The sequence below is a fragment of the Onychomys torridus genome, chromosome 9, assembly GCF_903995425.1.
Source record: "Onychomys torridus chromosome 9, mOncTor1.1, whole genome shotgun sequence".
In the NCBI taxonomy this organism is placed as follows: Eukaryota; Metazoa; Chordata; class Mammalia; order Rodentia; family Cricetidae; genus Onychomys; species Onychomys torridus.
Window position 1 is genome coordinate 57,969,422 of NC_050451.1, and position 71,060 is coordinate 58,040,481.

The window sequence follows — 71,060 nt, forward strand, 5'->3', positions numbered from 1 at the left end:
TCCAAAGGAAAACATGGAGTCCCTGCCCTCCTGCGGGAAAGACTTCAGGGAAGCAGTAAAAGCAGAGTGCTCAAGGCGGTGTACTACAGGACTGGATGCAACACAGACAGGGTGAAGTGAGGACCAGAGAGGCTTCTCCAGGGAAATGAAGGATGGATGGATGTCCGTGGGTGGGCTGAGAGAGGGAGAGTGGGCCAGGCAGAGGGCGGAGCACTTGGCTCTGTGACAGAATCCAGGTCCCTGTGGCTTATCTGGGAGGAACCTAAGATTCCTGTGGCTGAGGTGGGAGGAGCTTAAGTTCCTGTGGCTGAGGTGGGAGGAGCCTAAGGTTCCTGTGGCTGAGGTGGGAGGAGCCTAAGAGATGTCTGCCCGTCTGGGTTCACTTTCCACCCTCACCCATGATGCCCAGCGACTCAAGGCATAGTTGGGTTTGGCCAACACAGGATACTGGTGAGAACTGGAGGCAACCAGAGGAGAGTCCCTCCACGGAGGGTAGCAGCTGTTTTCAGGGGTCTTCTCTCCTAAGTGAGTTATTGGCTCTTCTCTCATTCACGGGGGTGTGTCCAAGCCCCAGTATTATTAGCCCTGAGTTCTTATATACCCGATGATGTACACTCTCAACATCCCATCCTTGACTGTATTTTAAAATGCTCCCCCGCCCCTTCTAACTCAGACCTCTTAGTTTGCATAGGCTACCTGTTTCCTGTAGGGACTTTACAGGTACAGCCATAGTTATGACTTTCAGACTCCTAAATGCCTAAAACTATGGTAGCTGCAGGGTAAAGGTAACATCATCTAATCTGACCGCTTTATTAAAGAGACCCAGTGACCAGGGAGGCTGAGTCTGTGAGTTACTGTTCCCATTGTTGTGACCAAATACTTGACAAGAAGCAACTTAAGCAAAAGATTTATTTAGGCCTAGTTTATTTAAGAAAAGATATAGTCCATCATGGCGGGAAAGGCATGGTGGCCAAAGCATGAGGCAGCTGGTCACATCTCCATCTGAAGTCAGAAAGGAAATAATAGACAGGAAGCGGTACCTGGCCTTCAAGCCCCCAAAGCCCACCCACTGCCCCATGACTCACTTCTTCCAGCAAGGCTCCATCTTCTAAAGTTTTCACACGCTTTCCAAAACAGCATCACCAGCTGGTGACCAGACGTTCAAACTCATGAACTTATGGGCAACATTTTACATCCAAACCATAATACTAAGTGATCTGACCAAGGTCCCATGGCAGTTTAGTAGTGAATTTTATCTGCACTTATGACAAAATATGCACCCCCAGTTCTCTCCTGGGAGAAGGGGCTGTGGTCGGGGGAGGTTTTGAAGACGGAAGAGGCAGAGTCTGATTTCTAGGGTCTGTCTTGCCTGTTCCAAGAAACTTCCTCCAGGTGATTGTATAGCACCCATCTTCTTTCCCTTCCTAGGGATCGGGCCCATTCACCTCAACGAGGTCCAGTGCACGGGGACCGAGAAGTCCATCATAGACTGCAAACTCAACACAGAGTCACAGGGCTGCAACCATGAGGAGGATGCTGGTGTGCGATGCAACATTCCCATCATGGGCTTCCAGAAAAAGGTGAGGAGGTGGGATGCTCAGAGGGACCTGTGATGCTGAGGCCCCAGAGGATACAAACCAGGTGGCCTTACTCTGAAGGACTCTCCGAGGTATCAAGAGTGCCCTAAGATGAACTCCTGATGCTGGCTCCGCCACTGCCACTGTCATTGCCAGCCAGCATTTCTAAGTGTGACAAATGAACAAACAGATGCCACTCTTGGTGTGGCAGGTATCTGATTTCTCCCTGTGGGATCCCTTGCTTTGGGACTAGGCATGTGGTACAGTGACAGCTCAGAATTTTCTACAAGGGACTCAGGGTCTACCACACCTCTGATACCCTTGGTGTAGGTTCTCTGCGAGGACCCAGAGACACCACATGAATGGATGGCAGGTCTGCAGAGCACTGTGCCAACATAGCGTAGATTGAAGGAAGTCAGCAGAACTGTAACCCTAGACAAGCTCCACCCTTCCTGAGGCAGGCTTTAAAGCTTGCCGACCTTGCTCACAGAGAAGAATCCCCCACCTCCTTGTCCTTCAGGAAGTCTAGCCAATGCTACAAAACACCCTGGATTTTCTCCACAATACTCTCCACTGTGCCTTAAATTCGTCGGGTGCTGTGTGACATATATCCTAGAGCTAACATTGTATGCTATTAAAACAGACACACCACGGCACCAGATGTGCCAGGCTCCTGCTTAGACAGCAGTCCTTGACCTTGACACCAGAGCACCAAGGCACTCCAGATGCAATTCACCTAACTGGGCCATAGGTGGGAACCCAGCAGCAGGCTGCTGAGCTGTGCATTCCTTGCGGGTGAGCAGGAATGCACACACAGGGAAATCTGCCATGTGGAGCTGCCAGAGGTATCCTAAGGGAACCCTGTTAACGCTGCCACCCATAGCCAGCACTAAGTCCCAATGTGCTGAGTCATCCTCCAGATGAGTCAAAGCTCAGTGACATGACAGACCTCAGCCAAAGAAACGAGGCTTTCCAGAAGCTTTCGATGGTCAGTAGATAGAGCTTAGCCAGACCAGGTGCCTGGTTATCGGCACAGAAGTGCTAAGTGACCACTGCCAACAGCTCTTGCCTTTCCAAAGGCCCAGGTTCGAGGCTATGCTGTCTGAGCTCAACCCCAATGCAAGAGGGATTATGTTTGTTGTGATGGCCAGCCAGGCACAGCATGGCCAGGCGTGGGGCTCCCAAGTGTGCCAGCCACTGTGCTGGGAGAAGCAAAGCATCTGAGTTTTCTCACCATAGGTCTGCTTCTGCTGACAAAATGAAATACCATCATTCTCACCAATGGGACTGGTTTCTTCCTGGGTCTGCCAGGAGAATACAGCCAAGCCAAGGCGTTGCTGGGCTTGGTGTCTTCTGGGGCTTCTCTGTTCTGACCTGTTTCCAGCCACCTTCTTATTGTCCTTACACAACCTCTTTCTGTGCCTGTTACATCCCCAGGGTCTCTTTTCTCCTTATAAAGACATCTAGTCTGGTTAAATTATAACATTCCCATATGGTCTTATGTGACCTTAATTGTCCCCTTCGAGACCACACCTCCAAGCAGAGCAAATAGCATTGGGGCTTATGCATAAGCATTAGGGAAAGGGATCTAGGATGTGGTTTAGTTGGTAGTGTTTGCCTAGCATCCACAAGGCTCTGGGGTCTGTTTGTCCAGCTACAGTGAAGCTTCATTTCTTCATGTCACCTCTTGGAAGGCACTTACATTACTGAAAGAGTGGTGTTCAGGATGGGTGAACAGACACCTGGGTGAGACCTTACTGAGTCCGTGCTGGCATAATTGTCATAATTTGACACACAGGGGACTCTTAAGGATGCTCTGAATCCAAAGGTGGCCAGATAGGACCACCTGGCTTGGAACTAACAGCAATATCGAGAGAGCCTCCCATCCATCCTCATGACCATGTTCTTGCTATTCACAGCTGCGCTTGAATGGAGGCCGCAACCCCTATGAGGGCCGAGTGGAGGTACTGACAGAGAGAAATGGGTCGCTTGTGTGGGGCACCGTATGTGGCCAGAACTGGGGCATTGTGGAGGCCATGGTGGTCTGCCGGCAGCTAGGCCTGGGCTTTGCCAGCAACGCCTTCCAGGTAAGTGGCTCTAGCCTCACAACCTGGCCCACCCTCCATCCAGCCTGGCCTTTCCCATCATCACTCAGCTCTTCTCTTCAACTAACTTTGCTCAGCCACTAAGAAGGGACACAACCAAGCAAACTCTGGACCAAGGCAAGAGACCTCATTCTAGCCATAGCTCCTTCCTTGATAGCCCCAAGGCCCGGAACAAGTCACTCCTTTCCCAGTCTGTTTCCAGCTACAGAATAAGGGGCTCCAGGTGTGTCCAGTTGTTTACATTGTGACACAGTGTTGTTATCTACAAAGTTCACACTGTGCCTTCCAGTTGCCAAAACATTACAGAGAAAACTCATAATGTTTTAAGTAAGTTTTTGATTTTGTGTTAAACAGCCTCCATAGTTATGGGGGGCTTGTTGAGAACCCCTATGGCCCACTGGTTGCAGGTTGGACACCTCTAAGTCAGTTACTGCTGTCTGTGGGCCACTCCAGTATGCATGTTGGGGTTCTCCATGGGCCAAGGGTTGAGTCTGAAGTGTCCTGTATGCTGTTTGTAGTGTGATGGAATTAAGTCTTTGAGGAATGTGGGGAGCACCCACCACCAGGATAGAATTCCTGTTCACAAAGGGACCTCTGTCTCTTTTCCCTGTAAGGTTTTCAACTGACTGAACCAGGCCTATTCCCGATGATACAGTACAATTTGCCTTACTCAAATCAACTGATTTTGATGTTAATCTTGTCTAAAAACTACTTCACAGAAACATCTATAATTGAATTTAAACAACTATCTGGGTATTGTTGCTGAGACAAGCTAACATATAAATAAACCCTGGAAACTTCAGAAGCACAGGATCTTATGTTCTCTTGCAAGCTCTTTACCTTTCTGCTACCTTCCCCCACCCCATTTTCTCTACTGGAAAGTTCTTGAATTATAAGAGTTTTTGCTAACAGTGTTTTGAAGTTCTGTTGCTAGAAAGAGCTTAATCAATCTCAGCATCATCAACCTGGGGCTCCTCAGTCAGCATCCTATAAAATGCTTTTCCTATAATTAAATCCAGAAGTTGACTTTTATAAGACAGATAATTATTGGCATATGTGAATGGATGTCTCCGATTCTGCAAACGCAGAGTTAGTTGTAGATGCTCACTCATTCTGTCACCAGCTAACTGCATGGCTGGGATAAATGGCTCTCTGAGCCTCATCTGTCTCCATCTGGAAAATGGGATCATAAAACCTCGAGGGCTTTGTGAAGCCAGAAGTTGACAAGGTGACATACTAATGACTTCTTTGGTTGATTTCTCCAGGAGACCTGGTACTGGCATGGAAATGTCTTTGCCAACCAAGTGGTCATGAGTGGAGTGAAGTGCTCGGGGACAGAGCTATCCCTGGCACACTGCCACCACGATGAGGAGGTGACCTGCCCTGAGGGTGGGGTGCGCTTCGGTGCTGGAGTTGCCTGCTCAGAAAGTAAGACTTTCTAAGGGCTGCCTCTCACTCTTCCCACCTGTTCCATCTGGTTCTAGAGGAGTTCAGGGAACCATTGGTTACTCTTCCCAAGACTCTGGGGTTTTACAGTGTGTGACCAGGAGAGGAAAGCACAGTGGGTTCTGGGTCAAAGGGGACAAACAATAGCTATTCCCTAAGCACAGGACCTGGCTGATGGCATGGTAAAGAAGAAACAGGGAAGGGTTAGGTTAAGGAATGTCGATCAGTTACTTTTCTCATTTTAGTACTGTCTTAGTTAGGGTTTCTACTGCTGTGAAGAGACACCCATGGCCACAGCAACTCTTATAAAGGAAAACATTTCATTGGGGCTGGCTTACACTTCAGAGGTTCAGCCCATTATCATCACAGTGGAACTTGGCAGCATGCAGGCAGACATGGTGCTAGAGAAGGAGCTGAGAGTTTTGTTTTGTTTATAATTTATTTTATAACTTTATTTTATATACATTGGTGTAAAGGTGTCAGATCTCCTGGAACTGGAGTTACAGACAGTTGTGTGCTGCCATGTGGGCACTGGGAATTGAACCCAGGTCCTCTGGAAGAACAGCCAGTGTTCTTAGCCACTGAGCCATCCCTCCAACCCCAGAGCTGAGAGTTTTACATCTTGACATGCAGGCAGCAGGAAGTGAACTGAGACAGTAGGTGTGGCTTGAGCATATATGAGACCCCAAAGCCCACCTCCACAGTGACATACTTCCTCCAACAAGACCATACCTACCCAACAAAGCCACACCTTCTAATAGTGCCATGCCCTATGAGTTTGTGGGGGCCAATTACATTGAAACTACCACAAGCACCAAATGCCTGATAAAAGCAACTTACGAAAGGAACAGTTTATTTTGGCTGACAGTTTGAGGATACAGTCCATTAGGAAGGGGGACTAGGCGGGAACTGGTCACATTATATCCACTATCTGGAAGCAGAGAGAGAGGTAAATGCTGGAGTTCTCCTCCAGACCATACTCTTTTGAGAGACTTATCGATGCTCTGGTTTCATTCCTGTTGCTGGGATAAAATATCCTGATGAAAAGTAGCATAGGAGAAAAGTGTTCATTTGGTACGTAATTCCAGTTTATACTCTTAATATTAGGGAAATCAAGGCAGGAACTTAAAGCATCACAACCATGGTCAAGAGCAGAAAGAGGCAAATGTACCCATGCTGCCTGCTAGCTTGCTCTCTGTCAACACAGGCTACACTCATACAGCCCTACCCAGAGAATGGTACTGCCCACAGTGGGATGGACCAATTAACAATAAGATAATCCCTGACAGACATGCTCACTGGCCAATCTGATCTAGGGAATCTCTCAGCTCAGGTGATTCAAGGTTCTGTCAAGCTAATAATTAACCAGTATAACATGCAACAATCAGAAAATGAAATTTCTGCATCTGTTGGAAATCAGTCCTAGAGGCCCAGTATTTTTAAACCTCTCCGCTCAAGATGCCTAAGACATTTTTACATTACTTTAATTATATAGGTATATAAAATAAGTACACAAATCAAACATTTGATGGTACTAAATCACACATTTATTTTACAACAGTTCTTTTGTATGCACATAATTTTACCATTTATTAAAGATTAAATTTAAATTTGCATAGTTAGGGTTTCTATTGCTATGATCAAAAGCAAATTAGGCATGAGAGGGTTTAACAGAAATAGGGGAGGAACCTGGAGGCAAAAATTGAAGCAGAGGCCATGGAGGAGTGCTGCTTACTGACTTGCTCCCCATGGCTTGCTCAGCTTGCTTTCTTATAGAACCCAGGACCACCAGCCCAGGATGGCACCACTCACAATAAGCTGGGCCCTCCCACATCAATTATCAATCAAGAAAATGCACCCTCCACGGGCCAATTTGGTTGGGGCATTTTCTCAATTGAGGTTCCCTCTTTCAAATGACTGTGGCTTGTGTCAAGTTAATATAAAAGCTAGCTATCACACATACTAGTAAGATGGGTGTAGTTTCTATTTTTGTATTTTAATTTTGATGAGTAAGAGTTGATCAGTGTTTTGATATTATAATTGTTAATGCTAAGAACACCATTTGCATAAATACATAATACAAAACAACAGACGTATGTTTAGGGCCATTTCAGAGGTGATTAGAAATCTATTCTAATCCCAACCAAAATTCTTTCAACATTTTTTTTAAAAAATGAAATTCAAGTCAGCATCTTAAGCAGCACTTTTTGAAAAGGGACACTCTAACACAATACAACTGAAGATGTGCTGATGTTACATTTATTTGCAAAGGAATGTTAGGAGGGAAATATTCGAAGTCTTTGTTTCCCATACTTGAACCGTGTTTCTCCATGAACAGAAAACTCTTATGTACAGTAAAAGCACTGTAAATCATAACACATGGAAATCTTGACGATGAGTTGAGGTGTTTGGGGCAGTGTTTGTTGGTGTTGCACATGTGACATGTACAATGCACAATGTGCATGCTGTGTGTTCAGAACCAAGGCTGTGGTGAAGTCACACAATCAATGCAACATGGGCAGGCACTGCCAGAAGCACCTCAGCCTCATCAGGCATTTGATTTCTGAATTAATTTTCAGCCATTGTGTATGCAGAATCCTTTCACTCTTCCCAAAAATTTCAAGACCTCCACATTCACTTACACAACTTCATATGGGGGGTCTCAACTCCTAGTGTTTGAAGTTAGGCCTAGGATGTTGCTGTGAACTGCTTTCTGAAGTTTCACGGGAGCCCTGCAGTTCACATCTGTAGAAAGAGGCCTCCTTCCCCCACCCCCGACAATGTGGACAGCATCCTTTCTATACAAGCTGTATGCCATGCTGTGACGAAAGGAAACAGGAAAAACTTGCGAGAAGGCAGTTTGGCAATGTGCATCAAAGTTTTATAATCATGCTGCTTTTTCACCTGGAAATGTCTCTGCTAGAGAATCATTCTAAAGAAAACACACACACACACACACCCACACACAATTTAGGTGCAGTTTGACTATAGCATATTGATCACAGACTTGTCTTTAACTGAAAAATTCTAGTCAGCCAGGGCATTGCCTCCCTAAAATACAGAAGCAGGTGACGAATTAAATATTACAGAACCATAACATGAATGTGGCAGTATTTAGACATCAATAGTTAAGATGCATTTTGGGGGGGAACGGCATTAGTAGGCCATAAATCCCACATGCATGCTGGGAGAGAGAGAGTCACACCAAGGGTGAGTGGCGTCTCCTTCATTATTGTTCTTTTTTTTAATTATGGGAAGTCTGGGGGACTTGAAAGTAGAGAGAATGATCTAAGGAGCCCACAGGTGTCAGTCACCCATCTGTGTGTCAGCCGTTTGCCCACCTATACTGGAAACCCCTTCTGTGGGAGTGTCCAGAAGACTTCTGGAAAAGAGAGAGCATAATTGGGGGTGACAGGAAGGTAACATGGAGGAGCCCTAGGCCAGCTTCAGGACGTGTACAGAATGATGGCACTGTTCTCAGGGGTGCCCACGGAAGGGGTTTCTAGTCTGTGACCCATGACTGTCTTCCCTAGCTGCACCTGACCTGGTGCTTAACGCCGAGATTGTGCAACAGACCGCCTACCTAGAGGACAGGCCCATGTTCTTGCTGCAGTGCGCCATGGAGGAGAACTGTCTCTCAGCCTCCGCTGTCAACACCAACCCCACCACGGGCTACCGTCGCCTTCTCCGCTTCTCCTCCCAGATCCACAACAATGGCCAGTCCGACTTCCGCCCCAAGAATGGCCGCCATGCGTGGATTTGGCATGACTGCCACAGGTAGGCCATGCCTCCATTGATCAGTTACTCAGCCTGGTGTTCTTCAGGACCCAGACCAGGGAGCTAGAATGCCAGAGTCACCTCAGGAAGGCCAACAATCCAAGATCTAGGCAGATGAGTAATCTATGTCTCTGGAAGCCATTCTCCACTCCCAGCTCACTGGCTGAGCCCCTGCCTCTTGGCTCCAGTTCTTTTGACCCTAGGAGACATGCTGATCTGAGTGCCAGGGCCCCTCCAGGGACCTTCAGTCAGCAGTTTCTACAGGCATGCACAGTACACTTGTACTCTACAGGGAACTTTCAGGTCTGCAGCCTTGGGCCTTCTGTCCATGCAGAAATATATTTTGCATACCATTGTGAGGTTTTTTTTGAATTAAATTTTGAAGTTAGTCTACAAAGTAATGAGCTTCATTATGGCATTTGCATACACGTGGTAATACTTTTAATGAGTCCCCTCCCCCGCTGCCATTTCAAATCTCCCTTGGTCGTCCTCCTTACTTGGGATTTTTCATATCTCTAGGAAGACTAGGGGTATGGAGATAGGAGCCCCAGGACTCAGAGTCATGAGAGCCGGCCTAAGCCTGCCTGCTAAACCTAAGTCCCTGACCAGCAGCCTGACATTAGGCCAACTGGGCCACATTGCTGGGACTTCTGGGCTCCCTTCCAGCTCATCTGTGGCTGTGATCCAGGTGCTGCAAAGACTGGGTCAGGACAGAAGAACAGTGGGAAATCCTAGAACCAGTGCCCCCCAGGGCCTATGGAAGCCGCCAGGACCTCCCCCTTCCTGTTTCGTTTGCTCCTCTTGACTTGTAATCCAATCACTCCGCTGCCACTACCTGGTCACTTTTTGTCCTGAGTCTGGGCAGGTAGAGGACACTGCAGGCACACTGTTGGAAAAGAGGCTGCTGTTCCTCCTACCAGGAATCCCTCTTCTAGAGGTTCAGGAACTCCTAGTAGATCCGTTCTCTCTAATATTCTATCTATGACAGGAAATGTTTGTACTAGGTCCCTGTCTTTCAAAGTGAGGCCCCTGGATGGGTGTGTCTACCATTACAGTGAGATCTGGGCATGTTGAATGCCAGAGCTGCAGACCAATGAACCCATCTGCACTTCAGTAGGACCCCCCACAGGTCTGTACATCAGAGCCTGGGAAGCTCCTTCTAGGCTTCCATCCCACTGCAATCACATCAGAGGCAGATGCACTCACATTTGCCATTCCAATGAACAGGTCATTGAATTCCATACAACTGCCTGAGCTAGCCTAACGAGTTACAGTTCAGGGGTCTCAGCTGGGCCCATCTGCTCTCAAATGTGCTCTTCTCCCTGTTAGCTCTTCCAAACTTTCATCAGACGCCTTCCTATGTTTTGCTTCTTTTTCATGCCATAAATCATGATCCACTCACATTTAAATCAGTTTGAGGATAGGGTTGTACAGCCTATTCCAAAAGAAAATACTATGATCCCACTTAAGCTTCTGATTTTCCTTTGAAACAACTCACTGAATGCTGTAAATACCCTGAAGCCCGAGGAGTCACTTCGTCTTTGCCAGGGTACAAATTGGAGTAGAATCATGGCCTGGTTTCCCTTAGAGACCATGTGGTGGGAAGGCAGGACAGCAGGGGCTGGTGCTGCCTATGGGTCTATAAGTGGAAGGTAATTGCATCCCAGCCCAGCATATGGTGGCCCACCCAAGATTATGTGGTAGGAAGCTCCTAGAGCCATATGCTTACCCCCAGAGCTGTCCGTCTCCACTCCAAGAATATGGTGACATCATGGCAGTGTTGTGATCTGAAGTCCCAGGGACTCTGACTCTCCCTCCCCACTTTTCCTGGGGTCTCTTTTCTCCTTTGCCTACAAATGTTCCCATCAATGGTTTGGGAGGGGAGGGTGGAGAACATGGGCAAAGCATGATTTCTTTTCAATTGGACCTGGAGGTAACGCCCTCAAGGTTGTTCTCTCACTTGTATTATGCCCTTGGTCAGTGACCTTGGTACAGTCCCTCTTCTGTCCTTGTGCCCAGGGACTGGCCACATATCTTCTTAACTAACCTAGCATGCCACAGTTTTGATGAGAGACAAACACTGTAGGCACAGGTATACAACTATGACCGCAAGACCCAAAGAACTTCATGAGCCCCACAAATACACTCAGTCTGCAGGCTCGCTGGTTGTATGATTCCCTATCTAGCCAAAGCTGCCCTTGAACTACCAATCTTCCTTCCCCCAATTCCAAAGTGCTGGGATTACAAACGTGAGACTGTCTGGTATTCTTCAGGTTCATTGGGAACACCTTCCAGGGAAGCTGAAGTTAGCTCTTCTTGGGCCCCTTGTAGAGGCTCCTGAGAGCTGCTGGCCTGGCCCTTCCTCAACTCAAGAAAGTTGTTTTGAAAGAACTGACTCTCCATTTCAGCAGGTTTACAGACATCCTGAAGTCATGAATGGAGCCAAGCAAGAGAGAGAGCCCTGGTTCACATTAATGTGAATGGGGAACTGGCCACTTCCACATTCATTCATGCTACATTGAGGAGCAGAACTATGCTCTTGAAGACACAAAGCTGAGACAGAAAGATTAGTGCTCTTTGATGTATTTATGGTGCCCTTGGTATCAGTACCCTCGATGCAGTCAGCTCTATCTTGGGGGCTTGCCCTTCCCTTCTTGGGGAATCCCAGGGCAGGGTAGGGTAGGGTAGAGGGAGCTGTAGAAGCAGAAGAATAGGGCCCAGCACAGGCTGTAGCCCCTGGGTTCAGAAGTGGCACAGATGCAGAAAGGGGTGTCTCTCCAGCCTGCCTCTACCATGTGCCTAGTAGCCCCCTCCACCAACAGGGTCAGAAGCACAGATGCAATGAACCAGTTAGAGGCCCTCATCTCACCATTCAGTAGGCCTGACACATGTGGATGGCAAGCTAGAGCCCATTGAAGGACCCCTGTCTTTTATGGCAGACCTTGATAGGACTGGAAAACACCCAAGTGCCTCTTCTTCAATCTATAGCAATAGTACGCCAAGACATGTATAGCTTCCTGTGAACATGCTGTGTCTCTTCTCCATCTACATTTTCATCCAGCATGACATATCCCCAGAGGAGTGCCAGCTGTCAGGACATAGAGCCCTGGAATCCTACAGTAAAGACCAACTTTCATTTTACCTAGATTATAAGGACCCCAAAAGCTGTACATGGTAGCCTATACCTGGTATCCCAGCATTCAGTAGGCAGGATAATGAATTTGGGGCCACATGGTGAGTCCATGGCCACTGGACTCACTCATAGTCTGTCCCTGTCTCAAGGAAAACAAGGGCCGGTGGGGTATCTCAGTGGTAGAGCACCGAGTATTCCTAGCACCACAGGAAGGAAAACCAAACAAGCAAATATAGTAATTCTATGAGGCACCAGGCCACACTCCCTTTTTTAGAATTCTGGGTCTGAGATTTCTTCTCATGTCTGCCATTTCCAATGCCCACCCCAGGGCTCAGTCTACCCTTAGACTCTGAGCTGCTAAGAGGGCCACTGTGTTGCCCAAGACTCTCCTTCCTGCCTTCCTGGCACCCATCATTGTCTTCTGGGTGGAAGCCTGTGGGAGGCTAGATGGATCTCACGTCTACCTCGGACGTAGGAGGGACATATGGCCTTCAAGGGTGTCCAGGAGATAAAGCAGACATGCTCCAGGACAGCGATCAGCAAGAAGCAGGGGCTATGGCTTCCTCCCAGTACTCATCCCCAGGAAGAAAACTGTAGCTAGAAAAGACCCAATTCCAGACTGAAGGAGGTCTGACTACAGGAGGCCGCTTCACAACAGCCTGTCTGTGGCTCCATCTAAACTCTGTTTAGACAACAGAACACAAACGTACTTCCCTGTGCTCTTTCCAGCCGGTCGGCAAGTCACATAAGCCCCTCTCTGAGGGAGCAGACATTTTTCATTCCGTGAGTCAGACCTCATGTCTCATCCGCTCCCTGCAGGGAGCCAAAATAGACTCCCTCAAAGTCATCACCTCATCCGCTACAAAATGTTCCTTGTAAGGGCTGTCCGCTGGCCCTGGCCCAGTACCATTTCACCAGAAACATGAATGACCTGGGGAAGCCCGACTTAGCAACTTCTGACATTATTTATATAGCATGAGCAAACTCGGGAGGAAGAAAAGAGCCTCTAATTTCCTCTCTGGAAACCCTTTCCACGGCCCTCCTCTCTCCTGCACACATGGTGGAGGAAGCTCCAGGCTGCTACACCAATAGTCAGGCTGTGACAGGACCCCAGGAGCCTTGACTGCTGCAGCTGTGACTGCGGATGGGCGGAGCCAGGATAAGGATGTTGGCCAACACTGAGAACATCCTTTGTTACAGCCTCATGTGGGTTCTTTTATGTCTCTGTCCTTATTTATGTATTTATTTATTTTCATTAATTTATTTATTATGTATACAGAAGAAGGTGCCAGATCTCATTACAGATGGCTGTGAGCCACCATGTGGGTGCTGGGAATTGAACTCAGGACCTCTGGAAGAACAATCGGTGCTCTTAACCTCTGAGCCATCTCTCCAGCCCCTATTTATTTATTTTTGAGACGGGTTCTCCTGTACCTGGGTTGGCCTCAAACTCACTCCTGCAACTGAGGATGACCATGAACTTCTGATCCCCTTGTCTCCACCTCCTCAGTGCTGGGTTCACAGGCTACCATGGCTAGTTTATGTGGTACTGGGGATCGAACCAAAGGCATCCTGCATGCTAGACAAGCATTCCAATAACTGAGCTGCAGCCCCAGCTCTGCCATTTATCTTATTTTGTCCTTACCTCGCCCCAGGAGTTGGCAATAATATTCTTGCTTTACCAAAGAGGGAAGTTGGGCTGGACATAAACAAAGCCAGGGCTTCTGCCCCTACAGTGCCTGAAGAGGCTTCCTTTAGGAAATGTCCCCGCAATGGCGGAGATGAGCGTGTTAGAATAGTTACAGAGCAGGTGGAGACGAGGCAAAGCCAGCCTGCTATCTTTTGTTCTGAGCCTGAATAATGGATGATTCTGGAATCCCCTCAGCTGCCCTCAGTAGCACCGATTCCCCTGAATCAGACGGGACACTCTTCAGGACATCTGTTCTCAATTTCTCTCAAGTGATGGCATGGGCTGCCGTAAACTATCAGCCAAGGGAACTAACTGCGCCTGGCTTGTACACGCTTCCTTCTAGAACCCCAGAGATGTGCTTTTCTGAGCTGCTGCCATGTCCCTCCCTGAGAACCACCCACTCTCCAGAATCCTCCTAACCCTTATCCTTCCCCTTCCTGTTTGGTTCGCTCATTCTGGGGAGCGTGGGCTTACTGCTCCCTTCCCAGGGCTCTTAGGCCAAGGCCAGGCCTGCTCTCCCACACCAGCGTGCACACACGTCACTCGGGTACATGTGTGCTCTTCTCCGGGCATGTGCCCTATATCTTAGTGATTCCTGTTCCCCTGTGATTGCCACCCCACCCCTTTTACCTCCTTCCTTCCTTCTCCAGTCCTACTTTTAAAAAATGTGATCTTAAAAATTAGTCTGGGGTTAGGAATTTAGCTCAGTGGTAGAGCGCTTGCCTAACAAGTGCAAGGCCCTGGGTTCGATCCTCAGCTCAGAAAAAAAAAAAAAAAAAAAAAAAATTAGTATGTTCTAATAGTTTTATGTTAGTAAGAAAAAAAAATCTGAGGAAACTAATTTAGAAAGGTTTGTTAAGCTCACACAGTTTTGAAGGTTCAGAGCCATGGTGTCCAAGGGCAGCGGATGGTAGCACATGTGTGGGGACATGCATAGGGGCAAACACATCTGAATCCAGGAAGCAGAGAGTGAAAGGGACTGTGGTCCTGAAATTCCTTCTGAGAGGGCATGTTTCCAATCACCTAAAACTCATAGGCTGTGCCTCCAAATAGTCCATAGTGTCCCAATAGCGTCCCCCATAGGAAAGAAGCTTTTAATACATGGGTATTTGTTAGACCTATGGTAAATCTGGAGCAAGATTCCATGAGGGAGCTGTGAGCCAGCTGGGCCCTCAGGAAGGTCCCTGTGTATTAAAAAGCTTATTGTACTGAGACGATTAAATACCAGACACTTGCCAGGCGGTGGTGGCACATGCCTTTAATCCCAGCACTCAGGAGGCAGAGCCAGGTGGGTTTCTGTGAGTTCGAGGCCAGCCTGGGCCACCAAGTGAGTTCCAGGAAAGGAGCAAAGCTACACAGAGAAACCCTGTCTCAAAAAAACCAAAAAAAAAAAAAAAAAAAAACCAGACACTGGGCTGTCAGCTGAGCTCACTGACACCCACAGCATTCCACCCATTAAGTGACGTCATTCCCACTCCTGATGAGGGGATCAAGGCGTGGCAAAATGTCAGACACCCCTGCCCAGAAGTTACTGTCTCTGCTTTGGTCTTCCCTTCCCTGAGTTCCTTCTTCATTTCTGTCCCTGCCACCCTTGGCCCTGTTGCCTTGTGGTTCTCCGGAGGGAACTCACCAGCTAGGAAGCTGCTCCCCAGCAGCCATGGTTCCAGACACTGACATTGGGCCCTGTTTTCTGGCTCCCAGGCACTACCACAGCATGGAAGTATTCACTTACTATGACCTGCTGAGCCTCAATGGCACCAAGGTGGCTGAGGGTCACAAGGCCAGCTTCTGCTTGGAGGACACAGAGTGTGAGGGAGGTATGTATGAAGGGGAAGGTTGGGGCTTCACAGAACTTTGAACACTCTCAGTGGATTTGAACACAGTCCATCTGGATGGAGGCCAGGCCACGCACCTCTCCATGTCACTCTGGCCACTGCTGGGTATCCACGTGGCCTTTATTTGCCAACTCTTAGGACCTTCTATGGCTACACATTGGGGCTGGAGGAAGTGGTTCTGATGCCATCTGCTCCCCCCCTCCTCCCAGAGTTGTTCTCACTGGCAGGGAGAGGGCTGCATGGCTTCCAGGTGAGGTCTGGTCATCTGAGCCTGACCATTCTTCCCAGGGTCCCAATCCAAGTTCCTGTATCAGGCTATAGAGCTCTGTCATGTTCCCAACTCCTCTCCCTGACCACCATGCACATATCCTTCTGCTCCTACCTCAGGTAGGTCATCACACCTTACTGTGATTGCCTGATAGTACATCTGCCATTCTCACACACCAAGGACCTTTTCAGGACAGATACCTGTTCTCTACCTATTGCTCACATGAGGTTCTAGATGCTGGTGTGGCCCACTGCTGACATCATGAAATCCCATAGAAAAGAGGTTTTGAACACTTACTGTGTACAGACAATCTATGAGGAAGACAGATTAGATATGATTCCAGAGTCCAGTTGCTGATGGTCTAGAGAGGATTAGATGACCTCATGTTGAGATAAACAGTAAACACTACAGATGTCTCGGATCATGACACTCATCCCTATCCTAAACTGAGGATTTCACAGGAATACCAGCATAGTCCAGATTGGTCAGGGAGGAGAAGACCATGAACTGGGCTTGGAGGGAATGCTGGCATGTAGATTAGGGAATTGAGTGAGAGGGTTCTGCTGAAATGAGAAGGTATCAGAAACCCACATGGGAAGGATGGGCTGAACAGGGCTGGGAGGCTTGGGGACTAGAAGAGGTGAGGCAGGCATAGATGCATGGTGATGCTCTTCTCTGCCCACCTACAGACATTCAGAAGAGTTATGAGTGTGCCAACTTTGGAGAACAAGGTATCACCATGGGCTGCTGGGACATGTACCGTCATGACATTGACTGCCAGTGGATAGACATCACCGATGTGCCCCCTGGAGACTACCTGTTCCAGGTGAGGTGGGCAGAACCCAGGGCTGCTGGGAGAAAGAGAAGCAACTTCATCAGCCTTCTTGTGGGTGTCCAGAAGTAAGATTCATGAGGCCAGGCAGGGTACCTCACTCAGAGGACATCTTATCTGTCAAGCATAATACATGAGGCACATGAGCCTGAAGGATACTGAGCCTGCAGGGCATGTTGGGAGCCCATAATGGAACCCAAGATGTAGAGACAGTCAATTAACCTCAGGAGCTTGAAATCAAAAGGTATGTGTGAGCTACTTTGAATCAGGAAGTGGGTCCATGAACTCCGAGGCAACCCACATCTCCGGCTTCCCCTTCAGCCACCATACTGATTTCCTCCGGACTTCACACCTTGCTTTGGTCTGTTCTATTGAGGCTGAAAGCATTTGCATTACCCTGCAACTGTGATTTTTCCTTCCTTGGAGGATCTGCAAAAGGGCCGTCTCCGAGCACACAAATGAATCTGTAAGGCTAGGAAGTCAAACTAAGGACGCCCTGGCCAGGAGACTGTTTTGCGAAGGTTTCCTACTACCCTGCCCTGAGGAAGAGCCAGGGAGTCCTGGCTTCCACCTTCCTGCAGACAGTTGTGGCATACTCCAGCCAGGCCCATGTGGCAGGGGAGAGAAACACTGTATCCCAGTTTTCTCCTGGCACATGGCTGCATTTCTGCCTACAGAGGCTTCATTTCCACATATCCCCATGTGTTGCGTTTCCCAGTGCTTGCCCTGTTGGATGGCAAAGTGTGTGACCAGAAATGGGTTGCTCTGCCTTGAAAGCATTCCTAGTGGGGAATTCAGCCAGCCCATGGTCTAGCCCACAGTCTTTACTGCTAGACACTCCCTTGAAGAGCCAACACCTGTGGAGAAGTAACCACAGGGTGCTTTGAAAGGGTCCCTGGGCATCATCAGCTCTAAAAAGTAGACAGCCAAGCACTTTCTAGCCACAAGCCAAACCCAGAACCACCGCAGGCCTGGGAGCAGAGCACTCTGATTTAAAGAATGGACTTCCATGGCTATGGGCATCTGTGCAGTGCCTGGTGGCTCATATTGGCAGCTTGCTGTCACTCAGCAGGGTGAATGTGTATCATCATATCTGCTAAAAGTGCTTAACAGTCTCTGATAGCCCAGGCTGCCTTTGTGCAGGAAGTGCATCGACCCATTGCCTCTCCCAGTGAAGGGACACTGTTAGTATCCTCATGTCACAGCTAGACTAATGCAGGCCACAAGTCTCTATGTCCTGTTCTTGTCCCCTAAGTGGTACAATCAGCAGATGGGTAGACTTGAGGGTATGCTAGTGTTTCTAATGACACAGAGCTGTGGATGCCCTGGACTGTAAGTCAACAGGACACGAGAGCTAACCTCTGTGACAGACAATAGAGCTTATACAACAGGAACCGGAAGAGGACTCCCAAAGGGAGGAAGTGGCCAGGGGTGCACAGACTCAGAGGCAGGGATGGATGGGCAGATGGGTTTCTGGGGTCCTTGCTTCATCTTCTCTAGATACAGAGACCTCAATCCACTTCCCTCAGATGCCCTGAGTTTTAGAACCTTGGATATGAGTGTGGAAGGACTGTGAAAACCACATAGTTCACCCCAACCCTGCACCTACACTGGCCACACCCACCCTGAGAGCCTGACTTGAACCCAGGTTGTAATCGGATGTGCTCATGTCCACATGCTAGAATAGACAGGGAGCTGTCTGGACCTTAGTCTGGAAGGCGCTATCCACCCATGTTGGGTAGGTGGGGCTGAGGAGACAACTAGGATTTGGGGGGAAGAGAAATCAAAGAAAAATGAGGCCACCTCAGAGAGGGACGTTTGCCAGTTTGTCTGAATGGACAGTAGCACATGCACATGGCCTGGGTAGGCTGTGGTTAGCAGGTCAGACACAGGCTTTCCAGCGTGGCCCCTACCAGGCCAGGATATGACGTCAGACCCAGTTAGCCTCATTTTGCCACAGCCTCTCTTAGGGAAGACCCAGCCATACTGTTAAGGGGACACAGCCTCTGCCCTGGAGTGGAGGACATCCAGCAGAAGAGTTGAAGTGTCCTGTGACTTGATTCCTTCCAGGTTGTCATTAACCCCAACTACGAGGTGCCAGAATCAGATTTCTCTAACAACATCATGAAGTGTAGGAGCCGCTATGATGGTTACCGCATCTGGATGTACAACTGTCACGTCGGTAAGCTCCCTCGGCGGCCCCACCCTCCGCAAGAGGCTAGAACGCAGAACACAGCTGCCCCACTTTCTCCGGGAACCAGAGGTGGCTAATCTGGGAGAAACTGGGAGTGGAGCCAGCATCAAATTCCTAGTCAGAAAGCAAGCCAGAGATGCATGAAGCCCTGGGTGGGGACTGGGTGTTCACAGCCAGCCCTGGCAAAAGGAGGGAGGGTGGTACAGAGCTGGCTGGCCTAGCTAGAGCAGACCCCAGGTCTATAGAAGGGCTGGAGGTAAGGCCATCAACCCACTGGTCTGTAGTTAGAGTTTTCCTGCCTGGCCCAGTCAGGACAAAATCTCTCTTACCCGCCAGTCCCATAGTCGCTCAGACCCAACCAAGAAAGCATATAAAAACTTATATTATTTACAAATTGTATGGCCATAGCAGGCTGCTTGTTATCTATCTTTTTTATCTTAAATTAACTCATTTTTATTAGTCTATTCTTTGTCACATGGCTTATGGCTTACCAGTGTCTTTACATGTTGTTTTTTATGGCAGCAGTAGGCGGTGTCTCCCCCCAACCTTCTATTTCCCAGAATTCTCTTCTCTCTTGTCCCGCCTATACTTTCTGCCTGGCCACTGGCCAATCAGAACTTTATTTACACAGAGCAATATCCACAACACTGGTCCTATGCCCCCAACTGTGTAGGCATCAGTTCATGGGCTCTGTGTACCGAGTTTTGCTGGGAAGCATTCTCCTGCCTCGTCACCAAGGAAGAGATTTTTCCTTGGGGAACAAGAAGGAAAGCAGTTTTTGCCTCTGTTCATGTGACAGGCCTCATTCCTGGTGGCACTGTGTTTTTGTAAACACCCTAAGTTTGGCACAGTGCCTGCTGAGTTCCCGGCCCTAGAGCTCACTAGTGCCATCCTGGTGAGTGCTCAGGAGGGCCACAGCTGAGCGTGTACCTAATTCTGGGTCTCCTTGACTCCTGCTCTCCAGGTGGAGCCTTCAGCGAGGAGACTGAGCAGAAGTTTGAACACTTCAGTGGACTTCTAAATAATCAGCTCTCTGTGCAGTAGAGAGAAGACCTGGGGCCAGGCATGATGGCTCATGCCTGTAATCCCTGCACTCAGGCTGAGGCAGGAGGATTGCCACGAGATTTCCACTCCAGACATTAGACCAAGCTTCTGTCTCAACAAAAGAAAAGACAAAAGACAAAAAGAAAAGGAAAATGACTTAATGGTCACCTACTGAGTTCAGGTGACAGTGTCTCCTGGGGGGAATACCAATTGCCATCTCCTGGCTAGCCAGATCTAGCTGAGAAGAAAGGCGCTCCTTCATTGACCAGACACTGCTGCGTGTCCCTGTCCTGAGGCCTCAGAGGCAGGGGCTTTGGCACATGGCTATAGGAACTGGATGGCAAGCTATGCGCAGCTTATCCCATCCAAGTTTTGGTATATCGTAAGTGTGACATCACCACACTCTGCCTAGGTGGGCCATCTTCTCCTGGAGATGTGGCAGGTATGAACTGAGCAGAGGTGGGCGAGCCGGATTCCATTTTCCCCCTTCTTAGGTCATTTCTGGAAAACTTGAATATCGAGACCTCTGTATTAAGTGTTTTCTTCTTGTTGTACAAACTTCATGACAAGATCAACTCGAGGAAGGCAGGCTCTGTTTTGGCCTTCGTGGTTTGAGGACCCGGTGCATTGTTGTGGCAAAGAAGGCATTGCTGCAGGGGCATGCCCTGTCTGGTTTCAAACTCACTAGATAGCTGAGGATGACCTTGAACTTCTGCTCCTCCTGCTTCCACCTCCAGAGTGCTGGGCATGAAACCCAGAGCTTCACACATGTAAGGCAATGTGCTCCTTAACGATTAATGCGGTTTTCTCAGCACCAACCTTTCTCAGCTGGCTTTCAACTTCTGTGTGTTCTTTTCCTTACCAAACTGCACATTTTCCTGTCTCTTTCTGCTCCACTTGCTCGTGGTTTTTTTTTTTGTTGTTGTTTTTGTTGTTGTTGTTGTTTTTTTAACTGTGGGCCTGAATAAGAGCCTTGAGTGTTCTGCTCAAGGCTATCCCATCTTAGAATGTCGTCCGCCAAACAAATTAGCTCATCACTTTCAAGATCCACTCAAGTGCTCGGTGCACAGGCAGACCACAGCTGGATTCTTGCCAGGGTATAACATGGTTGGCTTCTAGCTCAGTTCCAGAGGATCAGCTAGTCCCAGGGCCCCACTGAAACCTCAGGTACCAGGCCTCCAATGTCCACATTTCTCTTGGCATTCTGGTCTTCCAAACTCCCACCAGAACAATCCATTCAGCTCTGTTCTCAGCACTCTGGGGGCTTTTCAGGCCCAGAGTTCCAGGATCTCCCAGAGTCCCCCTCAGACCTTTCCCCAAAGCTCCAGAACTCTATGGCCATGCTTATCACATCAGCTCCCCCACTCACTGAACTAATCTTGTATCAGTTACTCTTCTCATTGTTATGAGAAGATACTTGACAAGAACAGTTTGAGGGAAGGTGAATTCGGGCTTACAGTTTGAGACTGCACTCTATCATGGGAAAGGCAGGGTGGCAGGTGCAGGAGGCGGCTGGTCACATTGTATCCACAGTCAGGAAGCAGAATGGTGAATGCTGGTGCTCCATTTGCTCCCCCCACCCCCCCCCCCTTTTTTTTGGTTTTTCTGTGTAGTTTTGGTGCCTATGTCCTGGATCTCACTCTTCTCACTCTGTAGACCACACTGGCCTCGAATTCACAGAGATCCACCTGCCTCTGCCTCCCGAGTGCGCCACCACCACCACCGCCCCTCTGCTTTCACTTTTGTATTCAGCCTACAACCCCGGCCCAAGGAATGGTGCTACTAGTGTTAGCGTGGGCCTTCCCTCTTTAGGTAAACCTCTTCTGGAAGCACCTCCATGGACCCACCCAGAGGTGTGTTTCCAGGGTGGTTCTAAATCCCACCTAGGTGACAATCAAGGTTATCTATCACAACCTCCTCCAGTTAAGCCAACTTCTGTATTCTATGCAACTGTGACCGCAACTTAAAGTACAATAGCCAGACATACATTCCAAGACTCCGAGGGGATGACTGAAGATTTGGATGGTGTGGAGACAGGAAAGGAAGAGAAAATCCTGGGGACTCGGGAGGGGCCCTTCACCTCAGAGACTGGTTGAAGTCTGACACAGATAACATTGTGAATGGTGCTAATATAGAGACAGTATTCATTTTATATAGAGACATTTCAAGTAAGGATGTTAAAATAGCAAGGAATTGGGAAGTATAAACGGCCTTTCTCCTTTCCCAGCTGTAAAACTACAATTTCCTAGAACTTCACCAGGAGCACACTATTTACAGTAAAAAACATATCTCAAGATCCTTATGCTACCCCTCACGACCCATGGTTTCATCTTATCAGGGTACAGTCCTGCCCAAGGCACCACGGGAGCCACCCCGTAATCTCACTATCAAAAAGGGGAAGAGGTTGGCAGTGGGACTTAAGAGCCCATCAATAATACCAAAGGCTTCCAAACCCCTGTGTATAGCTAGTTACTAAGACACATAGGACACTTTGAGAAGCCCACACCCCAGCTCTCAGGTGTGCCTTACTCTTTCCCTGAGCACCTCTTATCCCCTGTAACTTAAATTTATATTTAAAATATTTTAAATAAACTTCAACTCTGCTTCATTCTGGCTTGTCTAAAATTTCTTCTCTGCAGCAAAGACAAGGACCCAGAGGTCTCTAAGAGGGAAGGGGACTTCAGGCTGATGTCAACAGGGTGCTGTCTCCTGCTGCACCACTAATGATGGGTGCAGCTCGTGTTAGCCTGCTCATTGCTGCGACCACATACCCAACAAGAGGAACATAGGGGAGAAAGGATTTAGGCACTTGGTTTGAGGGCAGGAGCAGTTTGAAGCTACAACAAAGGGAGCAAGGAGCTGCTTGCTCAGATCTCAATGGACCAGGAAAAGAGAATGCCAACACTCACGTGACCTTCCCCCTTTCATTCAGTCTGGGCCCCCAACACATGGGATGGTGCTGCCCGTGTTCAGGGCGGGTCTCCCCTCCTCAGTTGAAAATGCCCTAACAGACACACCCAGAAATGTGTCTCCCAGGGGACTCCAGATCCAGTCAAGTGGATGATGAAAGTTAGCCATCACACAACACTCATACATACCACAGTTCTTGTCTACACCCGTGTAACTGTTGTGCAAGTGTTTTGTTGTCGTGACCAATATCCTAGAGAAACCACGAGTAAGGAGGAAAAAGTGTTGACTTGGGCTCACGGGTCAGGCCACTGTCCGCTGGCCCCATGTTCCTGGGCTTGTGGGGCAGGGTCTGTTGTAAGTTATCAATTCAGCTGTGTTATCCGCTGGATCCTACATTATGCTCACCAAATCCACCTCACCATACATACATACTTGTAGGAATGGTCCCTGTGGTCTTCCAATGTTTTCTGTGACATGGAGGGCTACATCAATACAGGCTGCGGCCCCGACAATCAATCTGAGACCTGAAGAGCGGCAGAGGCCAGCTGTGGCCTGTCTTCAGCAGCTGTTGTTCACTGAAACTTGGGTAAGGACACAGCAGTGTGTCAGGAACAGGCAGGACAGCTTGTCCCAGGGCAGTTTCCCAAGGAAGACAGTGCGCTGGCGGAGCGGGGCTCCAGCCCTCCCTAGGCTCTCCTGTGTTAAGTGTGCTGACCCCAGCACACCCAAGATCAGCAATGACCCCCAAACTCCACAGTGTGCCACCGTGCCTCCAATACTACACTCAGGACTCCAGAGAGGAGAGCACTGTCCTGTCCTACAAGGACGCCCCAGGGCCCGTCTGAGGGGGATACCTAGCAGGCACTCAGCTCTCGCCTCTCAGCTTTGTTCGAGCTGACTTTTGTAAGGAGTCCTTTTGGAATCCACATCCACAAATAACACCGGAGCACTGCTACATCCACAGCTTCCCACAGCACAAGATGGCAAGCTGGGGTTCCTGAAATGGGGGAGTCTGGGCAGGTAGCAAGGAACAAGTACCACCTACTCCCCAAACGAGGCCCCACCTGCGCACAAATGCCCCCAAGTTAGGATGGGATTTTCTAGGCAAGGTGATCTGTCAGGAACCACAGACCCACAGTAAGAGATGGAACAGCACCCTCTAGTGTCCCACAAGACCACACTTGGAGGCCAGCAATACAACTTTAAATTTTTATTTCTTCTCATTTCTGGGACCAGATCAACAAAAGCCTGCCGTGCCCCACCGCAGCTCCAGTGGGGGCCAGGGGCTGTCCTTGGGTCTGTAAAGGCGTGTATGGTGTTGGGGCCCAGCCTAGGTCAGACAGTTGGGTCTGGGCCCTCAAGACGGCAGGAGACCTGGGGTAGCAGGCAGTTCTTTCTTTCTGTTGTGTTGGAGCCCCAAGGCCCGGGCCACCAGCCTGCGGGCCACTGCTGAATCTGTCTGTGGCCTCTCCTTCACTAGCCGCAGGAGCTCTGAAAGGAAGACCCCGTGGGTGGGACTTGGATTCAAGGCCAGGGATGTCTCTCCTCTGGGTGACGGGGCAGCCTTGAAAGCCAGGTGAGGGTCAGCCCATGTCTAATGGTATGGAGCAGAGGCTGGAGCCCAGCTGTGCCCACAGCAGTCAGGTGCCTGTGAGAGGGTCCCAGGAGGGCCCTAGGCCTGGATTTCTGCCTCCCTGTGGGACCTGACACAAACCGACCCCTCCTGTCAACCTGGGGCATCCGTACAGTGGGGGTGAGGAGGAACTGACCCTGTATCCCCTTGCTCTGTGAGGCCCTTTGGGAAGAAACACTCAGGACAGGATACCTGGACCACTGGACATAAAGATGGGATATTATTGTTTCTAAGAAGTCTAGGTCAAGGCCATGTCACCATTCACAGTGGCATGTGGCTCTGGCAGACCTGGGCCCATTCTGCTAGTTCCACTTCACTGTCATAGAAACTGACCACTGAGAGCCCCCCCCCCCCCCAAATCCCCATGCTTTCTGGAAGAGGAAAGGGAGGGAGCTAACAGCTGACAAACAGCTCCTGTACAAGTGACTCGCCCCAGGTCAACTGAGGTAAGTAATAACCAAGGTCCCATCTAGCTGATCCCAAGGCCCAATCACTTTTTACCCTTCCAGGGACAGTCTTCAAGGCCCTCTAGAAGGCAGACGGGGCTTTTCCTAGATCAAGGACCAGAGGAAGGTGTAAGCGTAGCTGACCCTAGCCCCTCTCCAGGCCTAGAGGAAGCTGAGCCTCACCAGCTGCTGCAGCTCTTGAAGGGCAGGGAAATAAAGAGGGCAGACAAACCGAACACAAAAGCACACACAGCCTCCCTGTGGAGGGACAGGCTTCCCTTACTTGGTCTCTGCAGGGCTTTGAGCTTGGACTGTTTTGACCCCTGGGTGAGCGGGCGGATCTTGAGCACAGAGAAATCCTTTGCCAGGGCCTCAGCAGCTAGAGAAAGGAGAGAACCGGGATGATTCTTGTGCCACCTTGTGCCCCATATCCCTGTGGAACTGTATATGAGTACTGCCTGTGCCCCATATCCCTGTGGAACTGTATACGGGCACTACTTGTGCCCCATATTCCTGTGGAACTGTATACGGGCACTGCCTGTGCCCCATATCCCTGTGGAACTGTATACGGGCACTACCTGTGCCCCATATTCCTGTGGAACTGTATACGGGCACTGCCTGTGCCCCATATCCCTGTGGAACTGTATATGAGTACTGCCTGTGCCCCATATCCCTGTGGAACTGTATATGGACACTGCCTGTGCCCCATATCCCTATGGAACTGTATATGGGCACTGCCTATGATGTCAGATAATGCCCCAGCCCAGTGTTCAGATACTCACATCAAGATGGCCAGGCTCTGCCTGTGAAAGCCAGAGTTTAGACTATCCCCCAAGGTCTCCAAGGACACCAGTACTCCCTGCACCACCCACATTGAGCCATGGTGCACATGACATCAGGACACAGCAGGTGTGTTATATGGACAAAGAAACTGAGCCAGGGCATGAGGCACTCTTACTATGTTTAGGACAGGCCCAGGAGGTTGCCAAGGCTCCCCCAGTGTCCTGGCTGGTTTTGTGTGTCAACTTGACACAAGCTAGAGTCATCAGAGGAAGGAGCCTCAGCTGAGGAGATGCCTCCTTGAGATCCAGCTGTAAGGTATTTTCTTATTTAGTGATCAGTGGTGGGTGGTGCAGAAAGAAAGCAGGCAGAGCAAGCCAGGGGAAGTAAGTCAGTAAGTAGCATCCCTCCATGGCTTCTGTGTCAGCTCCTACCTCCAGGATTCTACCCTGTTTGAGTTGCTGTCCTGACTTCCTTCAGTGATGAACAGCAATGTGGAAGCATAAGCCAAATAAACCCTTCCCTCCCTAACTTGCTTTTTGGTCATGGTGTTTCATCAAGCAATAGAAACTCACTAAGACACCCAGCCAGAGCTTATTCTTCCATAGTTCCCCTGGCCACTTATTTCCTACCTCCCTTCCAGGACCTTCCTCCCCATCACTCCCTCTGCTCCTCCCCACCCTCAACTTTAGACTTTACCAGGACCAGGCCAAACCCAAGTAGGATGTTCCCAGCTCTGATGCGCAGCAGGCTCTGGTGTGCACACATGGTTCAGGACGGGAGAGTCCTATTTCTAAATACACCCAAAGTGGCAGTGGGATGGCAGGGACAGCAGGAGACAGTGGCTGAAGGGGACAAGGAGGTCCTGGAGTCACAGTGAAGAGGCTGCATGGTGCTCCAGCTTCCACAGTGAGATGTCCATACTCTAACACAAACCCTGGCATTCTGGACGGTGGGGGGAGTGATGGGCCTCACACCCGAGGCTGACGTGAAAACTGACTGATAACGTACCTGCCTGCACGCTGTGCTGCATGCCTGTGACCCAGGGCCCAGCACCTGATGCTTTCATTCTGTTTGGGGAAGAACCTATGGCTTGGCCTATGCCACCTGTTCAGTAAATGTCCCTGATCCTAATACTGCTGTACTGATGGTGCCAATAGAAAGAGGAAAGGCCACAGACTTCCTGAGTTTCCCAGGCCATCGGACCCGGCACCCAGACTGTGGTGCAGGCCTGCTGAGAGATGAGCCATGGGCTGAGGGTGCTCTCCACCCGGACGTGGGTGGCCCTCCACCCAGGGAACCCAGGCACCTCTGCTCTCAATGGAGGCCAGAGAAGGAGCACAGCCCAACAGAAAGCCACCTTACCTGAGGCTTGGCAGGGAAAGATGCCGATGGCATGAGTGTCATCCACCCACTGGATCTTGAAGCCTTTCTCTCTGTGTGAGGGAGAGGACACAGGAGCTCACGAAAGCCGGGGATCAAGACCTTTTTCCCCTTAGATCCTGAAGGCTAGGTCCCTCCCAACTCAAACCCTAAGAAGACAAAGCTATCTCTTTCGTGAGAGAGGATCATGCCATGCTTTCTCGCCAGAGCATTAAGTCAGCTCCAGGAAGCCCCAATGTCACCCTGTAAACATGAGTGTCTAGAACAGAACGAGCCAGTACTGGAAGACTCATCCAGCCCAAAGCAAAGAGTGAAAAAGACTCCCCAGGTACCGTCAGAGCCAGGCTGGGCATGGGCTCTGAGTAAGAGAGCCAAAAGACTTATGTGGTAGGAGAGGAGATATGTCCAAACAAGCATATCGGGGACGTGGCTCTGGGTGGCCTTCTCCCTATTTCTCAGGAAACCACCATGCGCTCTGTGCCTAGGAAAAGCTAGAAGCAGCTCTGGAATGGCCCTACTCCTCTAGTGGCACTGCCCACTTGGCAGGGGGTCAGTGGTGGCCCTGTGTGGCCACCCAGTGAGAGACAAAAAGTAAACGCTGCCACCCCCTCAGCTGCCCCTAGCACAGGTACAGAGGACAGGGACAGTGGGATGGGAGCAGTGTCGGAGAGGAGGCCCGGGAATAAAGGAGTTGTATTTACTTTTATTAGATCTATTTTATGTGTGAGTGTTTAGCCTGCATCGATCTCCTGGAACTGGAGTTACCAATGATTCTGAGCCACTACGTGGGTGCTGGGACCCAAACCCAGGTCCTCTGCAAGAACAGCAAGCGCTCTTTTAACCTCTGAGCCATCTCGCCTGCCCCAGAAAGGGGCTTTAGAAAGCCCTCCTAGGTAAAGCAAAGACAAAGGGAAAAACTGCGAATTCGAAGAAAAAGAAATGACAAGAGGTTGCATCCATGAGAACTCAGAGACGGCAAGAAGTCCCATCTCTGAGTTTATCCCTCCAGGCTACATCAGACCTGCTCAATCCAGGTGCCCCTCCCCCTCCAATCAGGCCACTGGCATATGGACAGCTGTTGTCCTGAGACTACTGGAAGGCCTCGTGGTCCCAGCAAGGGTGTGCACACACAGAACTCTGCCCGGGTCTGGGGCTTTGGAAAGTGTCCGCGCTCAAACACACCAACCCTTCCCCTCTTCAGTCAGAGCTGACCTGCCTCAGGGCAAGTAGCGCAGACGACCACACCTTCCTTCAGCCTTCCTTTCTGCGGCAGGCAATCTTCCCTAGCAGGGAAGGGCTAGTCTAACTTCTCCCAGTCTCCCAGTCTTTAATACTCACTGGAACTCAGAGAAGGTGGCCAGCAGGTCCTCAGTCTTGAGTGTTGGCTTAAAGTCATAGATCTCCACCACGTGGGCCAAGTCCCTCTCCCCAGGTAGCTCTTCTGAGAAGGAGGATGTGTCCAGGTGGATTTTCTCTATCTCAATCTCCTTTTCGGTCAGGTTGGCTGTGATCTGGGAGTGAACGGACCCTTTGGCAAGGGGGCGCTGACACCCGGGGCCCCACTGATGCTTTCCAAACTGATAGTTCTGGGGGAGAAGTCTGCTCGGTAGGAATCTGGGTATGGCAGCTTGGATCTTCAGAATGTGGATGTTTTATGGAGTCCCCACTAGATAGCTGCCAACTGCACCCACTGTATTTCACCTAAACTTGAAAAGTGCAATCTATATACCCTCTTTAAGGATAGAAACGTGGAGGGGCAGAGTTAAGTAGTCTGCCCAAATGTTCAGGGTCTGTAGAAAAAAGAGCTGGACAAAGCCAGTATCTTTAGCTTCCTTACTAAAAATATGATCTCAAAGACTGTGCATAAAACAGAAATCAAAGATACCCACCCTCCCATCCCAACTGATCCAAAGCCAACAAGAGGGGCAGGCACATAGTCTCAAGAATCTACAATTTCTAAGGCAAAGCTCCAGGCAGGGGAATGCTTTTCTCTAACAGAGAGCAAGGCACCTGTGAGGACTGTTTCCACTAACCTGTGATATATGCACTCCCTTTTTTTTTCCTATGAGGAAGCAACTTTAAAGAGAAAATGACTTGCATAGGGCTAACCATCTCCTAAATGGTTGGACTGGGACCCAAATACACCATTCCTTCTCCAGGTTCCCTAAGAGACTCCTATCACCCAACACCCAGGCCTGAGCCAGTCTACCAATATCTCATTAGCACATGCCCCTCACTTCCAGCCCAAGGCCCTTCTCCCACACACCTGAGGCCACATCCACCTCACCTCCGCCCTCCCTTTTCTGGGCTTGAGAGCCTCATCACCTCCTGCAGCAGCTCACTGGAATCGTCATGGTCCATGTCATCATCCTCTTCTTCTTCGGCTCCATCCACTTTTTCTTCTTCTTCATCCACCTTCTCTTCCTCCTCATGCACCTTCCCTTTCTGCTCATCCATCTTCTCTTCCTCCTCATCCACCTTCCCTTTCTGCTCATCCATCTTCTCTTCCTCCTCATCCACCTTCCCTTTCTGCTCATCCATCTTCTCTTCCTCCTCATCCACCTTCCCTTTCTGCTCATCCACCTTCTCTTCCTCCTCATGCACCTTCCCTTTCTGCTCATCCATCTTCTCTTCCTCCTCATCCACCTTCCCTTTCTGCTCATCCATCTCTTCCTCCTCATCCACCTTCCCTTTCTGCTCATCCATCTCTTCCTCCTCATGCACCTTCCCTTTCTGCTCATCCACCTTCTCTTCCTCCTCATCCACCATCCCTTTCTGCTTGCCTACCTCCTCTTCTTCCTTACCCACCGTCTCTCTCTCCTTTCCCTCTCCCTTTTCCTCCTCTTGGTCCACCAGGTTCTGCACCAGATGACTCCTATTTTCCTCCTCCACGGCCAGCTGTGGGCTGGACCCCTGCTGCAGGACTGTCTCTACCCCTTGTTCCTTCTCAGAAGGATTCTGGGAGGACTCAGTGTCACCCAGCTCCAGCTGTGAATCATTTGCATAGCCTGAATCGGGGCTCTTCCGGAGCTCTGTTCCCCGAGTCACCAACGTGGGGACTCCCCGGTCAGCTTCAGGGTCCCCAGCCCCTCTAGGCTCTTCTGAAACTCCACCAGCTGGGGCCTCTCCCTTGAGGCCTGGGACGGAGGGTGCTACGGGTTCATCTCGCCTTCGTCGTACCCGGGGCACATACAGAGGCTGATCCGGCTTCCGTCCACGATGCCACCGGCCGGCAGGAGCACCTCGGGGACCAGCAGCTGCGCCCTGATGTGAGGTGTACCGAGGACCGCGGTACTTGCTGGGATGGGAGGCAGGAGGGCGGCAGGGCCCAGAGGGGCCATCTGAACTGGGTACCCTGGAGTGGGGACAGAAGCTTCAGAGCATGTCTGGGTCCACAGCAAAATGGCTTTTACTGGAACCACCTGTCATTCAGGCGTGACACTGGCAAGTCGGCATTAAGCAAAGGTCACAGCCAAAATGACCCTCAAAAAAAACAAAACAAAACAACAACAACAAAAAACCTCTTACAAAGGCATTGTAGCAAAGGCAAAAAATGCCATCCTTGGCACACCCAAAGGATTTTCCTCATGAACACTACAATCAAATCAGTGGGCGCCGAATCTTTGGTTACACATGAAAGATGGCTAATACTTGCATTTAGGAGCTGTTATTAGGTTCAGAGTCACATGATAAGACGTCCATCCTGTGAGATGCACACGGAAGAGGGCTGACTACAAGGCTGAGGTTCTTCCCCTGAAGCAAGGCCTCTCTGCACCACGTGCTCACAAAGAGAGGGGTGCAGACCCGCCCTTAATAGTCCCACTGCTTGTGTGCACTCTCTTCCCTTTGGCCCAGCATGAACAGCTCATTTAGCCAAGTCAGCGGCAAACCCATGAAGCAAAAGGCAACCCTAACTTCACACAACTGGGGGTTCCTGGCCCTGGGTCCTGCCAAGTTCTATCCTCCCGGGCTAGCCAGTTAGCCTAACCATCACACACACACACACACACACACACACACACACACACACACACACACACACACACGCTGCTGAGAACCCTCCAGCAATTGGATAACACACCTCCGGCAGTAGGATAACACACCTGATGTCCAGGTGACAGACGACTGTCCTCCTCTTCCAGCCCTCCCCAACAGAGAAGCTGCTCAAGAGATCAAAAGTTTCCGCTGTTCTATGGATCAGGTACCGCAGGCGGCTGGAGACTGGGGGGAAAAGAAGGACCCTGGGAAGGGACCAAACAGAGTATTAAGCCAAAGCTGGAGCTGCGGGTCCAGTTTCCGGGCCTGATTCCCACGGAGGCCACTCCCAAGTTTATGGTAGCTTCACACCAGGCTCATTGCGCCCAAGCCGGTCCCTGACTAATTGCAAAGTAGATCTCAGGGAGCTACAGTTCCCATCGTTCTGAAGAGGATGGGTACTTCTGCTTGAGTGGGATGACGCTAAAGGCTCAGGTCAGGCAGGGCCTGGCCAGTGGACCAGCCAGTTACCAGGGCACAGAACCTGGGAGAGGGGCAAACCCTGCCCTCCCTAGCATGAAAGCCGCCCCCTTGTTCCCCGCGTACTTGGATAGCTGCTTCTGCAGCAGGAAGCGATCCAGCTCCTCCTGGACCCGGTGGACAAAGTCATTTTCGGCCGAGGAGAGGAAGACACCGTCCAAGCAGAGAAGGGCCAGGGTGACAGATGGCAGAGCCTGTAGGGGCAGTGAACAAGGCCGGGATAAGAATATAAGCCCGGAGACCGCCCACAGCCCCAAGTGTCTGTGCAGCAAAGACTCTGGTGACTTTTGAATCCCTGGCCATTGTGGAGCCGGATGGGGAGGCGCGTGAGTGCGGGCCGAGGGCGCTCACGTCCAGGTCCAGGCTGGGTCCCTTGCTCCCTGCTCCGCCTTGCCTAGTGCTACCTGGGTTTTCCAGTTATCGGGCGCAGCCCGCTGAAACGGCCCCGCGACACCCAGACGCCCTTCTCAGCCGCGATCAGGGGACCCAGGAGGGAACCCCCAACACCCGCAGCACTCACTCACCACGGCAGTCCGGAAAGTGGCCGCCGCGCTCAGGGTCCCCCGCCCCCCTGCTCTCCAGCGGGCTCAGCGCCATCGTGCGGCCGGGAGGAGGTATCGCATTGCCGCAGAGGGGCGTGTCCTCGTCTTGGGGCTGGGGCACAGCGCTAAGCCAAAGTCATATAGGACTTCTCCCGCAAAGACGCGACTAAATGATTATACTTTTGGGAAAATGGAGACCCAAAGGGGTGAGATGACTTGTCTAAAGCTACACAAGTCAAAAGTGGTTCTGATTCCAAAGTCAGTTATTTCCTTTTTCTTTCCGAACCAATTAAATTCACCAGACATTTGTGAACAACTACTACACACTAGATAGTGGTGGCATTATATATTTCTAATTTTAGATTCTCTTGACCGGGTACCTAACCGAGGGACAAAGAGGAAGGAAAAGGGAAGCTGGAGCTGGGGAGATGGTTTAGGGGTTACATTCCCAGTGACACTAGCACGTGGACATGCACACGACACACATACAAATAAGTAAATAGGTGTTCGTTCGTTCGTTGTTTTTTAAGGGCTCGAAAGATGGCTGAGCTGTTAAAAGCACTTCCTGCTCTTGAGGAGAGCCAGGTTCAGTTCCCAGCGCCCACATGGTGGCTGAGAACCATCATAACACCAATTCCAAGGGATCCAACACCCTTTTCTGTACTCCACAGGCAGCAGGCATACAAGATGGTGCATAGACATACAGGCAGACAAAACAATCGCACGCATTTTTTTTTTTTTTTTTTTTTGGTTAAGTTTCTAAGCACTGAATCTTTTCTCCTCCATCGCTCCTCCTTCTTCAATGAGAGACCTAGCCTGCTTGCCAAACCACAGCTTATAGATATGCTATGATTAAGACTCAGCATCTTAGCTGGGTGGTGGTGGTGCATGCCTTTAATTCCAGCACTCGGGAGGCAGAGGCAGCTGGATCTCTCTGAATTTGAGGCCAGCCTGATCTACAGAGTGAGTTCCAGGACAGCCAAGGCTAAAGAGAGAAACCCTGTCTCCAAAAGCAAAAATAGATAGATAGATAGATAGATAGATAGATAGAAATAAAAATGAAAACCTAACACCTTTAGTTTTGACACAGTGACCAATAGTAAGGTATAGAAGCCAAAAATTCAGTAAAATTGGGTGAATCTGGTTTGTTTGTGTGTGTGTGTGTGTGTGTGTGTGTGTGAGAGAGAGAGAGAGAGAGAGAGAGAGAGAAAGAGAGAGAGAGAGAGAGAGAGAGAGAGATTCTAAGTTTTTACCCACAATAGGAAGCATGGCTGGAAGATTAAGGACTGAATTCAGGCTATATGGAGTTGTACTCCGCCCCTGGTCTCCTACTGAAGTGGTGTCAGAGAAGGCAGGAGTGAGGTCCAGGCCCTTCCTGTGTAACAGAGAGGAATTATCCATCTGGTTAAAGAGTCCATTCACCAAGTTCCAAAACTGAAAGCACCAAACAGCAGGCTCACAAAACATCCAGCCAAAGCTCATACAGCAATAGCAACTACAACTGATGTTCCAGAAAATAAGTAAACTAATGGCTGATGCAGATTATGCTAAAAAAAAATATTTTCTTTGTGATTGGAGAGATGGCTCAGTGGGTAAGAGCACTTCCAGAGAACCTTATTTCAGGTCCCAGCACATTAGACTGCTTACAACTGCCTGTAACTCCAGTTCCAGGGATCTCTGGCCTTCATAGGCACATGTACTACACATATGCACATGTGTGCAGATACACATAGTTAACAATAAAGTAATTATTTTAGAGGTTTCCTCTGATTTTAAAATCATATGTAACATGTGTGTGTTGTAGAGTATTATTTTAAGATGTGTTACATTTGCTTATGATACGGAACATTTGTTTAATGATGCAAAGATGTATTTCATTATTTTATGTTGCATTTATTTAACTCAGTAAAGCTGTGTTACTTTGCTTGTCTAAAACACTTGATGGCCTAATAAAGAGCTGACTGGCCAATAGTGAGGCAGGAGAAAGGATAGGTGGGGCTGGCAGGCAGAGAGAATAAATAAGAAGAGGAGCAAGAGACCAAGGAGAGGAGGATGCTAGGGGCCAGCCACGCAGCCACACAGCCATGCAGCCAGCCACAGAGTAAGAGTAAAAGTAGGATACATAGAAGTAAGAAAAGGAAAAAGCCCAGAGGCAAAAGGTAGATGGGATAATTTAAGTTAAGGAAAGCTGGCTAGAAATAAGCCAAGCTAAGGTTGGGCATTCATAAGTAAATAATAAGTCTCTATGTGATTTATTTGGAAGCTGAGTGGTAGCCTCCCCAAAAGAGCCAAAAAAAGTAAAACAAAAAACAAAAAGAAAACCCAAACAAACAAACAAAAAAACCCACCACCAAATATGTGTCTAATGCTTTAGGTCGAAGCCAAAGAGGAGAAAACGAAGTGTCTAGTATATTTCTCTAGCCATTCACATGCCAAAAGAAAATGGAATAATGTCTGTGGAATTTTAAAGGAAAGAAATGTTAACACCAGAAAATACTATAAGCTGCAGTCTTGATAGGCAGTCTCAAATCTGCAGCCACTTGGAGACACTTCCACCTGCCACGCACAGCTCATCTCCAGAACCTTCTAGTAAAACCCATAAATAGCCACAATATTTTTCCTAATGGCCTAGTCAATGTATTCAAAGATGAGCGTGAGCGACTAGTCACCATGAGCAAAAGCAAACTTCTCTCCTCCCGGCCTGCTGCCTTTCTCTACTCTTCTCCTTCTCCTGTGATAAATTTTTAGCCGTTCTCATCTTTTACTCACCAATAAGAATCTAATGATGGCCTCCTTGGTGGGGAACATATGACTTAGTGCTATAGCTTGAAAAGGTTTTATTTCTTCAAAGTCATGCAGGAAGAGTTTTGGTTGTTGTGTTGTTTTTGTTTGTTTGTTGAAACAGGATCTCACTGTGTAGCCCCGGCTGGCTGGCTTGGTGTGTGCTCTGTAGACCAGGCAGGCCTCGAACATGCACAGATCTTCCTTCCTCTGCTTCCTAAAGACATGCACCACCACAGCTGACTAATGTAAGAGCTTATTTGTTTGTTTGTTTTTGTTTTTGCTTTTTCGAGACAGGGTTTCTCTGGCTTGTCCTGGAACTCACTCTATAAATCAGGCTGGCCTCAAACTCAGAGATCCATATGCCTCTGCCTCCCTGAGTGCTAAGAAAAAAAAGGCATGCACCACCACTGCCTGCTTCATGCAGGAGTTTAACCCCTATGTTTAAGTCCTCTGTTAGTGTCAGACTTTGGTATACAAAGAACCTTTGGTCGTTAGAGTGTAGGCCCCATGATTAAATCTCAGAGACTTCAAAAAAGGCAGGGAGAGGCCAGGGAGACATTTCATTTGGTAAGGTACTTGCTGGATAAATGCAAGAACCTAAGCTTGGATCCCGAGAACCAGCATGCTAACCTCCCCAACAGGGGGAGGGTGGGGTTTGGTCACTAGCAGGACAGGTTCCCTAAATCAGAGAGCTGCAAGTTCAATGACAGACCTTGTCTCCAAAAATAAGGTGGAGGGGCTGGAGAGATGGCTTAGCAATTAAGAGCATTGGCTGCTCTTCCAGTGGACCTAGATTCTGTTTTCCAGCATCCACATGTCAGTTCACAACCATCTATAACTCCAGTTCCAAGGGATTCAATGTCCTCTTCTGACCTCCTTGGGCATTTGGCATGAACGTGGTGCACAGGCATATATGCTAGCAAAACACTTAGGCATAACACAAAATGAATAATTAAAAAAAAATTTTTTTGAGACATGGTTTCTCTTTGTAGCCCTGTCCTAGAACTCACACTGTAGACTAGGCTGGCCTTGAACTCACTGAGATCTGCTTGCCTTGGCCTCAGTTGATGGGATTAAAAGTGCTACCACCACCTGACTATGAATAAATCTTAAAAAAAAAAAAAAAAAGTAGAGTGGCCAGGCAGTGGTGGAGCATACCTTTAATCCCAGCACTCGGGAGGCAGAGGCAGGCAGATCTCTGTGAGTTCGAGGTCAGCCTGGTAGAACCAAATAAATAAATAAACAAACAAATAAATAAATAAATAAATGTAGAGTGATTGAGGAAGAACTTGTTTCACCTTTGTTCTTCACAAATTTCTCTCTCTCTCTCTCTCTCTCTCTCTCTCTCTCTCTCTCACACACACACACACACACACACACACACACACACACAATGGGAATAGAAACAAGTAACTTGAATTTGATGAGATCAAAATTGTGTGTGGTGTGTGTAACTGTCCATGCAAGGGTTTTGCAGTGTTTGTATGGTGTATTTGTATGTGTGTGGAAAGGTTCTGTTGGGGTGTAGTGTGTGTGTGTGTGTGTGTGTGTGTGTGTGTGTAGGAAACTAAATTATCACTGAAGTCTCAAGAGATGGCTCAGTGGGTAAAAGTGTCTGCTGCCAAGTCTGACAGCTAGAGTTTGATCGCTGGGACCCACAGCACAGAAGGAAAGGACTGACTACCCCAAACTGTCTTCTGATCACTGCCTGTGGACTGCAGCATGTACATACACACGTACACAAAATCAATCTTAAAAATCAGTATTGATTGTAGAATACTTTTTTAATCCCCAAATCCAAGAAAATCGGTTATGAATACTTGTGAGCAAGATATGTTTCCCAGAAACGGGGTGGGTGGGTGTGTGGCAGAGCAGATTACTCATTCTCTTCCTTTGCTGCAATCGAGTGCCTCTGAGTAACAACAAGAAGCCTAGGGAGGACGGGTTTAAGAAGGGGCACGTTCATCATGGCAGGGAAGGCTTGGTAGCCGAAGTGTGGGAAGAGGGTCCCAGTTGGAAAGCAGACAGAAAGCCCCATGTCAGGTGGGGCTGGACTGAAAACCATGAGGGCCACCCCTAAAGACCCATGTCCTCCAGGAGACGCCATCTCCTGAAGGTCCATCAATCCAGCACTGTCAGTTGGGCACCAAGTGTTCAGATAGGGACCTGTGGTGGGAACATTTCACATTCGGAATACAACAGCAGAGACAGGGGAGACTGTAGAGAAAGGCTAAAAGAGGGAAAGAAAGGGCTGGAAAAGACCGAGGGAGAAGCCAATGAAGAATCCACCCTTCCCTGCTCTACCTGATTATCTTCTGTAGGTATCACCAAAACCCCAATTGTTTATTGTTGTTGTTGTTGTTCCTCAGTTTCTAGGAGACCACTGCCCCAGCTTAGCCTGAGTTCTAGGCCTTCTTAAAGGACCAGAGTAAACAGTGTGCGGTGTTACTTGCCTATAATCCCAACACTTAGGAGATCAAGGCAGGAGGATCTCCAATTTGATGCCAGCCACGAACCCATTTTCCCAACACCTGGCACCCCGTGCCCTGCCTCATTCAGCTCATTTACTCTTGACACAATGCTAGGTGGTGGCTGGTACTTCTGACATCCACTTTACAGATGTAGAAACTAAGGAAGGAGCTGAGAGATGGCTCAGCAGTTAGAAACATGTAGCGCTCTCACAGAGTTCAGTTCCCAGCACCCATGTCAGGTGGTGGCTCACAACTAGCTGTAACTCTAGCTTCAGGGGAATCAAATGATTCTGGCCTCAATGGGTACCCACACTCATGTACATACCCACTCATACCTAATTAAAAAATAAAAAAGAGGCTAAAGTACACGGAAGACTAATTGGCCAGTGTCACACAGCCTATAACTTGTCTTGCTCTAATTTCAGCACACTAGAGAGGTGAAGGTAGGTGTGTCCCTGCAGTGGGATACTCTGGCTGAAGTTGGCAATTTCTACTACAGCCTAGAAAGAGAAAGAAGCCTGGCAAGCCTTGCTAAGCAGAAGACCACCAGACTAAGGACTAAGTCCACTGGATGTTGGAAGCAGTCCTGCTGGCACAGTGTGGTTAGGTGCCACAGCCCAGGGGCAGGGCCAGCAACACACTGAGAACAGTGAAGATAAACTGTGTCTTAGTGCTCTGGCCTCCCCATCATGTGCTGGGTGGGTTACTCAGTAGCAAGGGACAAAGAACAACACAAAACCATGTAACGGGGACCTTCCAGGAGTTCCGTCGGCTCCACCCTACCTCACCGCATCCCTCGTCAATCAGTGCCAGCTGACCCAGACTCACTCTGGGGCTGCAGGCCCTCCCGAGGTGCTTCACACAACAAATGGTGCAGAACTGATCTCGAGGCTTCTTGGGCTAATGCACCTTACACCTCTTCCTGGCTGGCTCTCCTGCCCAGTCAGCTGGAGCTGCAGACCCAGTGTGCAGCAGACACAGCCTGCTGCTGACTGCTCTCAGCCTCAAAGCTGCCTTCCTCCGCAGGCACAGCAGAGGGCATGCACAGAACAGGCAGAGAACTATAGGGTGGAGCGATTGCATGAGCAGGGTCATTCTCAGTTTGGAGAACAGAACCTGGGCGACAGTACAACCAGTAGTACAGTTCAGGGCTGGAGGGAGACAGGATCCCTTGCAGCCCAGGCCCTACTATTCAGCTGCTCCACATTTTTCGGGGGCTCAGGGTGGAAGAGAGCCTAAGTGTGGATATGTGTGGGGCTCTGGGAGACAGGAAGGAACAAGACATTGACACGATGCCATAACCTGCTGTGTGTGGTGCTACACAGCTGTGATCCCAGCACTTCACGTGGAAACCAGAGGAGAAAGAATTCAAGGCCAGTCTCAGCTATAAGACCTATTTAAAAAAAAAAAATAAGAAAAAGAAAAGAAAAAAGAGAACAAAAAACTGACACAACCTAAAGAACAGACAACAAAATCTAGTATTTTTCTCTTTTAATTATTTACCAGATTAAAAAAGAAAAAATAGTGATTGTTTTTCTTCACCCCCAATATTTCCATCCGCCAAAGCTGAGTGGGAGAGACTCGTTGAACAGTGATTCGTGCTCCTGGCCGGAAGCAAAGTCCTCCCCTCTGCTCTGTGCGACCTCAAGCAGGAGGGGCAGTGCAGAGACCCAGGCAGTCAGCGTCCTGGACAGCAGGCTGGCAGTGTGGCTGTCATTTTCCCTCTGCCATCCGAGCATTCAGACCGACCCTTTCCTGCCTGCCCTGCAGCTCACGGAAAGAAGATGTGCCTGCAGGAGGCAGGTGCAGGGCAGAGCAGGGCATGGCAGGGCCTGCGGCAGCTCGCAGCAGATGCAGCAGGTCAGGGTCACCTCCTCCTATTGCACATCCTGGCTCAGGCCCCCTGAGTGCTGGATACATGGTAAAAGCTTTCCAGATCCTAACAGGGAGCCTGCAGCGAGTGTCAGGCTCAAGAAACAGGGAATGTGGCACCACGTGGCTTGCTCCAGAAAACACACATAATTTATGATGGAGCCAAAGCAAAACCTTAGCTTCTTTTACACTGTGGGGCTGTGGTTGACTTGGGCTTCTCCTGCTCAGGTTCAAAAGATAGGTTAACCCTTTCCCCACCCCCCCTCAGCAGATCTGCTTCTGCTTAAGATGGAAGAGGTTATGGCCCCCAATGACACAAGCCACCCCCGCAACTGTCATGACCCTGAAGCATTCAGAGCATGAACACCCAGAGAATTGGACAAAGCATGTAGAGAAACATCTTGTGGACAACGTTTCTCCAGACACTCAGCTGTTAGGTCTCTCTGAGTAAAACTTAAGTTTGACTCTCATTCTTAATTCCAATAAAGCAGAGGGCAGGGGGCAGCTGAAATGGCATTGCAGATAACAAAACTTGGTTTTCACGACCTCAGGAGTGGAAGACAGGGCTGGCTCTGATGGGCAAAGCTGCGAACCTTTCACCTTACTGGCCGGAACGAAGCTGGTGGGTGAAGACAAAGCTAACGGAGCCAATGGCGAGAACGGACGGCAGGCTATCAGAGACGACGGCAAACACAGAACTGTATAAACTGTGGCACTATAAAGACGAGAAGGTAGGTCCACGACATCAGCTGGGAGCACACCTTCACAGCATGGCTTCCAGGAGCTGTATCCGTCCTGTCAGCAGTGGCAGCATCCACATACATCCAAGTGGTATTTCCTCCTCTTAACAACCTCTCAGTGGTTCTCATTAAATAACTATGTACACACACAAGGCTGTCCCTCTCTTACACGAGGGTCCTTCCCTTGAGTTCCTGCAATGGCTTTAGAGAGTCGGCTCCAATTGCCTTTTTGGAGATTTACTGCTTGGGACCTGCAAACCTGCAAAAAGAAAGGACAACATTCAATGGGAAGTCCTATGACCGAGCATCCCAAAGCTTCAGCAACCGGGTCTCCACATACATCACCACCCCGCCCTTGCCCGGCTCTGGAATGCAGGCACACTGAGTTCTTGGGAGGAACCTATCCATTCTGTGCCTGGCTCCTCTGTCACCCAGAGTCACATGTCCAGGATCTATGGGAAACAGCTCCGTACCTCCTTCTGATAAGGACAGTTTCTCAAGTTCAGCTTCAAGTTCAGCATCCAAGATCCGAGGCTTAGGCACACTGTTGGTATAAAGCGTCTCATGGGAGTTGTCGGGCAGGTCCAAAGGTTCTTTGGTGGTGTCCTGAAGGAGGATGTCCAACTCCTTCTCCAGTTCCTCACTGTCAAAATCTGGGAGGGAGATGGCATGTCAACCCCAGGAAAGAAAGAGATGAACCCATGTGCCCAGAACAGCTCAACTACACAGCCCAGCAGCCCCTCTGTGGGTTGGCAGTCACATTAGTCAGGAGGCAAAGGGTACCCTCAAGCAGATATTCTTTCTCTATGGGCAGAGCTGGGCTGTCAGATGGGTGTAGTCCACCGACCCCAGCAATCAGGTCCTGCTTGTCTTTGCCCTGAGAGAGGACCGCCAGTGTGACGCTTTGTCAGTATGGATGCTGGAGTACAAGGGACCCCTAGAACAGCTATCTGGGAGGTAACATTCACTCCCTCTAACCACCCATGCAGGTGAGCCCCCCAGAGGGCCTGTCCTGGCCCAGGAAGTGAGGTCTCTCAGAAAGGAGGGGAGAGTGTCCTTGTCAACTCACCTAAACCATTGGTTACCCCACCAGCCAGAGTCTGAGAAACTTCATCCTGCGTGTCACATAGCTGTAAGGGACAAACACAAAGCTCTGAAGGGAAAATGTTCAGGGTCTCAGAGATCCCACAATCAAGGAACGGTTCCTCTTAGGCACAAAGCCAGGTCAACCATGTTCTCTACAACTCCTTTCGCATGGACCCTCCCAGGCCCCTGTACCTCCTGGATCTGGTCCACAAGGCTCTCTGCCTTCTCCACTGTGACGTCCTTCATGGAGAGTTTCAAGGCTCCCACACCAGCTTGGTAAGCATTAAAAACCTAAAGAGAAGACCAAGTTACCTGTGCAACACTTGCCAAAATATAGACAACCGTACTTCATCTCCAAAGCTAGCTTCAGGCTTTCTTTGGCCACCCAAGGTCAATTCACCTTATACCCACAGAAGCTAAACTTCCCAACAGAGAAGTGAACCCAACCACACTCTGGAAGAACCCAGGATTCAGGAAACGCAGGCCACAGGGGAGGGAGATGCAGTGTGGGAGCCTGGGACCACAGGGCACCAAGGGGCGTGGCTACCATCTGGTCTGTCTGGGAGGCATAGATGCGATCCAGGATGCCTTGAACAGTGTCCAGCTTGGCGTGCAGGGCCTCAATGCGTTTCTCTGTCCTCTGCTTGGCCTTGAGAGACCTCAGTGCCTGGCGGGTGTGGAAACAGATCAGGGTGGGACATGGCGGTCCACAGGGCAAAGCATACAGCACTGCTCAAACCACAGGAGCACCCCGGTCTTCTCCTATAAATTAAACTGTGGTGCCTGAGACACCTGCAGATGCACCCTGAACCCCAATCAAGCTGCTCTCTCTCTGAACTGCTGGGCCCGTCCCTGACAGTGGAGGATGTCACTCCTAGGCTGCAGGGGAAGAGAACCTACCAACTGCTTCTTTCCAGCTCGGCATGCTCGGCGGGCTTCCTCTTTGCACCTGTGGAATGAAGAAGGGTGTGCTGTGGCAGGGTCTCAAAGAATGCTTGAGAACACTTAGTGAAAGTAGCTTCAGACCTGAAGGTCAACAATTCCTAAACCCCACAGTCACAGTGATGGCCAACTACCCATGCCAGTCTCTGGAAGCAAGTCTCAACAGAGGCTTGGGCATCTCTATGTGGCAAGGCAAGGTGATCCAGGCCTGAAGATGAGGCATACACCTCTTTCCACTGCAAGACATGTGATTGATTCCTACACACTAAAGACCCTGGCCGTGCCTCTGAGCCTCCCAACACTCGTCTATTTCTCTGAGAGACAGAGTGAAGAACTCTGTTCAGGGAAGGGTCCATGGCTGCCTCCAAGGATCCCTGTAGAAGCATCTCAAGGGAGAGCAAGAGATCCTTACAAAGGCCTGAGAAGGCCCAGATCCATCTTACTACCTCCCCACCTGTGGACAGCACCAAGCTTCAGAAGAGCATCAATACGATGTTAACAGCTGTAATCACAGGAGGGACAAGTCATTTTTCTCCTTTATTTTCTGTTTTCTACATGGAGTACCTAGTACATGTGTAATTAGTACATAACTTTGTTTTTGCAGTGCCAGGGGGCAAACTCATGGCTTCATGAATGCTAAATAAGTACTCTACAAATGGAGATATATTCCTAGCCTTGTTTCTTATTTTATTTTATTTTTTCTTTTTTGAAGAGACCCACTCATGCTGGGGCTCCAGGGCAGCCAGGCAAGAAAGATTACCTCTCAGATTCTTGGGATAAAGACTCAACCTTTCGAGAGAGAAGCTGCTCACTCTGCATCAGCTGGTAGACCCCAACATCCACATCGTTGACAGGAGACACTTTGGCATGTGGTCCCCTGGCAAACTTCACAATCTGGGGGAAAGGGACAAATTACTGCTGTCCCTACCACACACGCTGAGAAATTCACAAGCAGGCCTGGAGTGGGCATCTGAGTGTGGACTAAGTCCCTGGGAGTCCATGCATACACACACCCAGACAGGCACGTTTGCACACCTTCTCTCCGTTCTGCTCCAGGACCGTGACTCTCTTCTCCTTCTGCAGCTGCAGTAGCACTAGGTAGAAGGTCCTCTCGTCTGGGCAGGAGCTGGCACACAGAGTACTCAGCTCTGACAGGGCCACCACAGGGTGGGAGGAGAGGGGCGAGTTCTGGTACAGGCGATAAACCTCCTCAGCCTTTTCCTGCAGGGAAGGCAAAGAGATACAAAGTCCTGGTTACCATCTCAGGGCACACAAGCCTTGACCCTGAGTGTCAGAGCCATGAGCCCGCAAGGAAAGACCTGGGGAGTACCCACCCAGCACCCAGTGGCAGCTTTAAAAAGCAGCCTATGGAGATGGCTCAGTTGGTTAAGTATCTCCTGGGCAAGTATGAAGACATGAGTGTGGATGCCCAGCACCCAGGTAAAAGCCAGCACATATCTATAACCGCAGCACTGTGGCCAGCTTAGCCAAACAGTGAGCTCTGAATTCAGTGAAAGACTGTCTTAAAAAATAAGGTGGGGCCAATGAGAGGCTGAGCAGGCAAGGATACTTGCCACCAAGCCTGACAATTGGGCATCACATGTGGAGGGAGAGAACTGAGTCCTCTGACCCCTATAGGTACACCACGGTATACACACACATGGGTGTGCTCACACACAAAATAAATAATATAAAAAATATATATATATATATATATGTGGAGCACAATTGAAGAAGACATCTAATGTCAATCTCTAGCCTCTACATACACACATACACACACACACACACACACACACACACACACACACACACCAAGGAAAATGATTTGTATACTTCTTAAACTTTGGGAGAGCAGGTGACTATATGAAACAAGATGTACAAAGTGGCAGCTCCATGTTGGCATGTCCACCTGGGCTCTGCATTTCTGCATCCTCCCAGCCTGAGGCTCCTCACAGGAGGAATAAGGCAGAAGGTGGAGTGGAACTAGCCATGATCTAGATCCAGACCTCACTTCCGACTTAGCCCATGACCCTGCAACTGTCAGTCTCACAGATCCTCAGCTTCTCACACATGAACTCAGTGGACAGAGCTAAATCCCTTTTCTGTCCTGGCTTCTCCATTTGTGCAAAAGTGCAGGTGTGAATGTTAGATTGCCTGCAGAGTCAGGAGGAAAAACACGTGGTAGACAGCAGGGATAGGCAGGCTGCACCAGTGAGAAGACTAAAAAACAAGGGCCAAGGAACAATGCCGCTCTCCCTCAGACACAGGAACCCAGAGGGTTTTTAGAAGCAAAACAAAGGCCGTTGACCACAGTGTTGAAGGGTGAATCATTACTAAATGAAAGAGGTAGAGAGAGATGTCACAGAACTACAGGCAATGTTGACACAGAAGTGTGAGTTCACGTGCGTGTGTGCATGCGTGCGTGCATGCATGTGTGCGTGTGTATGTGCACGTGTGTGCATGTGTGTGTGTGTGTGTGTGTGTGTGTGTGTGTGTGTGTGAACACCTCACTACTGTTCTTTGTTCTGTAGAGGATGGGCAGTCACTGGAGGAACTGCCATGGCTAGGCTGACACAGAGCCAGCAAACAGCCGGCAAAGGATGGACTGAGGAGTGAGCATTAGGGACAGGGAGGCCATTTATGCAAGAAGAGACATCACTACCTCTCCAAAGAGGAGGGCATGTAAGAAACAGAGAGATGGGCTAGATCGCAGCAAAACTTAGAGGATGAAAGTAGCAGCCCAGGGTGTCTGAACAAAGGCTGACGGAGAAGGGGACTTGACTGTGGCTGAGGTGACTCATAGAAGTCTCCAACACCAAACGTTCCACTTTGGACAAGCTAGGCAATCAGATGTGTAAGCCTCAAGTTCAAAGGAGACTGCAGAAGAGCAAGGAGCGCCCTCAAGTCCCCAGCAACAGAGGGCAGTCAAGATTGCAAGTGTGAGTGAGAGAACACAGGGAGATTCAGGGAAAAGTGGCAAACTGAAGGAAGGCCAATGTTGAAACAGTGAGGTGACCCACAAGAGACCCACAGGACTGTTTGGGGGTACTAAGGAGAACCCACAGCTCACTGTGAACAAACCCAGGGGAAGAAACCAATATACGAAGCAAGCGGTCAACCACGTCCAAGACAGCACACAAGAGTCTTCTAGCAAGACAGAGACTACAGTTCCCGTTAGAGCTGACTGCCCCTCCCAGGACCCACCATCCCATCAACAATGCCTGAGAGCAGTGTGACAGACACAGATAAGTCTCAGTACACAGCATTAGTAAAGGGGCTAGGGAAAAAGGGCTTTCCTTCCCCACATGTACATAAGTCCTCAAGAACTGAGATAGGGGCTGAGAGATGGCTCAGAGGTTAAAAGCACAGGCTGCTCTTCCAGAGGTCCTGAGTTCAATTCCCAGCAACCACATGGTGGCTCACAACCATTTGCAATGAGATCTGGGGACCTCTTCTGGCCTGCAGGCAAACATGTAGACAGAACAGTGTATATTTAGTAAATAATATAAATTAAAAAAGAACTGAAATTTTAATGGAAAAAATAAAAGTACAAAGTAAAACATAAGAGAAGCTAGGAATATAGTACATTGGTACAGCAATTGCTTAGCGCACATGAGGCCCTAAGTTCAATCCCCAGTACCAAAGAGAAAGCATCAATATTTGGTTCTGTTTGAGGCATAAGATGTCTTCCCAAGCAAGACCAACAATGAGTACTCCAAAGGAAACTGGGTGCCCTCACTGCAGAGATATGAAGACTTCTGTAAAAGACATCATGACGGTTGGCAAGGTGGCTCGGCAGGAAAAGGCACTTGCTGCCATGTCTGCCCACAGGAGTTCAACCCCCAGGACCATATGGTGGAGGGAAAAGTGACTCCTGTCCTCGGACGTCCATGTGTCCTATAACGAGCACATCCATACTCATGCACGTGAATTCAGACATACACAAATGGTTTTTGTTTGTTTGTTTTAAGGACATCACAAATAAAAATTATGCAAACAATCTAGGGAGCAATATTTCTATCTTTAGGGTTGGGGAGATGGCTCAGTAGACAAGAGCATTTGCTGCTAAGCATAAGGACCTGAGTTTGACCCCTAACACTCACTGAGAGGGCAGGCCATGGCGACCATCTGTAACTCCAGCACTGCTTAGGGAAGAGACAGGAGGGTCACTCAGACTTGCTGGCCACCAGCCTAGCTCCACATTCAGTGAGAGACCCTGTCTCAAGGGAATAAGGGGGAGGGTGATAGAGTAGGACACCCGACATCCTCTTCTGGAGGACACTCACAACTTTACATCTTTGATGCCAAATGCTAAGTATCTACCCCCAAAAATATAAAGAACTCCTACAAATTAATAAGAAAGATAGGCAATACAGTATAAAAGCAGGCAAATTATAGAAATAGGCAATCTGCACAAGAGCTTATGTAAATGATGACAAGACAGGTAAAGAGACGGGGAATAACAAAAAGGTAGAATGCTTGCCAAGCATTCCCAAGGCTCAGAGTTTGATCTCCAGCAATACAAAAATAAATTTTAAAAGTGCTAGACATACAGATATAAAGTAGTTAAAAAGGATGCCAACATCCAATGTTGACAGGGATGCGGGGCGTCACCTTCCTAAGACACTTTTTTAAAAAATGATTTATTTTTATTTTATGTGGATTGGTGTTTTGCCTGCAAGTAGCCTGTGTGAGGGTGTGAAGTCTGGAGTTACAGACAGCTGTGAGTTGCCATGTGGGTGCTGAGAATTGAACCTGGGTCCTCTAGAAGAGCAGACAGTGCTCTTAATCACTGAGCCATCTCTCCAGCCCCCTGAAGACACTCTTGATCAAAGTAAAATTAGTACAAAGTCCTGAAAAGTAAACAATGTTGCACAGGGCTCATGCCTGTGATTCTAGCACTTAGAGACCGAGGCAGGACTGCCAACGCAGACTACATTGTGAAAATACGTCTCCACAGCACAAAAAATCAGGTAATTATTTTGTATGTGTGTTCACACGTGTGTGCATGTGTATGTAAGTATGTGTGTGTGTGGAGCCCAGAGGTAACATCAGGTATATTCCACAATCACTCTCTACCCTGTATTTTCAAGACAGGTGTATAATTCAGCTAGACTGGCTGGCCAGCAATCCACAGGGACCCTCCCACCTCTGCTTCCCAGCACTGGGATTACATGTGCTAGCCTCTGCACATGGCTTTCTATGTGGGTGCTATGAATCCAAACTCAGGTCCACACTTAACCAACTGAACTGTGTCCCCAGCCCCTAAAAACGTAGAAGGAACAAAACTACACAGATGTGTGTGCACAAGCCTAGCAAAGATAGAAAACAAGAGAAACTGTAATAACTTCAAGTCCACTTGTGGGGCAGCCAGAGCATAAACAGTGGCAGACGTACAGATTACTGTACAGCGGTCAAAAAAGGATGAACTAGATTTACATTGTGTAGGACCCAGATACTCCCAACATATTAAAGCGGAAAGAAAAAGCTATGGAGCCATTTTATTTCTAGAAAAGCCCACACATGTACATACATCAATAGATACATATCTACTACACATGCACATCAATAACAGAAAACTTTGTACATCACACACTATTAAAAAAAGAAAATCGAAAGTAAGAGCAGTAGGGTTAATAAGAAAAATGTTTGTCCCTTTTACCTCTGACGGCCTGCCACACTGCACGTGCACGCACACCAGAAATGCTTCAACTTCCCACAGTCCTTCCCCAGGTAAGACCAGCATCTAGGGTACCTGCTCTTCATCTCACCTGGCCTTGTGCCAGAGATATGGAACTTGGTACAGCTGCCTGAGCCTTAGTGCTCAAGATACAAGACATTTATGCCGAAGTCATTACAATGTGTCCAAAGTGAAGAACACTGATGACTGAACAGTTAGAAGTCCCAAAAAAAGGGGTAAAGTGACTGTTACAAAGCCAATTAACTCGAAAGTGAGAGTATTAGCGCTATCTTATCCCAGACGCCTGCTCGTGTGTGTGTGTGTGTGTGTGTGTGTGTGTGTGTGTGTGTGTACCACCAACACTATTGTGACTGGTATGGCATGCTCTCCTGCCAAAATATGCTTGGAGATCCAGCAAAGGTGCTAATCCATGGAAACCAGGGGAGGTGTTGGTTCTGTAATTGCACATCTTAAGAAGTCTAAATCCGCGGCAACCCTGAAGAAACTGCTCAGGTTGCCAGTTTCTGAAAATGGAGACAAACTGGCAGCAGCATTTTTGATGCAATGAAAAAAGGTTGGAAGAAAGGGCATCATCCCAGTTCAGGATGGAGAAAACTGAACATGAACTGGAAATTGTCAAAGGCATCCAGAGATATATTCTCTATACTTTACTAACACATCAGGAGGTCAAAATGTGGATTTCAGGACACCTATGATCTACTGTGTGAAAAGAAAATGTTTAGCACCAGCCCACTGTACCTCTGCTTACCAGAGACTCCAGGCACAATCACTGAAGATGCTATGAAGGGGCTTTAAACAGGCAAAAGCTGGTCCCCAGGTTGTAGCAGGCATAGTCTGGCTTTTGGTAACAATAGAAAGGATCAGCTTTAAGAGATAACTACTGGAGTGCCATATTTATTAAAGAAGAGGAGCTGACCCCAAATCTTGAAGGTGTTCACCCTTAGGATTTATGAAAGGAAGGATGCAGTAGTGCTCATCTGTAATCCCAGCACCTATGTGAAAATGGTGTGTGTGTGTGTGTGTGTGTGTGTGTGTGTGTAGACAGCACAATCACCTAGAGCTCATTCGTGTACACAGCACAGCAGCAGAAATAAGGGAAACAAGGTGAAAGCAGAGAGCTGACTCCCGAAAAGTTGGCCTCCTGACTGCCACGTGTGCTGTGGCATGCACACATCTGCATTCACACATACACAGCACAAATAAGAAATCTTTCTATAAAAGAAATCTGGAGAGGTCATTGACACCGAAGATATTACCATGCTTCTGAAAGGAGAAGGTAACAAAACTCACTGGGAAAGGTTCAAGAAATCACTGAGTCTTTAGGCTTCACAACTCATGAATCTAAAGGCAGAACTAGATGAGGCTTTCAGACACTGAGGCTGACTGTGCGGGGGGCGGACACGGGGCACTGAAGTGACTGAAGAACAGTGAGAGATACCCTCAGCACTACAAGAGCAGCTGCCGGAGGAGGCAGTCTGCAGCCTGGGAGAGGCTGTGCTCTGCTTTGGTGCATTCCAGCTGCTGACTGTAAGGTGCTGATGAAGACTAAAAATACTTCATTGAAATCAGAACACTCAAAATCCCTGCAACGACTTTATCAAAAACGCAAACAACGAAGGATCTGTAATAGTTGCGAAAACCCTGCAAAGTTCCTCAGAACTTTGGATCCATGATGCTATGCTTTTGACTATGGTGCTACGCTTGGAGAGTCTGTGAACGTGACAGAAAAAGGCAGCTCGGATCCAATGAGGGTGCAGAAAGCCACTTTACTGAGTGGTGCTGGGGAGCTAACATGGGAGGTGGCGCATTCGGAACTCTGGAATCACAACTCATCATTGTTAACGAATTCTGACAGGAAGCTCAAGGCAGGGTTCCTCAGCAATGACTTCAGAGAACGATGACCAAGGAAAAGGTGGCGGGCACACCAGGGGATCAACCACTAGATGAAGTGGAGAGGAGGAGTAGCTGTGCACAAGGAGTAGCTGTGCACAAGGAGTAGCTGTGCACAAGGAGTAGCTGTGCACCATTTCATGACAACAATTTGTTTAACGTTTCTTTAAAAGCAGACTCAGGGTGATAGAGCGTTTGCCTAGCATGCACAAAGCCCTAGGTTCCGCTCCCAGTACTGGTTAAGGCTCTTGAGCCAAGCCTGGGACCTGAGTTCAATCAGCGGGACCCTCCTGGTGGAAGGCGAGGACTCCTGCAAGGTGTTCTCTGACCACCGCCTGCATTACCAGGGTAAGCCCCTGAACCCACCCCACACCTGCCAATGAATACATACGATAAAAAATTGAAAGTAACGAAAGAGATCTGGACATACACGTATGCATGCATAGCAATGGGAAAGAGACTTATACCAAAGTCGGGATGGGTCAACAGAAAGAAAACTACATCTTTATATCCCTTTCTTTTTAATACCAAAATCATGGGCAAGTTTTGTTTTGTTTTTGGTTGATTTTTGTCTGGCCTTGGGAAAAATCAGTGTTCCTTACAAGTTCCTCCCTATAAACGCCTTTTTCATTACCAACAGGAGCCCATTAGTTCTGAGAAAACACGTGTTTGAAACCCGACGTCACCAAATGGAACAGGAAGTGTCTGCTTAGTAACAGCAGGTGGCACAGAATCACTACTGTGCCCCGCAGAGCTCTAGGCTCGCTTCTCCACGACACAGGACCAGACTGACTCCACTGCTTTAGAAAGAGACTGCTGGTTCTAAGACAGCTCCGTAACTCCACCAACTCCTAGTGTGGAACAGGAGAGAAGCGTGACTGCTCAGGGCTCTGAGAGCGCATCTGTCCTGCGGGCAGCAAGTGGCCTGGGCGAGGAGGGGAAGGTAGCACGTGACAGAGCTGCCTGGCAGCAGAGTAGGAAGGGATGGCACCTGCTGGCCTCATCCAGGCAGAAGAGCGGGGACAGGGAGAAGCAAGCCCCCGGTGAGCTGGAGGGAAGAGTGGTCGGAGGGTAGGAAACCAGAGCCTCGTGAGAAGGGCTGAGCTAGAACAGAGTGCTTGCCCAAGTTCAACAATAAAGACATCACTTAATTAAATTCTGGGAATTTCTTGCCAGTAAACTCGAGAAAGCAGACTACACCCTAAACTATAGCTTAATAATCCCCCCAACTGTCAGGAATTGTCCGTTACTGACATTTCCTAGACAAAGCCTACCCTTGAAATATAAAAATAACCCAACGAGTACATAACCCTAGAAAGTTCATGGCAAAAGACATCATGTAGACTCAGCCATTAGTCCTGGTTCTTGGCAAAGAGACAGTTATTTTCCTAAGAACGTGTGTGGTGACCCTGTCACACCTGATGCCACCCAGGCCCCGCCTTCCTTATGCATAACCACCTTAAGCAGCTCCACAGCCACGAGCACCTCCTCAGCTGGAACTTTGTTATCCCCGAGCATGTTAGAAAGAGTCCACTTGAGGGGCTTCAGCAGGAAGACTCCAACCCCCCAGGAGATCCAGCTGCTGTCCACACTGGCCATGAAGTCTGATTCTCGCTGTAGCTCGCCTCGACTGCAGAGAAAGAGAGACAAAGGCATGTAGAGACGAGAAATGCAATGGCTTGTCCTAATCCACACCTACCCCCAGAGGCATTTTTATCATCATCATCATCATCATCATCATCATCACCACCATCTATCTATTCTGTACTTGGAGCAGTGTCACTGTACCCAGTGTTCACCCTCCTAACCACTGGGCACAATAGACTGCATCACCAATATGTTAACCAAGGAGGACACTGAGGGTCTAAGACAGTAAAGGCGGCCAGATGACAGCCAATTTGTCTGGCCCCAAACAGCTAAGTGTCCCGCTAAGACAACAGAGGCACAGAAGGCTTCATGGGTTCATGTTGAGGTTTTCTTCTACCTGGGAACAATCAAATGAAAATGCTGTGTGACAGGCGGGACCTCGGGAAGAGAGCAAAGCGACACAGAGGGGCTCTCACGCAGTCTCTAAGCTAAGCTGGAAGTGAGATGTATTTCCTGGTGGAGGAACAGCAGCAGCCAAGTCTACTAAATGCTTGCCATGGGTAATCACTGTGTTAAGGGCTATAAAGATCCTCATGTTTTCACAATCCACCCACATAAGGTTGTTACTGTAATTTGATAATTGGTCAAAGGCTTACAGATGGCATGTTACCCATGCAAGGCCACAGTTTGGAAAATGGTAAAGCCAGGATTTGGGCACAACGGTGTGGCCCTCAAGCAAAGCTGTGGATATGTGGATAGCAAACCTGGACAAGTACCAGGAACCTTCCAGGATCAGCTTCAAGGAGGTTTGTGGGTGCTAAAAGGTCTCTGGATTTGGACATGGGCCCTGACTGTCCTGCATCAAGAGGCTCATTTTGGTTACATCCCTCACTGACTTAACTGTTTTCCACTTCAGCCATCCGGTAAAACTTTTTCCACAGCACACTCTCTCAGAGAATTGCAGAAAGGTTTCTTAGGTCAAGGTCAGGCAAACGAAAGGTATTGGGAACAAAAGTAGAGAAGGGTGACCATTTACTGAGAAAGCATTACGCCAGACACAACAGCCCTGACTTTCTCTTTATTCATTGAAAGAGACACAATGCTAGGCTAGGCTGGGCATAATACGTGCAGTGTGAAACACAAATGATTTAGAATCCAAAGATCAAGGACCAGTCCTGGAATTACTCTAGCCATGTAACCTAGGAAGTGATCTCTCTGACACTCTGTTTCTTATTTTTAATGAGGATAACTGTATTATCTTGCCCTCGATTATTGTAAAGGCCAGAGACTGGAGTATGACAATATCTGAAACCATGAAGTACCATTCATCTATTGGACATGTCACCTCTTCAAGCACGACCTGCACCCTGTACCTGTCACACACACACGCTTATCACCTAAAGCCCTTTCGGAGGCCCCAGACACCCAGTTAAACTCTGCTCTCCTCTGATCCAAACAACCTCAGTCCTGGACATGCCAGTTGTATGCCTTATGCCAGAGTTCCCTTGTCAAGATGTCTATAACCCCAGGAGCACTCCCTCCTTGGCTCTGTTCTTTCTTAGTTCAAAGCACCCATCTCGGAGATCTGCTGTCCCGGTGCTTCAACTCTAGCGGTCCTGTTGAAATAACCGCATAACGGGATCCCGGTCCAAGTGTGCCGCTGACACCTCTGCCCGGGTGGTTCTCATCTGGACCATTCCGACGCTCCCAGTCGCTTCAACCACCCCGACCCCTCTTGCTCTCTCTCTCTCTCCCCAGACGTCCGTGCAGCCGCCTCCCCGTCCTCCTCCTCCACCCATTGAACAAACCCTGGACGCTGAGTCTGGGCTGTCAAAGGGCAGGTTTGAAGTCAGCCCCGGGGCGCCGCCCCCCGCTCGGCCCGCTCGGCCCGGGTCCTCACCGCAGCAGGTCCTGCAGCACGGTGGCCAGCCCCAGAGGGACACTGCCCTTGCGCTGGAAGGCCTCCTGCAAGTCCCGCAGACGCAGGCGCACCACCCCTTGGCGGCGGCTGTGGCTCAGCACCAACGGCGCCCAGAAGCCCATCTTGCTGTCCCAGTCGGTGCTGTTCACCTCGCGACTCCTCTTGAAGGCGGAGAACAGGAAAGACATGCGCTCCTCGTCCTCCTCCCACTCGGGCGGCAGGAGGCCCGCCGGGTCTCCCCCGGTCGGGGCCTGGGCCTCCCGCCCCGGGGACCACATCGGAACCCCAGCCCCGCCAAGGCACCGCACACAAGCCTGGCCCGGGTCCCCTTCCGCCCCAGGTCCCTCTCGGCTTCCGTCGCTCCTTCACGCCCTCCTCCTCAGCCATCACGTCACCGCCGCCGCCAGCGTGATAAAAGTCCCGCGAGTTCTCAGGGCGCAGGCGTAGCGCGGCACCAGGCGGCGGGGAGGAGGGCGTTCTCGCCTAGAGAGACACCGAACGCAGGCGCAGAACCCTCCTTTCATGGCCTTTGTGCGACGGGGAAGGGTTTTGCGCGTGCGCCGCGACCATAGAGTTCGGCGAAGTGGTCTAGAGAGGCCACCAATTGCGCCTTCCCAGGTGGTCTGGGCTTAAGGTAGTGAGACTGAGAGTACGGGCGCTGCAGGTGGTTCGCAAACCTGGAATCTGGGTTACCGCTCCTAGTCCAGGAGCTTTTACATTAAACGAACGTCCAAGATACCCCCTCCTTTCTCTAAAATATCAGCCGATCAACAGACGTGGTCCCAAAGGTCCACGACAGTGCACACATTTTTAGGGCTCCATATGCTGCTTATCACTTTCTTCCCGCTCTCTGCTCTGGAGTGTACGCTTAGGAAACCAGTATCATTGCCCCAGGCTGTCCGGGCTTCCAGTATAGCGTCTATTTCCAGCTTCCCACAAGGAGACAGCTATGTGTCTTGCATTGACAGCGGTGCTGGCGGGTGAAAAAAACCCTTTACATAGTGAAAAGTTCTTAAACCCCGCTCTTTAATTTCTTTGCAGTCTTGAAGAGTCTCGCAAAATCTCTTCAGTCTTGAGAATAAATTGTTGTTGTAATCGTGGTAGTGCTGTAGCCGGGCTGTTTTTACCCAAAAGGAGACCAGGACGAGCTTTTTATGAATTTGAAGTTTTTATTGAGCCACACGGCCCCGCTGAAGGCACGCGAACTTGTCACCACTGGTCTAGAGAGGCGGCCCCGACCGGGTAAAGACGGGTTTACCCAGGGAAAACCACAGGTGCACTACTTCCGTTGACGCGGTGACCACGGTTGGCAAGCATGACAGGATATGAACTTTTAACAAAAATGGGGCAAAGGTGTATTGCCATGGCTTCTCGGTTTGATCGGGGAGCAGAAAGCCTTGGGATTACAGAAGCAGAACGATGCAGGTTGGTAATGGTTCCCCTAATAGTGTGGATGCCCAAGGGTCAGGCTGACCTTAACTTTAACCCAAGGTCCGATCAGGAATTCGTGACCATGTTCTAGCTGGGGCACCTTCTGCAAGCTGAACAAACACGCTGCCACTGAACTATGTTGATTTTTAAATATATTTTTAAATTTTTATATGTTTGTGTTTTGCCTGCTTGTGTGCAAGTCCACCGCGAACACGCAGTGCCCGAAGAGGACATAAGAGGGAGGACATAAGATCCCCTGGACTTGTAGTTATATTTGGGAGCCGCTCTGTGGGTGACGGTAACCCAAGTCCTCTAAGAGATCCAGCCTGGAAATATGCTGATTTTAAAAGAATCATCAAGCAAGCAAACAAACCATCTAAAAAGTGAAAGGAACAGTTTGTGTAAAAGGTAAAAAATAAAGCAAAAGTTAGTTTCGGCTTTGGAAAAAAGCCTTTATAAAGTGGTATTTCCTAAAGGGTTGAGTTTCAATAAATTTTAACAAGCATTTTGAAGGAATGTTTAGTTATGTGTATATTGATTGATATCTATGTATTGTTATATTTCTCTGCGTTCAAAATATCTCATTTAATGCTCTTTTCCAAACACTTGCCCTGTATTGCATTTAATGCTCATACTAACATTCAGAGGTAAGTTTCCCCACTTTCCCTATTTTCACAGAGGAAGCTGAGGCAGATATGGTGGCGTTCACCTTTAATCTCAGCACTCAGGAGGCGGAAGCAGGTGGATCTCTGAGTTAGAGATCAGCCTGGTCTATATACAGAGTTATAGGATAGCCAGTGCTATACAGAGAAACTCCGAGAGAGAGAGAGAGAGAGAGAGAGAGAGAGAGAGAGAGAGAGAGAGAGAGAGAGGAGAGAGGGGGAGGGAGGGAGGGAGGGAGGGAGCAGGAGAGAGGGGGGAGGGAGGGAGGGAGCAGGAGAGAGAGAGAGAGAGAGAGAGAGAGAGAGAATAACTATTAGATCTACTAGAGAAAAGATTTGTGTAGAAGGTGAGCAATTGTTATTCACTAGCAAACAAATCTATACCATGCCATCTGTCCTGCCCAGTAAATCAGCTATGTCCTGAAAGGAACCAGGTTTTCTAAACCTGGCTAAGGGTCTGATTAAGCCAAAACATTTGCAAGAGAGAAAATTGTTGTACCTGTTGTACCTGTTGCACCTGAAAATTCCCCTGCATTCCACCCTTCCAGGCCGAGTGGCCAGCTTTCACGTCAGGGAAGCAGAATCAGTAGATCCAAGGACCGTGGATACAAATTTCAGAGACTGGTCTTCAATACATCCTCTCTGCACTGGTTTCTTCTGGATGTTCTGTCTCTTGCATTTTGGTTTTGTTTCTCTTAGTAAATAGCAGCCTGACCTGAGGCAGGCAGATTTCATCTCTGGTAAGAAAAGATTTCCAAGTTGTGACCATAAGGCTTTTCCTAGGACACACATTCTGACTCTTTTTCTCATGAATTCACCACAGGTACAGAAGTGACTGTAGGAACCCTCTATTCTGAGACTGGAGAACACAATTTCACCTTCGTGTACCCTACTGTGGCAGTGACATTTATTTGTTGATGTCACAGACACCTAAATAGCTCCCATTCCAGCCATGATCTGCAAACATCCCAGAGGCTGCTCAGGGGATTTTCACTCTGCCCTAATGATGTTCCAGGTCACCGCCGCTCCCACTCATCAAGGGGCTTCCTCATTTTCGCAGAAATATGCAATCTCTGAGTCTAGTCCACTTAATTCTAATACTAGTACCTAGCTCTGAGATTCGCAGCCTTTAGGATTAGCCAAATGAAAAAGAAAAAAAATACTCATTATCTATGGGATTTATAGAGAAAGAAACCAGACTTGTTAACATCCAGTTCAGGGGCCAGAATATAATGGTATTCTGGAAGCCCTTTCTACCCTGTTCTGTCATTGCCTGTGCCTTCCAATCTGTGTTTATCTTTCTATAGCCCTGTATACCTCTTTGCCATGTATTAAATGCCACACTGCTTTCTCAATCTCTGCTTATGTGTGTCTCTCTGACTAGCTGATGTGTCCTTGCTAACAGGGACTGGGATCTTAATTGGATTTGTTTCTAGGCACATCCTAGGAGCTGTCTGTGGCATGGATAGATGGATGAATTTAATTCAATGACTAGTTAAAAAAAATCTATCAAAGCCTACACTTTACAGCATTAAGACTACTTATTTAGGTATGGTATGTTGACACAACAGTTGTATTTTTATTTATAGGAATGGATTATTTGTTCCTCAGCCATTTTGTGCTAAATGCCTCTAAATTTAATTGTCTTTATGCTTGGACAGTTAGAAAAATCTTAGATGGAAGAAATGTCTGGCTTCTTTTATTATTCAGTGTTCAAACCACTGTTACGGTCCATCCACTCATGACCGTGACTCCTTAGAATGACACAGCAGCCATTTGGGAAGCTGACTATCCAGTTTATCCATTTAAAATCTCATTATGAGGCCAGGGTAATCTCATTATGGTAAGCTGGTGTAAAAGCATTTGCCACACAAGCGTGAGGACCCGAGTTCAAATCCCCACATAAAGCCAGACCACGATCTCAAACAAGGTAGAAGGTGAGGTCAACACCAGAGGCTGTCCTCAGGTCTCCATACTCACATTGTGGCATGCTTGTGCCCACATAGACAACCATGCCTCATACTCATACACACACACACATTTAAAATAATTTACCATCAATAATAATAATAAAAGATCACTATCTTCCATCCCCCCTCTTCTCTTTCAAATCGTTCTTTAGTGTAAGGGACTTAGAAACCATCACTTCATCTTAATAAGTTAAAAAAAATGAACAAACATGGCTAGAGAGTTAGCTCTGTGATTAAAAACACTCGCTCTTGCAGAGGACCTGGAATCATTTCTCAATACCCATATAGTGGTTTGCAGTCATCCATAATTCAAGTTCCATGGGATCTGATACCCTCTTCCAACCTTCAAGGGTACCAGGCTTGCCAATGCATTGCACATACGTACATGCAGGCAAAACAGTCAGACATGTAAAGTAAATAAATCTAAAAAAGAACAAAGTAAAACATTTTTTGTAGGAATGGGGAGACAGCCCAGTTGGTAGAGTAGGTGCCATGCAAGCATGTTACTCTGAGTTTGAACCCCAGAACCCACATAAAAAATCAACTTACAGTGGCACAGGCTTACAATCTTATCACCAGGGAGACAGAAACATGTAAACACCAGGACTTGCTGGTGGCTTAGGCAACTTGGCAAGCTCTGAGCTGATGAGAGACCCTATCTCAAAAACAAAAACAAAAACCCCAGGTGAATTGCTCCTGAGAAACAACACAATTGGCCTCTGACCTTGATACACATGAACATGCATGTAACATTACACACAACCACATACACACATGTACCCACATGAACACACACCCACAGACACAGATATACAAAACAACTACCAATAACAACAACCAAAAATAAAACAATTCACAGCTCTCTGTGAGCATTAGAAAGAAGCTATCACTTGGGGTGGATATTGACCCTGGATCCATTTTGCTTATGTATCTGACATTCTCTGGGTGGTTTCTGTACATATCTAATATTGTCTGGGTGGTTTCTGTACACAGAGATTGGAAAGAGAGGTGGAAAGAACGTAAGGCCCAGAGGATGGGAAGAAGAGCCAGGAAAAACCTCTTGGGGACATGACATGGCCATTGTATCCATGAGCTCGCTGCAGCTGTAAATGTCTGCACAAGATCAAGTCAACATTCCAACAGGTAACACTCATTGGACTCAGTGGGTTATTAACCCCAGAAAAGGAGAGGACATTATGTGGGGAGGGGTGTGTGTTGAAGATGTCTTGGAGAAGTTGTCAAAGAATAAATAAAAGATATTCTTTTTCTAAAAAAAAAAAAAAGAAGAAGAAGAAGAAAAGGAATGATTTGGAATCATTGTTGGTATGTAAGTAATTATTGGTTCTTTTTTTATAAACATGTATCCTAAATCTTTTTTATAAACATGTATCCTAAAACTTTGCTATAACCCATTATTGGTGCCAGTTTTGCACTGACGATGATGATTCTTTGCAGTTTTGTGTGTATGTGTGTATTTGTGTCCATATGTACACATGTGGAGGCATGCATGCATACTTATGAGGCCAGAGGTTGACACTGGATGTCTTTTCAGTCTCTGTTCCCTTATTTTTCCAGTTAATTTTTATTAGTAGTTTCATCATGATTTTTCAGGGGCCTGTGGTAGGAATTATCATATACTAAGGGTACTTCAGAGTAAGAGAATTATAGAATGAATATATATTACATATAATATATACATAGGAATGACTTAACAAGCTGTGGTCCAGCTAATCCAACAATGGCTGGCTGTGAATGGAAAGTCTGAGAATCCGGTAGTTTAGTTGCTCAGTCCATGAGGCTGGATGTCTTAGCTGGTCTTCAGTATATGCTGGAATCCTGAAGAAACAGGCTCTAATGTCAGTGAAGGAATGGACTTACTAGCAAGTGGGAGCAAAGAGCAAAAGCTTCCTTCTTCTATGTCCTTATATAGGCTTCCAGTAGAGATGTGGCCCAAATTCAATCTGGATTAAAGATCTGGATTAGAGGTGTCTTCCCACCTCAAAGATCCAGATTAGAATTAGATCTTCTCACTTCAAATTAAGCAGAAATCCTTCACAAATGTGGCCCTCTATTTTTGTGTTTTAATTAATTCCAGATGTAGTCAAGTTGACAACTAAGAATAGACATCACAAGTCAGCCCCTTGTTAACTTGACATAGAACATATCTCCTTATGTCATGATTAATTTCCAAAAGAAAACAATAGACAGGTAGTAAGAGTGCCTGGACATAATGTAACTGTTGCACAAACAATTGCAAATGCATTACATACTTAACCAGGCCATAATTACACCTAACATGATATAACTCTCCCTTGTACCACTACAAATGCATTATAAATTTAGACTAGGTGGCAATGATCGTTGAGGGACATTCTTTTTGTATCTCAAACTTAAAATATGATAACTATTGATATTCTCTTAATTGATATTACATCTCGTGATAAAGAGATTGGGGAAAGAAAACACAAATATCTGTACTGTGGGTGAATTCCCATAGGGCTACACCTAGCATAGCTCCAGAGTGCTAGCAAGTCGCCTTAATCCATCTCCTGTTTCTCTGTTACCTTTTCTTTCTCTTGTTGCCCTCTATGTGAACCTTGTCTGAGAGTCTCCCAAAGGTGCAAAAACTTGGTTCAGGAAACCTGGAAAACCATGGTACCCAATGAATCGAGGAATTTGCACTTGGCATTGTATTTTTTGGGAGCTTCTTTCAGGTTGTTTTGAGCATACGGAAATCAGCTGGCTAAATAAGTGTATGTACTGAGAAATACATATTGTGTAAATATTGAGAAAATAAAAATGCCCTGGGCGAAGGGAAAGGGCTTCAGCCCTTAGAGGCTGGACCCCCCCAGTAGCTGTGAAAGGCTAGATTCATTCTTAAGGTGCCTCTGAGTTTTCATTCAACGGATCTGCCTGAACGCACACACCCACACCATGACACTGTAAACACGTTCTTAACAAAATACGACAGAAACACTCATGCCAATTCTAATCCTCTTTTCTGCAACTGGTCACACACCATTCTGTATTCCCCCACCCTCAGCAAGAACCTCAGCAGGGCTTGGCTCTTTTCCTGGAGGAGTGACTCATGCCTTCCTTCCTGATGGGTCTGTGTCCCCTGTCACCCTGCCAGGCTGAGATTGTTGTAGTTCCCCCACGGACTTTAATCACAGGGCGTGGTAGCACCAAGAGACACCTTAAAGTGTCTCCTGCACTCCATACAATTTCCCCATGGTAATCTGGATCAGTCACCCCTCCTAACACTGTTATTCCTTTCTTAGCCTGTTGGTTTAAGTGCAATAGAAAAGCAAAGTGGCTGGGCAGTGGTGGCGCACGTCTTTAATCCCAGCACTCGGGAGGCAGAGCCAGGCGGATCTCTGTGAGTTCAAGGCCAGCCTGGGCTACAGAGTGAGTTCTAGGAAAGTCTCAAAAAAAAAAAAAAAAAAAGAAAGAAAAGAAAAGAAAAGGAAGGAAGGAAGGAAGGAAGGAAGGAAGGAAACCAAAGTGACCAGGGGGAAGTCTGAGCTTCCAGTTCAGTGGAGTTACCTGTTGTGGCTCCTGGCAGGAACACTCCCTACTCTGGAGCCAAAACTTCCAGACCAGCAGAAATTAAGGTTGTGAGGACAGGAAGAAAACACTTTTCTAGTGGGTCATTAGAGGTGATAATAAGTGGAACTATTTCCCTTTTCACTCTTTGCTTCCTGGACCCATGGACCCTGGCTATAGGAGAAACCATGCCATACATTAGATGCTGATTCAGAGCACATGCTGCCTTCTGGAGAACTCTGCCCTGCCCTCCAGGCTGCTGTCACCCGTGTGGCATTGTCACTGTGTCTCCAAAAGGCCATCCATCTTTCTGTCAGCTGCTCCAGACTGGTGGGGAACATGGTAAGAGCAGTGGATTCCATGGTCACAGACCCACTGTCACACTCCTCTGCCTGTGAAGGGAGTTCCTTGGTCAGAAGCAATACTGTGTGGAACACCGTATCAGTGGGGAAGACTTTCTGTAAGTCCATGATGGTAGTCTTGGCAGAAGCAATCCATTCAGGAAAATGCAAATCTGCAATCAGAATGAAAATAATAAGGAAAAGCATTGTCCTTTCCATGGAGGAAAGTGTCCAGTGTAGTCAACCTGCCACCACAGAAAAGTTTTTTCTTCCTGTTCTCACAACCTGGCTGGTCACCCCTGGGAATGGTGCCATATCGGAAGCCCTGCTGGGCTCTGCTCTTGACAGATCTGGCACTCAGCAGCAGCTGTAGCCAGGTCAGCCTTGGTAAGAGGAAGTCCATGCTGTTGAGCCTATGTATAACCCCTATCTCTGCCACATGGCCACTTTGTTCCTGGGTCCATTGGGCAATGACAGGGATGGCTGGGGAAAGAGGCTGACTGTCCACAAAATGTGTCATCTTGTCTACTTGATTACTGAATTCTTCCTTAGCTGAAATCATCTTTTGATGAGCATTTACATGGGGCACAGTATCTTCACATTCGTCACCCACATCTGTTCCCCAGATGTCTTTCTCACCAATTTCCAATCATGCTCTTTCCAGTCCCTGACCATCCAGCCAATCCACTGGCTACAGCCCATGAGTCAGTGAACAATTGCCTCTCTGGCCATTTCTCCTCCCAAACACAATGTCTGACCATTCTGTTTATACTGCCCACTGTTAAAATTTTCCCTTCTTTGGTGTCTTTCAGGGTTGTCCCAGAAATGAGTGGTAATGTTGCAACTGTCCACTTCTGGGTGGTGCCTGCATAACATGCAGAATCATCAGTACACCAGGCCCTAGTCTGCTCTTCCTCAGTCAACTGATCACTGGACACACCCCATGAGGCTATAGGTGCATGCTTGGCAGCAGACAGTATTGTAATGTAGAAACCATAGGCATTTGGGCAACTTCTCCATGTAATTTGTTTGTGCCTTCAGGACCTGCCTAGGCCCGATCACATATATACCACTTCCATTTGATAATAGATTGCTGCTGTGCATGTCCTAGCTTATGACTTGGTGGGTCAGATAACACCCAGCTCATGATGGGCAGCTCATGGTAATTTGGTGACCTATGGTCAAACATTCAGTTTCTATAAGGCCCAATAGTAGGCCAAGAGCTGTCTTTTAAAGGGAGAATAGTTGTCTGCAGATAATGGTAGAGCCTTGCTCCAAAATCCCCAAGGTCAATTCTGTGATTTACCTATAGAGACTGCCAAAGGCACCAAGTAGCATCTCTCTCTGCCACTGACACCTCAAGTATCATCAGATCTGCTGGATCATATGGTCCAAGTGGTAGAGTAGCCCACACAGCAGCCTGGACCTGCTGAAGAGCTATGTCCTTCCTGTTCCAGCCCCACACAAGGCTAGCAGCTTTCCAAGTCACTTGGTTTATGGGCCAGAGTAACACACCCAAGTGAGGAATGTGCTGTTTCCAGAATCCAAATAGGCCCACTAAACATTGTGCTTCTCTCTTGGTGGTGGGAGGGATTAGGTGCAATAATTTATCCTTCACCTTAGAAGGAATTTCTCTGAATGCCCCAAACCACTGGACTCCTAAGAATTTCACTGAGGTAGAGACCCTTGTGTAGTGCAAATACTAATTGGTCTTAATAATTAAAACCTGGAGCCAGATATCAGGGTAAATGCTGAAAGACCAGAGAGACAAAAGAACAAGCCACAGCCACCTCTTACCTCACCAACTCCTCAGTCTGAAAGGGGTTGAGTTCCTGTCTTCTCCTGCCTTATATTCCTCTCTCCACCCAGCCATATCACTTTCTGTCTCCACCTCCCTAGTGCTGGGATTAAAGGCATGAGAATCAAAGTTGTGTGCCACCACTGCCTGGCCTTTATGGCTGGCTTTGCCTCTAATCTTTAGGCAGGTTTTATTTATTAGAGCACAAACAAATTACCACCACATTCCCCCCTTTTTGTCTAAAATTTAAAAAGGTTATAACTAATGTAAGAAAAACTATATACAGTAAGTAAAATAACCATATACAATATATGCAAGCAATATTTACATTAACAATGTCCAGTCCATTAATATTTGACAAATTCAGAGAAAATACTCCATTATCTATCCTATCTTGGTGAGTCCAAAGGATTGTTCCTGATTCACTTTCTATTCTAACTTGCATTACCAAAACTATCTTTTTATGTCTCTCAACCCTATACACTTTACATTTCTTTAGTGAAGTTTTTTTCTGAATCTGACAACAAGAAAAACTGTAACTATAAACTCTTCAACTACATCAAAGACCTGAGAAGGAAATATTACCTGAGTAAGCAAAAGTGCAAGCTAGCAACTTCCAAAAAAACGTGAGAAATGGCAGCAACAGCTAACTGCCTGTACAGTCACCCAAGGTTCCTTTGCAATGTTGGGGCATCTGTCTTAGGGCTACAGGCCTAGAACATCTGACAGACTTATCTGTGAAGCAAGATTTTCTGAAGGACTGTCCCACAATGTCTTTGCAAAGTTTGGCAGGCAGTGCTTTCTTTTGTGTCCTGCTTGTCCATTTGGACAGCACACTGTCAGCAGTCAAGGTACTTTCTTGCCCAGTGGCTAACTTTCACCACAAAGAAAGTCAACTCTATATGGAGTTTCTTCGATGTCCATCATCTTCTCTGAAGCAGATTGGTGCTACCAGGAGCAGACCTGTCTCATTGTATGTATATATATAAAACATTATATATATACATATATATAATATGACATATAAAACCTATGTTATTAAAAAAATCTTAAATGCCACATTCTGTAGATCTCTGAAGTGTTTGAAGACCACCTGTCTACCTAAAATATATCTGTTTGACATTGAAAACATACCTAGAATGACTTCAAGTTTAATTGCAATAGGTAACTAACTACTAACCTGCATTTCTTTATTATCCTAAATAGTTTGTAATAATAACTTTCAAGGACTAGCAATTTGCATTACATTGTTAAATGAAATATATAGGTACAATACCTTGAACAAGATTAAAAATGTATGTACAGTATGTTCTAACAAAAATAATCTCAACTTTGTATCAATATACAAAGATCCATATCAATGTAAAATATTTAAAACAAGTAGTTGCTTTTTAAAAGTAGATTCAATAATCTACCCTTTTATCCTATCGTAGCTATATCCCCCTTTTCTTTTTTCTTTTTTTCAAAACAAGAACCCTGAATCTAATCTCCTTTGTTCAGCTTTTTTTTAACCATTATCAAAAACAACTTGTAACCAACCATCCTAAATAATGACTAATATCTATAACCCACTGAATGATCAAAAACCACCCACACCACCTCTTGAGAATGTGGGTATCATGTACTTAAATTTACTGCTGTCTGGGGGTGAAGGTATCTTTAGGGGATCCTGAAAAGAGAAAATTTTGATTAATTATCAAGTCCTGGGAGAGGTAGTTGTATCATTTGTTGTCCAGTCTCTACATAATGGAAAAGTGCAGGGCTTGCTTGTCTCAAGTGCTTGTGCAAGTAGTCTGTAAGGCTGGGTCATATTAGTTGGCCACCTTGAAATTTCCTGAGCAGTTTGTAGTCCAAAGCCAATCTTTGGGTGATATTTGTCAGCTTAGTGGCATTATCATAGTCCATGTGGAATAATTGTTGTGGAGCCCCATCAATCTTTTGGAGACTTCAAAGGTCACTGTTAGGCATGGTCATGGTTCATTGCAGAAAACTTAAACATTTTAAATGTCATATGCAACAGATATAAAAGAGGTTAAATGATCAATATTTGTTATGTACACCTAGAGTACAAAAGCTTAATTCCTAGTTACTTAATAGAGACTTAAACCTGAAATCATACACAGGAAGCTAGAGGAAGCCTTTTTCTACAATTAGTTAGTACTCTATATGACCATTAATATCATGACAAATATATATATATGTGGGGATAATATATTTATACCTTAAGAAGAGTGTTGAAGACTCAAAAATAAAACCAAAGAATCAGGAGATTAGTAGCACTAGAATAGTCCCTAAATTTGGTTTTTCTTCTGTTCCTTATCAAGTGGCTCTTCTGACAGAAGACAGAAATTTTGGATTTTCCTTTTTAACAAGCATGGTTGGGTTTAGAGAAGGAGAGACCCACACTCCAACTCCACAGTCAGCTTTAATTTTTAACTGAACTGGGACTAAAAAAAGACCATTGGCCTTTTATGTCTGTAGAGAACAACAGAAATGAACATTTAGGAAGATCTATGAAATTTTATCCTGTTGGAGATGTGATATGCCAATAGGCCAATTTACTCTTTTTCTTGGGCCATTTTTTTTTCTGGATGATTTGTCCTTTTTCTTCACATGTCTCATTTGTCCAGAGGTCTTTAGATTCCTTAGCTGGATGCCTTCATTCTCCTGAAAATACAAAAACAAAACCCTCCCCAACCCTAATTTTGGGGAGGTTTGCAAAGATATAACTTTTGGCAAGTTACATCTGATCAAATGAAAAGCATTTGTTAGTCTTAAAGTTAGTTTGGATTGAATGGCCATGTTTAATGAACTATCCTCTCTTCTAATTAAGAGGTCTCTCTTGTTCAAATAGAATATTTATCAATTTTAGTGACTTTTCTTCTCCTGTGGAAACAAAGGCAGAACCTCTTCCCCAACATAACACATATCCTGGTTTCCATTCTGAGGTCAGCACATCTTTAAAGTATACAGACTGATTTAATTCAGTAGTTTTTTTCCTATTATCCAATGTCTGTCTGCAGCTGTCATTCCTTTCTCATTAGCATTGAGAAAATTCAAAGTTAATAAAGCATTATGCAATCTATCTACAGGGATCTTTATTACCCCATTCTGTTTATTAAGCATATCCTTTAGAGTTCAATTTGATCTATGACTGCTTATGCTGTAGGTTTGTGTGGCATACCTGTAATATGCTTCATATTGTAATAAGCAAAAAACTGTTTCATTTTAGTAGAGACATATGCTGGAGCATTGTCAGTTTTAATTTGTACAGGTATTCCCATGATAGCCATAACTTCTAGCAAATGTGTGATTACAGAATCAGCTTTTTCAGAACTCAAAGCAGTTGCCCATTGAAATACTGAATAGGTATCTAGTGGTATGATGTATTTTAATTTTCCCAATTCTACCAAATGAAACACATCCATCTGCCAGATTTCATCCCTTTGAGTATCTGAATTGCTTCCTGCAGGTAGTGGAGGTTGGATGTATAAAGAACAAGTAAGATATTTCCTTATAATTTCCTTGGCTTATTGCCAAGTGATGGAACAATCCTTTTTCAAACCCTTGTAATTGACATGGTGTTTTTTTGTGAAACTCTGAGGCCTCCAGCATATTTCCTATCAATAGTTGATCAATTTTATCATTGCCTTCTGCTAGAGTGTCTGACAGACCAATATGGGATCAGATGTGTACAATATATAAAGGGGTGATTCCTATTCCTGATTATTTCTTGTAACTGAATAAGTAACAAAGTTAATTATGACTCATCAGGAATAAATTCAGCAGTTTCAATGTGTAAAATAACTCTTTCAGCATACTTAGAGCCAGTAATTATGTTAAGAGGTTCTGTAAATCCATTGATACCATCAGACTTATAAGGGCTTTGAGCCATTTTACTTAAATTTTCTGATTTATAACCTGCCTTTCCTGATTTGTTTGCATCAGTATATAATGTAGGAGTTCCAGATATTGGTGTTCCTCATACAGTATGAGGAAGAATTCAATCAGTTCTCCTTATAAATTGAATTCTCTTGCTTTGGGGATATTTGTTGTTAATCTCTCCCAAAAAATTACTGCAAGCTCTTTGCCAAGGTTCACTTTCTGTCCATAATTTGTCAATTTCATCATTAGTAAAAGGTACTACAATTTCTGCTGGGTCTATTCCTGCTAATTGACAAAGTCTCAATTTTCCTTTAGAATCAACTCAGAGACCTTTTCCTTGTAACTTTTTAATTTTTTACTCTGTTTATGTGGTAAAAAGATCCATTCTGAGATAATATTTCCCTCTGCATTAATATTCCTATAGGATAATGTGTAGATAATGTAAAATAACCAGACTGTAATCAAGCTCTGAATCCACATGATCCATGTGTGCATCCTGTAATTTCTTTTCCACCTCTCTTAGCTTCAGCTGATAGTTCTCTTGGACTATTTAAGTCCTTGTTATGATTTAAGGTTTTAAACAAATTACTCAGTTATCATTTTTTACCCCAATAGTGGGCCATAGATAGGAAATGTCTCCTAGCAATCTTTGAAAGTGATTAAGAGTCCACAACTGATCACTCCTAATTTGCACCTTTTGGGGTCTAATTTTTTTGTAGATCTATTTTATATCCTAAATAATTAATAGAATATCTGCTTTGTATTTTTTGAGGAGTAATTTGTAATACCCAACAAGGCAAAATTTTCTTTACTTCTTCAAACATTCTTTCTACAGTATCTATAATTGAACCAGCTAGTAAGATGTCATCCATGTAACAGTAAACAGTAGATTGAAGAAATTGCTTACGTATCATTTCAACAGCTGTGGTATAAAATATTGGCACAGGGTGGGGTTATTTAACATTCCCTATGGGAGAACCTTCCATTGATATCTCTTCAGAGGCACCATGAAGGCATTTTTTCCTCTGTATTTTTCTTATAAAGGTATAATGAAGAAACAGTCTTTTAAATCAATAACTGTAAGAGGCCATCCTTTGGGTTACAGAGAAGGCAAAGGAATTTGAGACTGTAAAGAGCCCATTGGCTGAATCACCTTATTAATAGCTCTTCAATATGTTACCATTCTCCATTTTCCAGATTTCTTTTTAATAACAAGTGCAGGAGAATTTCAAGGGCTGATTGATTCTTCAATATGCTGAGCATTTAGCTGCTCCTACACCAGCTGTTCTAAGTCCTATGTTAAAGGCCATTGCTCAACCCATATAGGTTTGTTTGTTTACCATTTTAAAGGTAGGGCTGTTGGTGCCTTTGAAAGATCAGTAGCTGTTGTGCCCTGCTCTTGTACAACCTGAATGGTTGCTGACTGTTTTGTTTTGTTTTGTTTGTTTGTTTGTTTGTTTTTGTTTTGTTTTGTTTTTTATAATGCCTTCTAATATATTTTTTTCCAGAAACATATGTTAATTTATGGTTTGTTTCTGAGATTGGAGGAATGTTAACCTGGGTATTTCATTGCTGTAACAAATCACATCCCTATAAATTCATTGCGATGTTAACCACATGTGGCTTTAATTTTCCACTCTGTCTTTCTAGCCCTATACATTTGACCCATCTCATGCTCTGTTTTACCTGAGATAACGTTCCAATACATAATAGCTAAACATTTACCTCCTGAAGAGGTCAATTTGAACACCAAAATTCTGGTGCAATGATTGTTACATTCACACCTGTGCTTACAAGACCTTCAATGATTATTTCATGTATTTATATTTTAAATTTTGGTCTTTGTTCATTTATAGAAATTTGTCAGAATATTCACTTTATGGTTTCTCCTAAATTCTTTGTTCTTTCTTCTATAGCTATTCTATCATTCAGAACAGTATGGTTTCTTACAATAGGCATTAGGTTCTCTAATTGCTCTGGGAAGGAGTTTCCTTTAAGATGACAGGAAATGACTGAACCAAATTTGACATGGGGGTCTGAGAGAGGCCCCCCAAGGTGTTTTCCAATGGCAAAAGGTTACCTTGTCTGTCCCCTATTAATCTACATTCATTAGTCCAATGCCTGTCTTTGCCACACTTTCTGAATAAAATACAAGACAGGGACATTCTGTTGGAATTATTCTAAGAATAATTCCAGGAATGCCCTTTATACAATCCATTTTAGGTGATCTTTTTACTGCAATTGAAACCCCTGATATTTCAATTTTTCCTTCAAACCTCTGGAAACCACCTCTCCTATCCAAGTATCATCATAGTTACGAAATTCAATATTGACTGTATCTCAGATCCATGCCTCTAAGGGTGCTGATCTTGCCTTTAATGGCCAAATTACCCTTTTGTAGATATAATTCTAAGGGTCTTATTAAATAAGAAACACAGAGCCAAATACAGAATTAAAAGCCCAAGAGGTCAGTCAGAGCACTAGCAAATAACCTTTAGCTTGCCAGTTGCTGCCATCCTTCCCCTGAGAGAGACCTTCTCCTGTGTGACCCGTCTTCTTATTGCCTTTCTGTTCTACCTTCTCATTGGCTCTAAACCCAACCACATAATTTCCTTATCACTGCCTGTCTATATAGACCTCCAGATCTCTATGGTTCATACTGGGGGTGGGGAGTCACTGCTTGGCTGTGTCCTTGAACACACAGAGACTCTGCCTACCATGTGATCAGATTAAGGTCAAGTGCCACCACTGCCAGACTTCTGCAAAATGGCTTGCTTTTAGCTCTGATCCCCAGGCAACTTTATTTATTAACATACAAATAAAATCACATTTCATCACAAATAAAATATTACCATACCCTTTTGCATTGTCCATTAGCATTTTCAAAAGCCAGAGAGTCAATTATTATTTGTCTAGCTTCAGAATTTGGTAGCATTATATTTACTGGTTAAATCAATTTTTTGTAAGACCTCAGTGAAGGTTTCTTTTGGGCCCTGTATAACTTTAGTAAATGACTCAGTTTGTTTTTTTTTTTCCTACTTCTTTAATTCTGTCCCAAGCATTCAAGGCTGCTGCATGGCGTAAAGTCAGGGTGTGGTCATTATATAGTGATTGCCTTTCTACATTAGCATAATCTCCTCCTCCAAGAAGTTAGTATTGGGAGATTTCCATACCTCTAACCTTACGTTATTATTCAATGGTCTGAGCCTCATCCTTCCACCAGGTCCTCCTTGTAATTGAGGACCAGTATCCAAGACTGCCATAACCAAGTCCCTCCAGTCTTAAGGGATAATTCTATTACAAGTTTCCATGAGTTCAACATCTGCTTCACAAAGGGTGAATGCATGCCGTATGAGACTATTGCTTCCTTGAATCTCCTAAAATCTAACATTTGTACAGGAACCCATTCAGCTCTTATACAGCCTTGGGGATATCTGTCATTTGTCAGTTCCTGTAAGGTTACTGGATAAATTAAGGGTGACTTCTATCCTTAGCCCTTCTGCCGCTGTTCTCATTCCAATGCTTACAGAAAAAAATCAAAATGAAAACAATTAATTTAAAAACTAGCATTTCTTAATATGAAAAGGAAAAAATCCCAGGCAAATTATCTTAAAATATGCTAAGAGCATAATTAATGCAAGAAATCCACAAGAATCTGCTTAGGGGGTATCGGGTATTTATTAAGATATTAAATAGGGAAGTACACTCACAAGTACAGAAACCAAGTAAACGTATGACGTTGTCCTCTATTCTGTATGAGAGTGAATGCACCTGACTGTCTGGTATCCCATCATGCCAAGAAGAGAGTGTGACCCCTTCCCTCTTTCTTTTTAAGAGGTCACATATCCAGGCAAGAGGTCACATACACAGGCAAGAAGCACCACCTCTATCAGGCAGGTAGCCCAATGTCATTGGCTGAGTGATTTACTTACTACATATAATGATAAAAATGACCAAGCATTACAGTTCAAAAATAACAGTGACCTAAAAAACAATAATGTTAGATTTTTTAAAGAAAACATAAAAGATTATAATAAAAATCTTATAGAAAAATACTGTTTTATATAATCTTGTTTTTTTTCTTTTTCCAAGCTAAGAAATGAACCTGGGGGCTTGGGCATGTTAAGCAAGTGTTCTATTTGCATTAATGTCCAGCCCTTGAGTTCTACATAGCAGTGGCCGGTCTGGAACACAATACTCTCCTGCCTCTGCCTTCTAAATGCTTAGGCTATGGGTATATACCACCATGCCTAGCTTCTCTGTTGTATTTTAATGAAAGATACAAAACAAAACAAAAATCACCTAAAATTTAGCAATAAT

The 71,060-nt window shown here is 47.0% G+C and overlaps 3 protein-coding genes across 4 annotated transcripts in view; 1 reads left to right on the forward strand and 2 right to left on the reverse strand.

Moving 5' to 3' along the window:
- The window catches only part of Loxl2 (lysyl oxidase like 2), an 84,321-nt gene extending 63,741 nt beyond the window's left edge, over positions 1-20,580 (forward strand). Inside the window, exons 7-14 of the mRNA XM_036199565.1 lie at positions 1,429-1,580; positions 3,497-3,664; positions 4,948-5,110; positions 8,662-8,905; positions 15,430-15,545; positions 16,521-16,657; positions 18,734-18,845; positions 19,822-20,580. Coding sequence (XP_036055458.1) covers positions 1,429-1,580; positions 3,497-3,664; positions 4,948-5,110; positions 8,662-8,905; positions 15,430-15,545; positions 16,521-16,657; positions 18,734-18,845; positions 19,822-19,901 — 1,172 coding nt within the window. The 3' untranslated portion in view covers positions 19,902-20,580. The remainder of the gene's footprint in view (positions 1-1,428; positions 1,581-3,496; positions 3,665-4,947; positions 5,111-8,661; positions 8,906-15,429; positions 15,546-16,520; positions 16,658-18,733; positions 18,846-19,821) is intronic.
- Positions 20,581-24,006: 3,426 nt separating this feature from the next.
- Positions 24,007-40,061, reverse strand: R3hcc1 (R3H domain and coiled-coil containing 1). Its single transcript, XM_036198522.1, is given in 13 exon segments — positions 24,007-24,302; positions 25,174-25,269; positions 27,036-27,106; positions 28,392-28,564; positions 29,379-29,489; positions 29,778-30,408; positions 31,157-31,294; positions 31,635-31,762; positions 32,093-32,136; positions 32,139-32,235; positions 38,327-38,516; positions 39,843-39,952; positions 39,999-40,061. Coding segments are annotated over 13 exon segments (1,986 nt in total). The 3' UTR covers positions 24,007-24,168.
- Chmp7 (charged multivesicular body protein 7) lies at positions 38,842-53,671 on the reverse strand. 2 transcript variants are annotated; one of them, XM_036199163.1, is made up of 10 exons: positions 53,087-53,671; positions 51,058-51,229; positions 43,041-43,226; positions 42,766-42,899; positions 41,964-42,012; positions 41,611-41,730; positions 41,256-41,354; positions 41,047-41,107; positions 40,451-40,630; positions 40,110-40,236 (listed from the first exon to the last, which is right to left on the reverse strand). In XM_036199163.1, exons 1-10 carry the CDS (start codon positions 53,383-53,385, stop codon positions 40,181-40,183), a joined length of 1,356 nt encoding a protein of 451 aa, XP_036055056.1. In that variant the 5' UTR covers positions 53,386-53,671; the 3' UTR covers positions 40,110-40,180. The 2 variants fall into 2 exon arrangements, with proteins under 2 accessions (XP_036055057.1, XP_036055056.1); XM_036199164.1 differs by lacking the exon at positions 41,047-41,107 and having other exon boundaries at positions 38,842-40,236; positions 53,087-53,483.
- Between the last annotated feature and the right edge of the window lie 17,389 nt (positions 53,672-71,060).

Bases quoted from the DNA above. Each gene is read 5' to 3' on its own strand.
- Chmp7 (XM_036199164.1), bottom strand. From the start codon at position 53,385: ATGTGGTCCCCGGGGCGGGAGGCCCAGGCCCCGACCGGGGGAGACCCG. The intron at 42,013-42,765 runs GTAATCTTTCTT...TTCATTCCACAG, and splicing joins TTATCCCAAGAATCTGAGAG to GTGCAAAGAGGAAGCCCGCC. The intron at 41,731-41,963 runs GTAGGTTCTCTT...CACACCCGCCAG, and splicing joins GAGCTGGAAAGAAGCAGTTG to GCACTGAGGTCTCTCAAGGC.